The sequence below is a fragment of the Papaver somniferum genome, chromosome 7 (assembly GCF_003573695.1).
Source record: "Papaver somniferum cultivar HN1 chromosome 7, ASM357369v1, whole genome shotgun sequence".
Taxonomy (NCBI): Eukaryota; Viridiplantae; Streptophyta; class Magnoliopsida; order Ranunculales; family Papaveraceae; genus Papaver; species Papaver somniferum.
The window spans coordinates 209,708,438-209,780,526 of record NC_039364.1 but is presented as its reverse complement, the minus strand read 5'-3'; the positions used below and the strand labels follow the sequence as shown (position 1 = coordinate 209,780,526).

At 39.8% G+C, this 72,089-nt stretch overlaps 1 protein-coding gene across 1 annotated transcript; it reads right to left on the bottom strand.

The window, feature by feature from the left end:
* Positions 1-33,488: 33,488 nt before the first annotated feature.
* LOC113295880 (protein bfr2-like) lies at positions 33,489-34,022 on the bottom strand. The gene has a single exon (XM_026544215.1). The coding sequence runs from the start codon at positions 34,020-34,022 to the stop codon at positions 33,489-33,491; it is 534 nt and encodes a 177-aa protein (XP_026400000.1).
* Positions 34,023-72,089: the final 38,067 nt, after the last annotated feature.

The following is a 72,089-nucleotide window of genomic DNA, read 5'->3' as shown; positions in this document are numbered from 1 at the left end:
TTTCATTGTAATAAGCAAGGAGGGTGTATGCCATTGATGTACAACGCGAGTAATTGTGAAATACCTCCAACTCATTCACAATTCTCGTAAAGTCCGGACAGCTAGCTAGATTTCGACCTTGGTTCTTAGCCTGAGAAACTATCTCCTGGTGATTAGTAGTCATAACATCCGATCTTTCTTTACACATGTGTAGATACACTTTACACTCTTATCACATGTCTTTATTTGTTATCAGTGCTAGGATTGTGCCTTTGATAGCTAGATTGACATCTCCATTTTGCTGTGAGCTTAAACTGACTTGCACATGTCACATTTGATGGAATATGAGCTTATATTTTGACCTAGAACTTTGTAGGTACGTTCTAAGAAAACCTTCACGAGACTTAACTCGTCCACTAGGGACACTTAGTGGTTTAAAAGGATTAGTGCATATGCCAAATGCATTCGAGAGACCAGCGACAGTGGTATAGGTATGATTTCCTTAGTTTTGTTTTACTTGAGGGCAAGTAAAATTCAGGTTTGGGGGTATTTGATGAGTGCTAAAAAGTGCATATTTCTATATATTTTTCTTGGCATTTAACTCATCTTTTGTGCATTAATTCTACATTTTATCCCATATTCTGTATTTTCATTGTTTTCAAGAATAAATATTTTTATTAATTAATTTTGTATTTTTAGGTACCAAATAAAGACTAGATGAGTTGCGGAGCCAAAAGAGCAAAGACACGGGAGAAAGCCGGTGGAATCTCTAGCGGAAAAGAAGTGAAGAATGTGTTATGGAAGACTCAAGGATAAAAATGGGCTTAAAAAGGAAGAAATTGTTCTTAAAGAAGAAGTGGGCTCAAGATTACCTAAGCCCAAATCCAATTCCTAAGCCCAAATCCATATCCTAAACCCAAAATTCAATACCCAAACCCGTTTTCCTTCTTAACCGTAAGATTGGATCCATTCCATCATCCAACGGTCGCTGCGTCATCATGCATCAGATTTCGATGCACCTTACCAACACTACAGCACCTAACTCCATCTTGAGCCGTTAGTTTCGCGTATTTTTGCATCCAACGGTCGCTCATAATCTGTCTCCATCTCGCCGTTAGATCCGTTTCAGAAGTTATCATCCCACGGATTCCCTTCACAAAACATCAAATTTGATGATCCCGTTCAACACCCAAACAACCAAATACCTATACCCGCAAAAAAAACACACCCTTCTTCCCAAAACCATCGACTCCATCTTCTCCATTCCTCTACAACGACCATCACCTCCACCATGTCCGCTCAACCACCTCCATCACTGTACCCCATCAATCAGCCACCCCCTCCATCACTAAAGGACACCACCATGATACTCTCTAGCTCCTTCTCTCTCAACCCTTTTATCTGTTCAAAAACAGTGAACCTAGAAACTAGGTTTGAGAGAAACAGAGTTAGTGAAATCAAACCACCAATTACGGAAGAGGAGAAGCAATAGAAGAATGGGTCGAGACCATTGATTGATTTCAGAGATTAGGTAAAGGTCAATTTTAGATTTTTTTGTAAAACCCTAATTTCACTGATTTTGGGATTTTAGTTTTTTTTTTTGCTGTAACTATAAAAGGGTGTTAGGGGTTGTAAAATTGGGCATCTCTGGACTAGCCAGTAGACATTTGAAGAAATTTTCATTACAATTTCAAATTCAGTCCCTTTATCACAGTTGATTTTTGAATGTTGTGTGTTGTGTTTGAATTATCTTGTATGATGAATGCTTGTGTATGTAATATGTTGAGCATGAGCTAAGTAGCATTAGGCTGAGGCTCAGATGAAGCCTAGTGCATTGTCAAATGGTGAATTGCTAGGATAGTTATCCTGATGTCTGTTTTGATTGAGCAATGGGAAGAGATTGATGCTCATAGTGCCTGTGATTGATTGTTCTGTCAAAAGACAGTCAATGCTAGGGGCAAACTAGTGAGCAAATTAGTTTTCCTCCCATTCTAGATGTATGCATAGGATTTTCAACTCAACCTAGGATCACATTGCTTGGCTAGGACACAAAGGTGGATTCTAAGCCCTTAGCTTAGCCACAATCCCTTTTACAGTCACTTAAATTCAGTTCTGTTTTGCTTCCTGTTCAGTTTATCTCCTTACCTGTTTTGCTTGTTTAATTTCTTGCAATTTGTAGCTATTGTGCACTGAAATCAGTGCACAAACTCCCCCTGCCCTTGGCTCACAGCCTTGGTTCCATGCTGTTTTGTCATCTTTGCTTTGTTAACTGTTTTGGTTCTTTGCAATTGCCATATTACTTTTCCTTGCTCACTGCCATAGTGCCTTGTCTCCATTGCTAGCTTAGGAAAATTTCTCGTATGCTCCCACTCCCTGTGGACTGATCCCTTGCTTACTCTCTATACTAAAACTTGGCCTTGTATACTTGCAAGTCTTTTGTGTGTCGTTCCCAAGCACACCAGCCATCGGCGCACTCCTCGCTCGGGAAGACGATAAAGGCGTCGAACGACCGATTTACTACTTCAGCCGCACAATGAGAGATGCTCAACTCCGATACCCAAAGGCCGAAAGGGCATGCCTGGCATTGGTACATGCAATCCAGAAGTTCAGACATTATTTACTATCTAACAGGGTCGTACTCATCTCCAAAGCTGATCCCATAAAGTTCTTGCTATCAAAGCCAGCCTTGATAGGAAGACCAACGAAGTGGCTACTCCAGATTCAGAATTTGACATAGCTTGCACGCCACCTAAAGCCATCAAAGATCAAGCGGTCGCATACTTGCTCGCCGGTTTTCCAGGGGAAGACACAACAACACTACATGAAGAAGTGCCCGGCGAATTCCCAGACATCTTGGTCATCGAGGAAGAAACATGGCTTCTATACTTTGATGGATCTGCCACCCTTAGTAGTGACACCGGAGGAGCGGGCATAGTGCTGGTGTCTCTATCTGGTGAAGTTTTCTCACATTCGTTCAAGTTGGATTTCCACTGCACCAACAACTCAGCGGAATATGAAGCCTTCCTATTAGGATTATCCTTGGCCAAGCAAGCAGGAGCAACACACCTCGAGATAAGGGGAGATTCAAAATTATTGGTCAACCAGATGAATGGAACGTATTCTCTCAAAGAAATTACACTTGATCAATTCAGAACCGAAGCTCAACGACTGTTGACCTATTTTGCTGACGCAACGATCGTCCATACTGGACGGAATAACAATAGGCATGATGATTGCCTAGAAACTCTCGCCTCCAAGCTGCAATTCGAAGGAGCATAGAAAACAATCACTGTACAGAGGCGTACAGTATCTTCGACTTGGCTCACTCAGATCGAAGACATTCCAGTGAACGATTGGCGAGCACCCATCATTCATGAATTGAGCAGCTCTATCTCAGAAGGCCATGTCAGCCTCAAGGAATTGAAGAACTACTTATTGCTTCATGGAGGGATATACTATCGAAACCCTGATGGATCTCTATCACGATGTCTTGGGAGCGACGAAGCGGAGGAACATCTCAAGCGCATACATGAGGAAGTCTGTGGGCAAACGTTAGTGGTAACACTTTACAGAAAGCTTCAAAGAATGGGGTACTACTGGCCATCCATGGAGACTCAGTCAAGAGCTTTACAAGGATCTTGTCCTGATTTCCAAACACCTCCTCATCACTTGGATGTTTTGACGGTCCACCACACTGGGGACTGGAGGGAGCCTTACATCAAATACCTCCGGGACAACGAACTACCACTAGAAAAGAAGAAAGCAGTCAAACTCATTCAGAAAGCTAAGAGATTCATCTATCTCAATGGGATCTTATACCGCAAAAGATTTGGCGGAAATTTACTGAGGTGCTTATCCGAACATGAAATCCCTACAATCCTGAAGGAAGTACATGATGGAGAACATCAAGGAAAGAGGAAACTATTTCTTCAAATTCATGAGAAGTATTATTGGCCAACCATGGAAGATGATGCAGCCGCACACGTTCAGAGGTGTCGCCAATGCCAAACCCATGGTAATCTCATCCACACTCCTTGTCTCTCGTTGAATTCTGTGAGTAGTCCGTGGCCTTTCTACAGCTGGGGACTAGATATCATTGGGAATATCAATCCAGCATCTTCAAAACAACATGAATACATCATCACTGCGACAGAGTACTTCACCAAGTGGGTCGAAACTATTCCTCTTCGAAGCACCACTGGAGTTACAATTGCCGCCTTCATCAAAGAGCACATAATATGCAGATTTGGAGTTCCTAAGCATATCATCACAGATAACGGAACTCCTTTTGCTAATCAAGATGTTGAGAAGCTGCTCAATAAATATGGGATCAAACAAATCTTCTCCACACCTTACTATCCACAAGGAAATGGTCAAGCAGAAAGTACCAACAAGACTTTGGTCAGGATTATCAGTCGGACAATTCATGATAATCCTCGATCATGGCATGAGAAATTACCCATGGCTCTATGGGATTACATAACTGCACCAAGGAGCTCGATCGATACTTCGCCATATTCCCTTGTCTATGGAGCCGACGCCATACTTCCAACAGAAATCAAAGTTCCCTCAGCCAGGATTGCAGCATCCAGTGGTGTACAATGGGATGAGGCCGAAATCTCCAGATCAAGAATCGCTGAGCTAGATACGCTGGAATCAAGGAGAACCAAGGTGGAAAAATATGTGGAAGCCTACAAACAGAGGATCTCCAGATCCTACAACAAAATGGTAAGACCTCGAACATTTCAAGTAGAAGATTTGGTATTAAATACGGCAAAGCACATTCAAAAAGACATGTCCGCTCCTAAGTTCTCTCCTAAATGGGAAAGGACATATGTTGTTATCAAAGCGGTGTCTAGCGGATACTACAAATTTTTAGCAATCAATAGAGGAAAGGAAGGAAACATCATCAATGGCAAATGGCTCAAAGCTTATTATGCCTGATCCATGAAACAAACTACCACTTTATCATTTCAAGCATTTTCAAAAATGTAATTTCATTGCTCCAAAGAGCATGCGAATGCTCCTTTGTTCATTAAACATTTCAAAAATGAGCAAAATTCGTTCATATCATGATCAACTGTTTCACCTAGATAGAAACTCGGATTTACTCAAAAAACAACAACCACAAATGCTCACTCAGATCAAACCATCCAGCAACGGGTAATCCCTGTAAGAATCCTCGTCAACCTTCTTCTGAAAAATCTTGGTCTTTGCCTTCAAGTCTTCGACTGCTTTCTCAACCCTTGCTGACTCCAGAGCCAGTATCCTCTCCTCATCCAGTAAAGCTTCATTCATGGAAATTGCGTCAGCAGACTCTGTCGCCTTACGAACCTTAATTATCTCAAGACGACGACGGATCCAGCTTACATTGAATCGCAATATCTCACAATTCGAGATCATTTCATCCCATTGGTGCAGTTCATGGTTTTTGACGTCTCGCAAGTGCATCTGATTCATTTCCTCGATGATCGGCAATAGCCCCGCTACCGTGGTTAAAAGGGTTGGAACAAAACCTTTCCACACTTCTGTGGTAGCAATGTGACCATACTTCTTCCAGATCTTGGTATACAAAGACACATGACATTTGGGAACCACGAATCAAACGACCATTTCATAATCTGGGAAGGTATTAATCAATGGGGCTTCGAATAAAAGTCCAGCGGTTGGGTACTCACGAGCATGGACACCTTCTCCTGTCTCCACGGATCCTACAGAATCTTCACATGCCTGGTTACTTCTTTCCTCAACCTCAACCACGGTCACGGACTTTCCGCTCTTTCGTCGTCTAGCATCGACGACGACACGGACATCCGCCGAAATGAAGGAGTGTTAATCCCGGGATTCGGTACAATCTCAAGAGTCATAGGATTACTTACATACGATCCATCTTCAGCACGAGCCGATCCATACCGGGCGGGATCTCTAACATTCCGCTTAGGCCTTGTATTATGAGGAGTAGCATTCTTCTTACAGTCCTACGACAAATCATTCTCTTGTGATCAACAATCTCGATTAAACAAAGACAAGAAAGGGGAAGAAGAAGAAGTGTACAACTTACTGATGAGTCCTAAAAAGTGCATATTTCTATATATTTTTCTTGGCATTTAACTCATCTTTTGTGCATTAATTCTACATTTTATCCCATATTCTGTATTTTCTTTGTTTTCAAGAATAAATATTTTTGTTAACTAATTTTGCATTTTTAGGTAATAAATAAAGTTTGGATGAATAGCGGAGCGGAAAAGAGCAGAAAAGTGGTGAAAATCCGGGAGGAATTGCACAAGACCAGAAGGATGAAAATGGGCTCACAAAGGAAGAAATTGTTCTTAAAGAAGAAGTGGGCTCAAGATTGTTTAAGCCCAAACACATTTCCTAAACCCAAACCCGTTTTCTAAGCCTAAAATCAATACCCAAACCCGTTTCGCCTCTTAACCGTCAGATTGGATCCACAGATGCATCCAACGGTCGCTTCATCACAGTGCATCAAACTCTGAAGCTCCTGTCTAACACTACAGCACCTAACTCCATCTGGAGCCATCAGTTTTGTTGTGTCTCACAATCCTACGGTCGCTGCAAGCATTGCCATCTCAGCCGATAGATTCGATCCAGATGTGTCGATCCAACGCTTTAACTCACTGGACATCGAATTCTGATACATCCGCTCAACACCCTAATACCTAACCCTATTCCTACCCAACCAAACACCCCCCTCACTCTTTTTCATCGACTCCATCTTCTCTTTCTCTCCTCACCTCCTCTGCAACCTCCATGTCCGCCACCATCTCCTCCACCTGCTATCCCAACTGCTCCGCCATCACCACCATAATTACCACAGCGTCGAACAATGATAACCCATCATTGTTCCCCCCTACCTAGTCCGTCTACTTTACTTATTTCACACATTTTCAACCGAAACCCTAAAGTGTGAAATAGGTAAATTAGGTCGATCTAGAGGCAAATTGAAGGTATGGGAAGCAAGAGAAGATTAATTCTAAGCATGGGTCGAAGTTTGATTGGAGTCAGAGATTAGGTAAATTTCTAATTTTAATTTCTAAAACCCTAATTTTTCTGATTTGGGAAATTTTTGGGGGAAATCAATTGAATGTTCAATTGAAGTATGGGATAGTCTATTAGGGTTGTTATCAGAGTTAGGTAGGATTTTTTTTTGATTTAATTTGAATTTTCACCAAACCCTAATTGGACTGATGTGGTCATGTTTTGGGGAAAGTTGGTTTGTGTATAAATAGAGATGATGGGTGTGTGTTAGAGGGCATGCCTGGATTAGCCAGAGCATCAGTAGAATAGTTTAGTTTTGTTATTTCCATGAACTGTAGCTTTGAGGGTTCTCAATCTTTTCAATTCCATGATTCTCAATTCAATTGCATTGTTAATTTTAGCTGTTCAGAACTCCAACATGTATTGAATTTGAGTGTGTGATTGTTACAATTTATATCAAGCTCCTGTTCATGTTTATGTTATGTTCTTATGATTTGTTCTTAGGATAGTCTCCTTCTAGTGCACTGTTGAATGATGTATTGCTAGGATAGTTATCTTGATGCATGTTTTGCTTGAGCAATGTGAAGTAATCAGTGCTCTGGTATGCCTGTGATTGACTGTGCTGTCAAAAGACAGTCAATACTAGGGGCATATCAGTGAGCAAGCTGATTTTCCTCCCATTCTAATATATGCTCAAGGTCTTCAACTCAACCTATAATTGCATTGCTTGATTAGGACACAAGGTGGAAATCAGTGCACAAACTCCTCCCTGCCCTTGGCTTACAGCCTTGGTTCTTAACTGTTTTGCCATATTGCCTTGCTGTTTTGGTTCTTAAATGTCATGTCATTTGCTTTGCTTTGTTAACTGTTTTCCCATCTTTGCATCTGCCTTATTGCTTTGCCTTGCTCACTACCATAGTGCTTTGCACCCATTGATAGCTTAGGAATGCTTCAATACACCCCAAGTCCCTGTGGAATGACCCTGTCTTGCACACATTACTACAATTTGACCCTGTGCACTTGCAGGTATCACTGTAGGCATTTATTCATCTTATTTCTTACATCTATATTCGCCTACCAAGTTTTTGGCGCCGCTGCCGGGGACTTGGTGCTGTGTTGTTGAAGTTTTTCTTGCATCTTATCCCCAACTGCATCTGTTGTTAGCATTAGTTGTAACTTGCATATCTTGCATATTGCATTTACATCATTTTTATATTGCATTCCTGCATCTTTGATTTACTGCTTTGACTTACTGTTTTTAATGTTGTTGAGTTCACCAGGTACCATCTTCTGGTGCTGCTGAACTGTGTTGCTGCTGCTGTTGCCAACTACTGCTGTGCTGCTCTGCTGCGCTTGCTGCTGCGCTTGCTGCTGCTCTGCTGCGCTTGCTGCTGCTGGTGCTGAGCCTCTGGTGCTCTTCCTGTTGTTGCTGCCAGCCTCTGCTGCTGCCAAGGCTGCTGCTGAGCTGCTTCTCCTGCTGCTAAGCCTGAAGTGGTGCTGCTGCCATTCATAAGCCAAGCCCAACTGGGCCTTGAGTATTGAATCCAAAGCTTAGGATGATCCAAAGCCCAACTGGGCTTTTGCAACCTAACTGAGCAGCTGGGCTGTGCTTAAGCAAGTAAGCCTAAACCCATTAAGAGAACCCAACCTGTGGGCTTCCATTTTTAATTTGTGGGCTTGTAATAATTTTTTCCATTTTTCTGTTGGGTTTGTAATTAATTTCTTGTGGGCTTGTTTGTTTAATTTCTTGTGGGCTTGTGGTTTTAGATTGATTTGGGCCTGTTGTTTGAATTAAAGAAAACTGAACTTTTGAAAGCCCAGTTGGGCCTCATATTTTAGTTAGTAGCTAGCCAAAGCCCAACTAAATTTCTGGGACTGTGGGCTTAAAATCCATTTGAAAACTAAACATTTACACTGTGGGCTTGACCCAAAGGCAGAAAACGTTTTCAAAGCCTAGTTGGGCCTCGACCTTTGGCTATTTAAGAGCCCAAATTTCAAATTGTTACCTGGGCTTGTTTCTGAACTGTGGGCCTGAACCAAAGTTCAAGTGGGCCAAAATTTCAAAATTCCAAAAACCAACAGTGAGCTTTACTCACCAGCAGTGGGCCTGTTTTTAAAAAAAAACGTAGCTGGGCTTCGCAAAACCCAACAGTGGGCTTGGCCTTTTATCCCATTTAAACCAAAAGTTTTTTTTTTTAACCCATTAAAAACCAAAAGGCTTTGCTCCCTTTAAAAACCAAAATTTTTCCTCATCCCATAAAAAACCAAATTTCTTTTCCAAAATTCCCAAGAAACACAAAGCTCTTTGCTCCCTTTAAAAAAAAAAAACCAAAAGTTTCCAAATGTCTCCCGCCAAAACCAAATGTCTCCCGACAAAACCAAATTTTCCCCAAAAAGTCCAATCCCATTAAAAACCAAATTTTCTTGTACATAATCCAGTTGATAAAATTTCTTAAAACCCTTTTGTTACTTTTGTATATATTTTGCTAATCCAATATGATCTCGGCTGACATATGTTGGATTCTTGCCTTGAATAACGGAGTTCTAATATTGCTTTCGCCGAAATCGGGTATTCTCTTTCCTTTTTCTCTACTCAACATGATCCTCTTCATATGTTGTATTATAATTTTGTTCATATTTTGAAACATTGAGGACAATGTTTAGTTTAGGTTTGGGGGTATAGAGTAGATACCACGATAACATGTTATAATTGAAAACAGAACTCCCTCTTTTTGAAAAAATTTAAAAATTCCGAAAAAATTAAAAAATAAAAAAATCATAAAAAATGGAGCTCATTTACCTTGAAATGTTGACTCTTGTGCATATATGTAATTTTTAGGAGTCTTAGTCTAGATATTTAGGCACCCTGATTCTAGCACAATTCACATAGTGATAAGAAACTTGCACGCGCACGATCTACCAATACATGTATAGCCTCGATCTTCAAGGTGTTTGATAGGAAGTTAGATTGCCAATCACTTTAGAATACTGAATGAGACTTGACTAGCTTGTTCTTTGGTTGGCTGGGATAGAAGTTGGAGGATACGTTAAGAAAAGCAACCATAGAATTTGACCGGATGCATTCGATAAGGGCCACCTCTTGCTAAGAGTCATGTAATTATGTTTTTCTTTTTGTTCATGTATCAAAAGTGTCATTATGTTGTAAAGATCAAAGTTTTTTTTCTTTAAAAAAAAAAAATAAAAAAAAAATCAAGTATTTATTTATTCCATGTTTTGTCATGTTAAAGACAATAGTTCTCTCTTGTTCCAAAAATAAAAGAGAGTAATCAATGTAAATAAGAGTCATGTAAAGAGTCATCTTTTTGTTGTAAATAGTCTTGTAATAAGCAAGGAGGGTGCAGCCATCGATGTATAACGCGGGTAAACTGAAATATCACCAACTCATTGGGTGAACATTCACAATTCTCGTAAAGCCGGACAGCTAGCTTGGCTTAGAATTCGGTTCTTAGCCTAAAAACTATCTCTTGGTGATTAGTAGTCATAACTTCAGGTCATTCTAGACACATGTGTAGATACACTTTACACTCTTATCACATGTCTTTTTTTGTTATCAGTGCTAGGATTGTGCCTTAGATAGCTAGATTGACATCTCCATTTTGCTGCGAGCTTAAACTGACTTGCACATGTCACATTTGATGGAATCTGAGCTTATATTTTGGCCTAGAACTTTGTAGGTACGTTCTAAGCAAACCTTCACGAGACTTCACTCGTCCACTAGGGACACTTAGTGGTTTAAAAGGCTTAGTGCATACGCTAAATGCATTCGAGAAACCAGCGACAGTGGTATAGGTAGGATTTCCTTAGTTTTGTTTTACTTGAGGACAAGTAAAATTCAGGTTTGGGGGTATTTGATGAGTCCTAAAAAGTGCATATTTCTATATATTTTTCTTGGCATTTAACTCATCTTTTGTGCATTAATTCTACATTTTATCCCATATTCTGTATTTTCTTTGTTTTCAAGAATAAATATTTTTATTAACTAATTTTGCATTTTTAGGTAATAAATAAAGTTTGGATGAATAGCGGAGCGAAAAGAGCAGAAAAGTAGTGAAAAGCCGGGAGGAATTACACAAGGAAGCCGCGAAGAATGTTGTGCACAAGACCAAAAGGCTAGAAGTGGGATTGAAGAGGAAGAATTGTTCTTAAAGAAGATATGGGCTTGGCATACCCAAGGCCCAAAACCCTCACCCAAACCCATTTCCAATATCCATACCCGTCTTCATATTCAGCCGTCGGATTGGATCATCGAAATCCAATGGTCGCTTCAGTAGAGTGCATCAAAATCCGAGGTTCTTGTCAAACACCGTAGTGCTTAATTTCCAAGCCTTCAGATTAGATTGCATTTGAATCCTACGGTCGCTCCTATGCATGTGCATCAAATATCGATACTTCCGCTAAACACTACAGCACCTAACCTCGATCTTCGCCGTTAACTTCGTTGTATCAAGACATCCGACGGTCGCTACCAGCCTCTTCAGGGGTAGCCATCCGATTCACCTACAGCTTCGCATCCAGTGACTCAGATTCGCCAATATAGAACTTTGATACCCCGCCTCACACACTAGCAACCTATACCTATTAACCTAAAAACATCGACCATTCTTCTGTTCTCTTCTCTTTCTTCTTCTTCTCCCTTTTTCTCCCCTACCCCGACAGTTGCAGAACCACCACCACTCCCTGCAACTGCCGCGCCACCACCTCTACCTGTCTCACATCATCCCTAAACTACCAACCCATCATCACCCCCTAACTATCTAGCCCCCTATTCCCTCAATCTCTCACGTTTCTTCCCTGAAACCCTAAGCGTGAGAGGTTGATGAAGTAGGTGACCTAGAGAAGAAATCAAGGTATCGGAAAGGCACCAGGAGAAGCAGAGAAGACATGGGTCGATGCTAATTGAGGAGATTTGTCACATCAAGGTAAGAAAAAAAACCCAAGCCCAGTTCACAATTGAACTGTTGAGCCCAAGTTCACAGTTCATTCCAAAATCATTCAAAGGCCCAAGGCCTAAAGCACTTCATCATTACAAACAAACCCACTAAGCCCAAAGCACAATTAGAAGCCCAATAGCAATTTAGAGCCCAAATAGCTAGAAAACTCCAAAACACTCCCAGTCTCTGTGGATCGACCCGTACTTGCACGAGCTACAACTGACGACCGTGCACTTGCGGTATTACTGTAGGCCCGTTTTTATCGCTTAATTTTCACACTCCTCCGGGCCCACCAAGTTTTTGGCGTCGTTGCCGGGGATTGGTGCTGTGTTTTTCTTGTAGTTTTATTAGCTATTTTTGCATTTCACTGCATAGCATTTGCATCTGCATCTGCTTCACTTCATTTGCTGTTGGGCCTGCTGTTCTGAACATGTTTTCCTCTGCTGGGACGCCACCAAGGAAAAGAACCAAAGCCCAACTGGGTTTTTGCAACAATATCAGAGCAGCTGGGCTGTGCTTAAAAGGTAACCCATTTAAGAGAACCCGAATTGTGGGCTTCCAATTTTTAATTGTGGGCTTGTAATATTAAAGCCAATTTTTGGGCTTTTCTTATTTTCTGTTGGGTTTGTAATAATTTATTTGTGGGCTTGTTTGTTTAATTTGTGGGCTTGTGTATTTAATTTTTGTGAGCTTGTTTAATTTGGACTTGTATTTTGTATTCTGGGTTTTTAAACCCAGCTGAGCTTGTAACCGATCACGCTAGTTGAACTCGTTAGTGGGCCGAGTACCCAAATTCTAGGCCGAGATTTTGGACTCAGTTCCACCAAAAGTTTTCAACCAAGCGGAGCCAAAGCAAACACAAAACCAACAGTGGGCTTGCTCCCATTCAAAAACCAAATTTTATTTTCTTAAAAAAAAAAAAAAAAAATTTACTTTTCTCCCATTCAAAAACCAAATTTTACTTTCTCCCATTTTTACAACCAAATTTTTTCCTCTTTATCCCATTAAAACCAAACTTGCTCCCAAAATTTTAAAAAAAAACCAAAAAAATGTCTCCCACCAAAACCAAATTTTTTTCCCTAAAAGTCCAATCCCATTAAAAACCAAAATTTGCTTGTAGATAATGTGTTAGTTAAATTTCCTTTTGTATATATTTTGTGCTCATCCATTGTGACTCCTAATATGATGGATTTTTGCCTTGAAATAACGGAGCTTTCGCCGTACAATCGGGTATTCTCTCTCCTTTTACTCTACTCAGCATGTCCCTTTCCATATGTTGCATTTTAATTCTTTCCATATTTTGAAACATTGAGGACAATGTTTAGTTTAGGTTTGGGGGTATAGAGTAGATACCATGATAATATGCCATAATTGAAAACAAAACTCCATCTTTTTGAAAAAAATTGAAAAATTCCAAAAAAATTAAAAAATCAAAATTCAAAAAAATTAAAAAATGAAAAATCATAAAAAAATGGAGCTCATTTACCTTGAAATGTTGACTCTTGTGCAAATATGTATTTTTATTAGGAGTCTTAGTCTAGATATTTAGGCACCCTGATTCTAGCACAATTCACATAGTGATAAGAAATTTGCACGCGCACGATCTACCAATACATGTATAGCCTCGATCTTCAAGGTGTTTGATAGGAAGTTAGATTGCCAATCACTTTATAATACTGAATGAGACTTGACTAGCTTGTTCTTTGGTTGGCTGGGATAGAAGTTGGAGGATACGTTAAGAAAAGCAACCATAGAATTTGACCGGATGCATTCGATAAGGGCCACCTCTTGCTAAGAGTCATGTAATTATGTTTTTATTTTTGTTCATGTATCAAAAGTGTCACTATGTTGTAAAGATCAAAGCTATTTCTTAAAAAAAAAAAAAAAAAAAATCAAGTATTTATTTATTCCATGTTTTGTCATGTTAAAGACAATAGTTCTCTCTTGTTCCAAAAATAAAAGAGAGTAATCAATGTAAATAAGAGTCATGTAAAGAGTCATCTTTTTGTTGTAAATAGTCTTGTAATAAGCAAGGAGGGTGCAGCCATCGATGTATAACGCGGGTAAACTGAAATATCACCAACTCATTGGGTGAACATTCACAATTCTCGTAAAGCCGGACAGCTAGCTTGGCTTAGAATTCGGTTCTTAGCCTAAAAACTATCTCTTGGTGATTAGTAGTCATAACTTCAGATCTTTCTTTACACATGTGTAGATACACTTTACACTCTTATCACATGTCTTTATTTGTTATCAGTGCTAGGATTGTGCCTTTGATAGCTAGATTGACATCTCCATTTTGCTGTGAGCTTAAACTGACTTGCACATGTCACATTTGATGGAATCTGAGCTCATATTTTGTCCTAGAACTTTGTAGGTACGTTCTAAGCAAACCTTCACGAGACTTTACTCGTCCACTAGGGACACTTAGTGGTTTAAAAGGCTTAGTGCATACGCTAAATGCATTCGAGAGACCAGCGACAGTGGTATAGGTAGGATTTCCTTAGTTTTGTTTTACTTGAGGACAAGTAAAATTCAGGTTTGGGGGTATTTGATGAGTCCTAAAAAGTGCATATTTCTATATCTTTTTGTTGGCATTTAACTCATCTTTTGTGCATTAATTCTACATTTTATCCCATATTCTGTATTTTCTTTGTTTTCAAGAATAAATATTTTTATTAACTAATTTTGCATTTTTAGGTAATAAATAAAGTTTGGATGAATAGCGGAGCGGAAAAGAGCAGAAAAGTGGTGAAAAGCCGGGAGGAATTGCACAAGACCAGAAGGATGAAAATGGGCTCACAAAGGAAGAAATTGTTCTTAAAGAAGAAGTGGGCTCAAGATTGTTTAAGCCCAAACACATTTCCTAAACCCAAACCCGTTTTCTAAGCCTAAAATCAATACCCAAACCCGTTTCGCCTCTTAACCGTCAGATTGGATCCACAGATGCATCCAACGGTCGCTTCATCACAGTGCATCAAACTCTGAAGCTCCTGTCTAACACTACAGCACCTAACTCCATCTGGAGCCATCAGTTTTGTTGTGTCTCACAATCCTACGGTCGCTGCAAGCATTGCCATCTCAGTCGATAGATTCGATCCAGATGTGTCGATCCAACGCTTTAACTCACTGGACATCGAATTATGATACATCCGCTCAACACCCTAATACCTAACCCTATTCCTACCCAACCAAACACCCCCCTCACTCTTTTTCATCGACTCCATCTTCTCTTTCTCCCCTCACCTCCTCTGCAACCTCCATGTCCGCCACCATCTCCTCCACCTGCTATCCCAACTGCTTCGCCATCACCACCATAATTACCACAGCGTCGAACAATGATAACCCATCATTGTTCCCCTCTCCCTAGTCCGTCTACTTTACTTATTCCACACATTTTCAACCGAAACCCTAAAGTGTGAAATAGGTAAATTAGGTCGATCTAAAGGCAAATTGAAGGTATGGGAAGCAAAAGAAGATTAATTCTAAGCATGGGTCGAAGTTTGATTGGAGTCAGAGATTAGGTAAATTTCTAATTTTAATTTCTAAAACCCTAATTTTTCTGATTTGGGAAATTTTTGGGGGAAATCAATTGAATGTTAAATTGAAGTATGGGATAGTCTATTAGGGTTGTTATCAGAGTTAGGTAGGATTTTTTTTGATTTAATTTGAATTTTCACCAAACCCTAATTGGACTGATGTGGTCCTGTTTTGGGGAAAGTTGGTTTGTGTATAAATAGAGATGATGGGTGTGTGTTAGAGGGCATGCCTGGATTAGCCAGAGCATCAGTAAAATAGTTTAGTTTTGTTATTTCCATGAACTGTAGCTTTGAGGGTTCTCAATCTTTTTAATTCCATGATTCTCAATTCAATTGCATTGTTAATTTTAGCTGTTCTGAACTCCAACATGTATTGAATTTGAGTGTGTGATTGTTACAATTTATATCAAGCTCCTGTTCATGTTTATGTTATGTTATGTTCTTATGATTTGTTCTTAGGATAGTCTCCTTCTAGTGCACTGTTGAATGATGTATTGCTAGGATAGTTATCTTGATGCCTGTTTTGCTTGAGAAATGGGAAGTAATCAGTGCTCTGGTATGCCTGTGATTGACTGTGCTGTCAAAAGACAGTCAATACTAGGGGCATATCAGTGAGCAAGCTGATTTTCCTCCCATTCTAATATATGCTCAAGGTCTTCAACTCAACCTAGAATTGCATTGCTTGATTAGGACACAAGGTGGAAATCAGTGCACAAACTCCTCCCTGCCCTTGGCTTACAGCCTTGGTTCTTAACTGTTTTGCCATATTGCCTTGCTGTTTTGGTTCTTAAATGTCATGTCATTTGCTTTGCTTTGTTAACTATTTTCCCATCTTTGCATCTGCCTTATTGCTTTGCCTTGCTCACTACCATAGTGCTTTGCACCCATTGATAGCTTAGGAATGCTTCAATACACCCCAAGTCCCTGTGGAATGACCCTGTCTTGCACACATTACTACAATTTGACCCTGTGCACTTGCAGGTATCACTGTAGGCATTTATTCATCTTATTTCTTACATCTATATTCGCCTACCACTTACTGAGATAGACGTTGTTATTTCACGCTTCGACCGAAGATCATCTTGAGAATAAATGCTATTGCTCGACATGACGGCAAGAGGGTAGGATCAAAACCTCTCTGCACGATGAAACTGACTCAGGAATGGAAGAAATATTTGCATGGATCATAGATTTGGAGTCTTGAAGATATATATATCAGGTGATAGTCATATAGTCAACTCAGTTACGAGTTTCACTGGAACCCTAGACTTCAAATATCGATACCGAAGACGCGGAGGAAAATAACACACTGGGGACCTACATCACGGGTCAAAGGATAGGCCACGCGGCCTTGTACACGTCATGAATTCTCGGCCGTGTGTTACTTCTCATGAAAATCGACAAGTCATGACGAATTTGGATATATGGACATTGGTCCATGTCATGGATTAGAAGAAATTGACGTTAACAAAATGTTCATCATTCAGAAAAAGTCTAATTGCAATAAATTCGTTTAAACTGTCAAAAGAAAGATATCCACTATGAAGACTAAAATGGAATGCTCTAACGTCTAAAGAAGATGGAAGTAAAACTAGTCGTCGGACTTATCCGAATTGTCAGCTTCATCATCACTGTCCTTCTCTGAATCATCTTCTTCAGAGTCACTGTCAGAATCATTGGTGAAGTCCGGTGGACGGAAGATAACATCATCATCTGAATCCGAGTTATCTTCTGCTGCAGCTTCAGCTTCAATTTTCTTCATCGTCCTCTGATGCTCTCTTTCATATCGATCAGGCTTAATGTAATTCTCGGATGGTTCCCATGTGATCTCTCCTTCAGAAGCATCATCATCAGAATCAGAAGGCACCCCATCCAAAAATTGACGCTTCTCCTCAACCCTCTGTCTCTTACGTCGGGTGCGATCTTTTTCACGTTGACGGGCATCCTCCTTTTTGTCTTCAGCTCTTTTCTTTTCGAGTTCAGCAAAAGAGACTCTTCGCTCACCCAAAGGAACATTAGGTTTAGCCCGTTCCTGGGTAACCCTAGCCTTTGATTTCGCTACCGGAGCATCGGAATCCTCATCAGAATAGCCAGAGGAAGAAGAGGAATACCAGTAATCGTAATTGCTGTTATTGTTGGTCGACATTTTCTGGAACCGGTAGATCAAAGATTACTACTATGTAAACAAACCAACATCAGCGAAAAATGGTAACTATTAACTCTTACCTTTTATACTTCTACTAACAATAGTGATAGTAATGCTAGAGTTAACACCGCAAAATCGTTCGTCTCTTCGAAAACTGCAAAAATCGAACGAAACTTTATTAATTCCAAAACTGATTTTTCATAAAATCACGGACACAATTTTCATAATGTGAACATTCACACAACTGACCTATGAAGTTTACAACAATAAAATATTTCATCATAAATATATTGTCTATCTTCGAAAGTTCTTCAAAACCCACGTTTCTGATTTTTCGAAAAAACAGCAATTAATGCAACATTGCTTACATAAATTCTCAAGAATTTTATCTAATGAAAAAAAATTCATGCAAATAAAATATACCATCATATTTTACACAATATATCTCACGGCTGCATATATATATATATATAACTATTTTTCCTTCGTATCGTCATTATTTGTCTTTAAAAAGAAGGTTTATTTCAAAAAATATTGCGAAAGATCACATCTCATACATATGATAAAGTTTTGTATTTACATGAAATCTCATAAGCAAAATTTTATTACTGGACACAAGTTCATCATACATATTTTCCTTCGTGTCATCGTTATTGGTCTTTAAAACGAAGGATTATTCCGATTTCATGAAAATTCACTTCTTTTATGATAAAACCTTGGTACACATGAAAACTCATAAACTAAGTTTTATCACTAAACCTAGGTTCATATGCTAAAAAAAAAATCTCTCCTAAATCAGGGATTATAGTTAGTTTGCAAAACTAACGATCGAACGAACATATGTTTTCAAAAACGAGGGTTTTTTCATAAAACTCACTCTAATAGACACACATTATATAACTTAATCATGATCAAAGCATGAACAACTCATGGGGATCATAAACATCAGCAAACGAAAAAAAATAAAAAAATTTACCTAACGTGCGGCGGCCGGAATTTGATCGGACGACGATCGGACGTCGCCGGCGATCGGTGGCGGCTGGCGGCTCCGGCGGGAAAACTCTCCTTCCCTGGCGTGAAGGTGATGAAGGTGCTGGTCTTGTGTGAGGAAAATAATAAAAAAAAATAGGATTAATCCCTTTTATATCAATTTTATTTCCAAAACCTAATTTTCTAAGGATTTCCTTATTGGGCCCGACCCGCGAATCCTAACCGACCACGGACTCGTCGTCCAAACCAGCGGTTCAACACCAATTTATGCTCATCAAACGACGCTCCAATCATGACATTGAAGCCTTCATCAAGTCGTGGATTTCTCATGCTCTCTAAATCTGGTAACATCTCAACTTACGACTAAGTTCAATTACTGGTATTATTATTTATGGCCGAAAAATCACCATTTAATGCTGACTGAGGAACACAGCTTTCTTCAGTAAGCATGGGATTTAATGTAGATGGTGGATTTTCGACAAAGGCTAAATTCGCAAACTCATAATTATACGAAGCTCTGATTCAACAATCAGACGCGAGTATCGAGACACGGGTCTCTCATCGAATTCTCAACGGAGAATACTTTCTCTCAGAGTACATGTAGATATGTAGTCTCACGAATGGACAACGTCATATCTCATGAATACTGAATACTTTCAGTGATTATTTCTATATAGCATCACGAGATGGACGGATCCTAGACAGCTTGCTCTGCTAGTATAGAGCGATAACGTCTTCAGGAACAAACAACAAGTTTACCCTGACTATATATATAAAGGATATGACTTACCGGCAAGATCGTATCAGGATAATTAATGCTCCTAGACAGCTTGCTCTGCTAGTATAGAGCCACAAAGTTAATTATTCCTATCGCTCTTGTTCCATGGTCGAATCCACGACTGGTCCCATATAATGACAATAACAATTGTTCTGATTCTATGATCGAATCCACAGCTTGATCTCATAGAATAACAATAACTATATTATCTTATTACTCCGATTTCATGATCGAATCCACAACTGGTCTCATAAATGGTAATAGATAAACCTTAATTACTCCGATTCTATGGTCGAATCTACGATCCCATGGAATGATAATGATCACTTTATTATTCTGAATTCATAGTCGAATCCTCAGCTGTTCCTATGAATTAATAATAAACATCTTATTACTCAGTTTGTCGAATTATTCTCTACTGAATTCCACAATTAGTAATAAATAATCCTCAGCTGACCCAAATTTTGCTCGAATATTGATCCAGCTATCAATATTTAGTAATTTATCAGTAATTTGTCGAATTGAGCAATACTTGCTCAATTGCATATCAAATTATCAATAATCATTAATTTGTCGAATTGAGCAATACTTGCTCAGTTGCTCGTCAAATTCTCAATATTCAATAATTCGTTGAATAGAGCAATACTTGCTCAGTCGCTCAAATACTGGTCAATAATTCATCACTGAATCTACAATATTGACATCATTTCAGAGAACTACATGTACGATCCATGAATCGCTGAGCATTCATCACTCATGCTCGATTCAAAAAAACCTAGACTCTTTGTCTAATCAGTCAACAACTGACTAATTAATACACGTCTGTCATGCAGACTCCACGATTCGTGAGACATCAATCACGTTAAATTGGGGGATATCAATTAGGGTTTTGGTCTGGCGGCCTACAACACGTGGATTCATCCACAACGAGAAATGTGAGTAAGTCGTGTCAATGGTTGAAGGATTTAGCAAAGTAGTGGGTGCACGATCAGTCAAGTCTCCACACGACATGGAACTGACTTTACCACGATCTCCCACTTTCCCACTCTTTCACTCAAGAAACCGTCACACTTAGAGGGATTAAGGTGTTCATGACTCTGATAATATAAATAAGTCTCTTAATACATGATTGAAGACAACGAATGATCACTAGCTATCAGCAATAATCGAATTTCTCGAGTACCTACTCTCAAGAATTCATCAATCTCTCAGAACTTATTCGAACTCATCAGTTCACCAAAAATTGCAGAAACCTTCAACACATCCACAATCCTTGATCATCACTGATCCCACACAATTCTCAGCTTCCCTCCTACAGATCAACCCATCTCCCTCTTTGCGACCGAATTGACTCTGGAACGACCATTGACTTGGTTTAGGCATGAGTCCTACAAATTGATCTCTCGAATCTAAGCACTCCCTTTGCAGTGCATCTGTGTGAGGTTAAGCAGTTTGCTCGGTTGAGGAGTCTCGACAACACGTCCGTCTCTTCACTTCCCTAAAAACCAGCGACTCGTTTTTCCCCATCTACAAGCTTTATTCACAGAACCACTGTGTTGTCAGGTTACACTTTTGCAAAAAATTATCTGAGGTGTTTGAAGGTGTGGGGGTAGTCTACTTGGTCTCAACTATACGAAGTTGGTACTAAAATTTGTATAACGGTTTAATTTTGAAAGTATTCAAAACTGGACTAGGTCCCGGGGTTTTTCTGTATTTGCGGTTTTCTCGTTAACAAAATCTTGTTGTGTGATTTACTTTATTTTCACATTATAATTGTTATTATAATAAGTAAATTTCACATGTACGTTAATCATAGTCACTTGATGTTGATCCTTATAGTGTTTCGGTTTAACACCGTACCTATTATCAAGTGATCACTTTGTTGTCGTATTATCTCGATTTCATATCCGTAGACGATCACACAAAGTGAATACCATAGTTGTCGTATTGTCTCTACTTTTTCCATAGATGATCACACTTGGTATCGAACTTATAGGTTGATATTTAAAAGATTGTGGTGTATTTGGGTACCCTCTTCTTTTCAATTGGTATCAGAGCATGCAAACACGAAAAGATCTAACAATCTTTGTTTGGTGCGATCCAACCTATAAGATTTGAATCAGGATGGTTACATTGGAACCTGTATGTCATTCAATTAAGGAAAAACAAGATAAAGAAAGCATTTGTGAGAGATAAATATCTGACAAAGTCATCTCTTGTGAATCTACAGAACATGTTGATAGCAAGGATTCTGATGACTGGTGTAGATGGTGGATTTTCGACAAAGGTTAAAATCGTAAAACTATAGTTATACATGCTCCTGATCCAGCAATCAGATGAGTATTGAGGCTCATGTCTCTCATTGAAGCATGGAAGCTCATGTCACAAGAATCTCTGACTGAGAATACTGTCTCTCAGAGTATATATAGATGTATAGTCTCTCAGCTGAGGCAATGACATATCTCATAAATACTGAGAAATTTCAGTAAATATTTCTATATAGAATCGAAAGATTAGACGGCTCCTAGACAACTTGCCTGCTAGTATAGAGCAATAATTTCTTCAGGATGTAACAATGTTTTCCTTGACTATATAAAAGAAATATGACGCTTTAACAAGCTCATATTACTCAACTATCAGATAATTAATGCTCCTAGACAGCATGCCTGCTAGTATAGAGCCATCAATTAATTATCTCTAATCCTTAAATTCATTAACTGAATATTCGAAAATATTCTACGATCTTCATAATATTTCATTACTTTAATTCATGGTTCTTCATAGCAGAATTCCATGGGTTAGTGATAAATATTCAACGTACGGGCATCAGAGCCGCTATCGAGTAAGCCCCGACCAAAATGGTGCAAGTGTACTCATCAATAATGCACTAGCGAGCACCTGAATGCACGAACGATCATTCCAAAATACGAAGGAACGATGAACCTATGCAAAATAGGAAGAAAAATAATAATAATAAAATATTAGCTAAGGCACTAGGGGACTAGGCCCACCGGACGGCCAGTCACGTCGTGGCCAGTCCCACGCCTGATTCTCTATTTTATTATATTTTTATTACTTTTCCTTGATCTCATGAAAATCACTTCATTTGAACAAATATCCTTCATTTCAAGGAAACTCCTCAGTTTCATGGTGTTTCCTCCGTATCAAGGAAATAATAAAAAATTAGGAAAGGTGTCGCGGGACCAAGCTCACTAGCCGGACGGTCATGTCCTAGTTGTGGCCGGTCCCACACCTTGCATTCCTTATCATTTTATTATTATTATTTCCTTCAGCCCATGAAATTTCATGGTTTCATGATATTTCCTTCACATCAAGGAAAAGATATAAAATTAGGGAAGACTCGCAGGACCGGGCCCTAGCCGGCCAACCATGCCCTAGTCGTGGCCAGTCCCACATGCCCTTTATTTTATTATTAATTATCATTGTTTCCTTCATCTCATGGAAACTCCTCCACTTTAAGGAAAACTCCTTTATTTCAACAAACTCCTTGATTTCATGGTATTTCCCTAAAATCATAAAAAATAATATAAAATTAGGAAAAGTGCTATGAGACTGGACTTATTGGCCGGCCGGCCATGCCCTGGATATAGCCGGTCCCACAATTCATGATTCCTTATTTTATTATTATTATTTCCATCATCTCATGGAAATTCCTTAACCTTATGAAACTCCTCAATTTCTTGGTATTTCCTTCACATCAAGGAAATTGCATAAAATTTGGAAAGGTGTCACGGGACCGCTAGTCGTCCAGCCATGCCCTAGTCGTGGCCGGTCACACCTTGTAATCCCTTATTTTATTATTATTTCCATCATATCATGAAAATTCCTCAGTTTCAGCAAAACCCTGAATTTTTCATATTTTCTCAAATGAATGCTCAAATGCACGCCAGAAAATATCAAAATTCTCAGGACTGAGACACGAACGCTTTGGTGACATGAGCATATTACCTTGACCGACCAAGGTTGTCTCTTTGGCTTGCAAGATGCCGGTCCCGCATATTTTCATCATTTGACCTAATTTGTTCACATTAGGTTCAAACTCTTCCAAACAATTTGGAATTTCATAAAACGATTGTCAGTCGGTCCCATGACCAACCAGGGTCGGCTTCACTAACCCATGGTTCTTCCCAGCAGAATTCCATGGGTTAGTGATAAATATTCAACGTACGAGCATCTAAGACGCTATCGAGTAAGCCCCGACAAAAATGGTGCAAGTGTACTCAGCAGTAATGCACTAAAGAGCACCTGAATGCACGAACGAGCATTCCAAAATACGAAGGAACGATGAACCTATGCAAAATAGTAAGAAAAATAATAAAAAAAAATATTAGCTAAGGTGGTAGGGGACTGGGCCCACCGGCCGGCCAGTCACGCCGTGGCCAGTCCCACGCCTGATTCTCTATTTTATTATATTTTTGATCTCATGAAAATCCCTTCATTTGAACAAATATCCTTCATTTCAAGGAAACTCCTCAGTTTCATGGTGTTTCCTCCGTATCAAGGAAATAATAAAAAATTAGGAAAGGTGTCGCGGGACCAAGCTCACTAGCCGGACGATCATGCCCTAGTTGTGTCCGGTCCCACACCTTGCATTCCTTATTATTTTATTATTATTATTTCCTTCATCCCATGAAATTCCTTGGTTTCATGATATTTCCTTCACATCATGGAAAAGATATAAAATTAGGGAAGACTCGCGGGACGGGCCCTAGCCGTCCAACAATGCCCTAGTCGTGGCCGGTCCCACATGCCCCTTATTTTATTATTAATTATCATTGTTTCCTTCATCTCATGGAAACTCCTCCACTTTAAGGAAAACTCATTTATTTCAACAAACTCCTTGATTTCATGGTATTTCCCTAAAATCATGAAAAATAATACTCCCTTCGTTTATAAAAGACAGTCCGCTTTGACTTTTTCAAAATATTAAGGAGACCATAATACTTTACCTTACTACCCTTAACTATTTACCTATTTTATGTTAATAAAATGCAAGTATTAAAAACTGCCTAAAATTGTTAAGAGGATTGTAAATAGGAAATAAAACAGGAAAACTAAAAGATATCGAATTTATGAGGTATAAATTCTTTAGGGAATTTAATTCTTGGAGCCAAATATATTTTCTTTTAAAAGAAATGAAGGATATACTTATTTCCTTAATTGTACAAATTTCTTCAATATTTTAGATTAGGTCCCATTAATATGCATTTATGAATATAAAAAATTAAAGGCTATAGTAGATAGTTCATTGAAAAAATACGCCTATAAACAGAAGCTGGACAAAATTTTGAAACAGACGGAAATGGAATAGAGGACGGTCTTTTTGAAACAGAGGGAGTATAAAATTAGGAAAAGTGCTACGGGACTGGGCTTATTGGACGGCCGTCCATGCCTTGGCCATAGCCGGTCCCACACTTTATGATTTCTTATTTTATTATTATTATTTCTTTCGTCTCATGGAAATTCCTTAACCTTATGAAACTCCTCAATTTCATGGTATTTCCTTCACATCAAGGAAATTACATAAAATTGGGAAATGTGTCACGGGACCGCTAGTCGGCCGGCCATGCCCTAGCTGTGTTCGGTCCCATACCTTGTTATCCATTATTTTTTTTATTATTTCCATCAACTAATGGAAATTCCTCAGTTTCAGCAAAACCCTGAATTCTTCATATTTTCTCAAATGAATGCTCAAATGCACGCCAGAAAATATCAAAATTCTCAGGACTGAGACACGAACGCTTCGGTGACATGAACATATTACCTTGACCGACCAAGGTTGGCTCTTTGGCTTGCAAGATGCCGGTCCCGCATATTTTCATCATTTGACCTAATTTGTTCACATTATGTTCAAACTCTTCCAAACAATTTGGAATTTCATAAAACGATCGTCAGTCGGTCCCATGACCAACCAGGGCGGGTTTCATGACCCCATGGTCGGTCCTTCATCTCTTCATAATTTATTAGGTTTTATCACCTAGGGTTCAGACGAACATTATTTCAATAAATGATTAAACCAGCATTTGGTCATCTTTTCACCAACTGGTCTTCAAGAGACTTTGGTATTTTGCTCACTAAAGCATCTGGGCGTTACATGGTCAACTCATCATACCATGTAGACGGTCCCTCCTTCACTCCGTGGTTGATTTTCGATAAATCATCAATTGATCGAAATTAGGGTTTTCGAATCCAAGGTTCATAATTCCAGATTCAAACGCTAATAATTTTACGTTGATCCCGTGATCAACATTTTAATTACTCGGTTCAGTTGCCAGTATACTAAATTATTATTTTATTTGGTTCTGGTACCAACAATTCATCAAACGAGCAACATTTGCTCAGATGAGCAATATTTGCTCAGATGAGCAATATTTGCTCAGACTAAGGAATATTGGTCCAACTATCAATATTCAACAATCCATTGAATGAGCAATATTTACTCACCTTAAGTATCAACATTTACTCGAAAATTATACCTCTGTCACAACAAACATGTTCGATTCATGAGTCTTAGAACATTTGCAAATCACGTTCAACTCAGCAATACAAGGACTCATCCCCATGAAGTAAACATCAACTGACTAACTAAATACACGTCTGCCTTGCAGACCCAGAATCACGAGACATCAATCGTGTTACATGGGGGGATATTAACTAGGGTTTTGGTCTGGCGGTTTACGGCACGTGTGTTAATACACACGATGAGAATGTGAGCAAGTTGTGCAATCAGTTGGAGGAGTTAGCAAAGTAGTGTATGGAAAATCAACCAAGTATTTGCATGATGAGCAACTGGTTTTAACAAGATTTCCACTTCCCCACTCTTTGAATCCAGCAACTGTCACACTTCATGGGATCAAGGTGTTTAAAATTCTAGCAATATAAATAAGTCTCTGAATCATGATTGAAACAACAGACAATCTTTCGTCAAACAGACAACAAGAAAGCAAAAACTCAGTGTCTGAACAATTACTCTCAACATAGAAAATTCAATCAATAAGAACTTATCTTATTTATTCACGCAGAATACACAACACACCAACAATTTCGATCACCATTGATCTCACACATTTCTCATCTTCCCTCATACATATCGACCCATCCTCTCTTGTGACTGAATTGACTCCGGAACGACCATTGTCTTGGTTTAGGCCGGAGTCCTACAGATTGATCTCTCGAATTCAAAGCACTCCCTTTTTTCAGTGCATCTGTGTGAGGTTAGACAGTTCGCTCGGTTCAAGGATTTTCCTCCGCACGGTCGTCTCCTCGATTTCTTAAAAACCAGCAACCCGTTTTTCCCTATCTACAGATTGGCGACCACAGTGGGAGATCATTCTATTGGTTGCAATCTCAGTTCTCACAAAGATGGTCTGTCTTAGGTCTACTTCAGAAACTCCAGATTCTCACCAGAGTCTTTCAAATGGCAACGCTCCTCATGCTCGTTCGAGCGACTCTGGTAACGTTCATCATTCTTACTTCACTACTTCTTTTCTCTATATTGATGCATCCAATGGAGAGATCCCATCATTGGATGAATTGGCACGGAGGCAAGGAATTTTGGCCAGAAACATCAATCGGTTGAAAGAAGCGGTCGACAACCTCTTCACCTGTATGGTGGAATTGACAAGGCTCTTGGGAGCATAAATGGTGGAATGTCCAAACTCTACTGATGTTCCTCAAAGCAACAGTTTCACTACTTACGAGAAGCCTGTGGACCAGGAAGTTACACACCTGATTGAAAATCTGTGTGAAATCCTATAATTCTCTAGAGATCAATGTACGAGCACGTTCGTTGCACTCAACCAAATATCCTCTGACGTACAGCTAACTCCGTCGTCTCTAGCAGTTGAGGAAGCATCCATGATGTCTGAACATTCGATCAACAATATTACCTTTGGAAAAGAAGACCGTATGGCATACGAAGGACATAACCGATCCTTGTACGTGACAGGTTTTATCAAATACTCTGAATTCAAAAGAGCTCTCGTTGATACAGGCGCTTCTACAAATATTATTCCTATGAAGACCCTCAAGGAGGCCAAGATCCCACAGAACAAAATTGTCCGTCATCCCATCTTGATGACGGGTTTTGAAGGAAGTCAGAGCCACACGTATGATATATATATATATATATATATATATGTAGACCTGAAGGTAGGACCTATCCAATTAAAGGTCAAGTTTCATGTGATTGAGCAAGAACCTGATTATCACATGATACTCGGACGCCCCTGGCTCCATGATAACAAGGTGGTTACCTCGACGTACCATCAATGCATGAAGGCTCTACTCAACAACAAGATTATTCGCATCGCGGCGTCATCATCTCCTTATGCTCCCGTCTATGATGTTGAATTCCTTGAATCTCAAAAAAGCTCCCCGAACCTACAAGCAAGATTTACAGTACTCCACTCCCAAGCTGGAAGTCCATTGAAGAAGTTGCTGACAAGCCATCATCCTCAGGTACTAAATTGACCAAGTCATCTGCTACACCGATTAAGCGACGTAAGGATCAGGTCTCAACTCCGGGATCTATTTTCGTAGCCAGTCATAATACGGAGGGGAGGATCATTTACTGCCGACTTAAAGATTATCAATTAACAGGGGAGAACGATGAAAAGTCCGATTAAGCGCCGTAAGGATCAGGTCTCAACTCCGGGTGCGGAGGGGAGGATTATTTACCTCCAATGCAAAGATTAGCAATTAACATGGGAGAACTATGAAAAGTCTCCCCGCCCTGAAGAATCATGTCAGAGCGAACCATCACTCGATGAAGAGATTCAAGATGCTCCACGATAATTGTAAGACGGCACTGATTCCACCACTGATGATCTTGAAACAATCAATATCGGGACGGAGGATGATCCAAGGCCAATTTTAATTAGTTTCACGTTGTCACCGGAGGAACGAACGGAACTGATAAATCTGTTGAAAGAGTATCAGGATGTCTTCGCTTGGACGTACGAAGAAATGCCTGGTCTAGACGACAAATTAGTCACTCATCATCTGCACATCACTCCTGGCTCCAAAGCTGTCAAACAACCACCTAGGCAGTTCATACACGAAGTCGAGGAGAAAATCAAAGTTGAGATTCAGAAACTACTAGCAGCAGGATTCATCAAATCTATTCAACATCCTACATGGCTGGCAAATGTTGTTCCTGTCAAAAAGAAAAATGGTCAAATCAGATGTTGTGTCGATTTCAGGAATCTGAATAAATGTTGTCTGAAGGATGATTTTCCCTTACCCAACATTGATATGCTCGTTGATGCAACCAGTGGTCACTGTATGTTCTCATTCATGTATGGTTATAGTGGATACAACCAGATCAAGATGTACGAGCATGATGCCAACAAGACCGCGTTACATACTCCTATTGGGAATTTTCACTACATTGTGATGCCCTTTGGATTAAAGAATGCAGGTGCTACTTATCAACGAGCCATGACTGCCATACTCCACGACATGATGCACAAACAAGTGGAAAACTATGTTGATGATGTGGTAGTGAAATCGAAGACTCGGTCATCCCACCTTGAAGTTCTGAGACAAGTTTTCGAAAGATGCAGAGAATACAAATTAAAGATGAATCCTCTGAAGTGTGCTTTTGGTTTTTCCTCCGGAAAATTTCTAGGATTCCTGGTCACTGCAGAAGGAATCAAAGTCGATCTAGGAAAGACGAAAGCTATTACTACCATGCCTCCTCCACGCACTGTGAAAGAACTCCAGAGTTTTATGGGCAAGGTAAACTATATTCGACGAAGAAAGGAGCGAGTTTTACATGGACAACCGTCCAACAAGAATCATTCCAGAAAATACAGCAGATACTATTATCACCTGCTGTTATGAGATCTCCAGTGCAAGGGCGGCCACTAATACTTTACATAGCTTCCAGTGATATTGCTATTGGAGCACTTCTTGCTCAAGAAGACGAAGAAGGTATCGAACGTCTGATCTACTACTTCAGCCGTATGATGAGAGAATCTCAACTCCGATACCCAAAATCCGAAAGAGCATTTCTAGCATTGGTGCATGCAACCCAGAAATTCAGGCACTATTTATTATCCAACAGAGTCGTGCTCGTTTCCAAAGCCGACCTTATAAAGTTTTTACTATCAAATCCAGCCCTGATAGGGAGACCAACAAAATGGCTACTTCAGATGTCAGAATTTGACATAGCTTGTGTACCGCCTAAAGCAATCAAAGGCCAAGCAGTTGCAGACTTGCTCGCTGCTTTTCCTAGAGAAGATGCAACAATGTTACATGAAGATGTGCCTGGCGAGTTCCCATAGTTATCAAATAAGAGAGGTAGATTTTATACTTTGACGGATCCTCCACCCCTTGCAACGACACTAGAGGAGAGGGCGTAGTGCTAGTATCTCCATCTGCCGAAGTCTTCTCACACTCGTTCAAGTTGGATTTTCACTGCACCAACAATTCAGCAGAATATGAAGCTTTCTTACTAGGTTTATCCCTGGCCAAGCAAGTAAGAGAAACACACCTTGAGATAAGGGAAGATTCAAAACTACTGGTCAATCAAATGAATGGAGCATACTCTCTCAAAGACATCATGCTCTCCCAATTCAGAACTGAAGCGCAGCGGATATTAACTCATTTTGCTGATGCAATGATTGTCCATACTAGACGAACTAACAACAGGCATGCTGACTGCCTAGCAACTCTCGCTTCCAAGCTGCAATACGAAGGGGCAGAGAAAACAATCACAGTACAGAGGCATGCCGTGTCATCTACCTGGATTGCTCAAGTTGAAGACATTCAAGCAAACGATTGGCGAGCGCCTATTATTCACGAACTGAGCAGTTCTCTTTCATAAGGGAAAGTCAGTCTCAAGGAATTAAAGAATTATTTCTTGCTTCATGGAGCGTTATACTATCGAAATCCTGATGGGTCTTTATCACGATGCCTCGGAACGAAGCGGACGAACAACTCAAACGTGTACATGAAGAAATCTGTTGACAGACGTTAGTAGTAACACTTTACCGAAAGCTTCAAAGGATGGGATACTATTGGCCTTATATGGAGGCTCAATCAAGAATTATGCAAAGATCTTGTCCCAATTGTCAGACGCCTCCTCATCAGTTAGAAGCTTTGACAGTCCATCACACTGGGGACTGGAGGGAACCTTACATCAAGTACCTTCGGGACAATGAATTTCCGTTGGAAAAGAAAGAAACAATCAAACTCATTCAGAGATCTAAAAGGTTTGTCTTTCTTGATGGAATCTTATACCACAAAAGCTTTGGTGGGAACTTACTGAGATGCTTAGCGGAGCATGAAATCCCAACAATTTTAAAAGAAATGCACGATGGAGAATATCAAGGAAAAAGGAAATTATTTCTCCAAATTCATGAGAAATATTATTGGCCGACCATGGAAGACGATGCAGCTGCGCACGTTCAGAGGTGTCATCAATGCCAAGTCCATGGTAATCTCATCCACACTTCTTGTCTCCCATTGGATTTTGTTAATAGTCCATGGCCTTTCTATAGTTGGGGACTGGATATCATCGGGAAAATCAATCCAGCATCTTTGAAGAAGCATGAATACATCATCACTGCAACTGAGTATTTTACCAAATGGGTCGAAGCTATTCCTCTTCGAAGCACCACTGGAGTCACAATTGTAGCCTTCATCAAAGAATACATAATATGTTGATTCGGTGTTCCTAAACACATTGTCACCGATAATGGAACTCATTTTTCCAACAAGCACGTGACAGAATTGCTTGAGGAATACGGCATCAAACAAGTTTTCTCCACGCCGTACTATCCCCAAGGAAACGGACAAGCAGAGAGCACCAACAAAACTTTGATCCGAATTCTCAGCCGAACAATTCATGATAATCCTCGAACGTGGCATGAACAATTTCCTATGGCTTTATGGGCCTATCGGACCGCACCAAGGAGCTCGATCGGAACTTCACCATACTCTCTCGTCTATGGAGCCGACGCCATACTCCCAGCAAAATCAAAATTCCTTCAGCAAGGATCGCAACATCTAGTGGAGTACAATGGGATGAAGCTGAAGTGTCCAACTCAAGAATCACTGAACTGGACATGCTTGAGTCGAGGAGGGCTAAGGTAGAAAAATACGTGGAAGCATACAAACAAAGGATCTCCAGAGCTTACAACAAAATGGTAAGACCCCGAATATTCCAAGTAGGAGATTTGGTATTAAAGACAGCAAAACACATTCAACAAGATATGTTTGTTCCCAAGTTCTCTCCGAAATGGGAAGGACCATATGTAGTCATCAAGGCAGTATCCGGTGGATATTACAAGATCTTAGCTATTGACGGAGGAGCGTAAGGAAATATAATCAACGGTAAATGGCTCAAAGCATATTATGCCTGATCCGTAGAAAACAATTACCTTTTCATCATTTCAAGCATTTTTCAATGTAATTTATATTCCTCCAAAGAGCGTGCAAAATGCTCCTTTGTTCATTAAACATTTCATAAATGAACAAAAGTCCTTCATGCCATGATCAATTATTCTACCTAAAGAAAAAGCCTAAACCTATTCGAAAACAACAATCATAAATGCTCATCTAGAGCACACCGTCCAAAACAGATAATTCTTACTGGACATCATCTTCAACTTCGTTCACAAGTTTTCACTTCTTATCCTCAGATCTTCAATTGCTTTGTCAACCCTCACTTATTCGAAATCTAGTGCTCTCTCTTCCTCCATGATAGTAGTCGACGAGGAAATCATGTTGGCAACAACGGCAGCCCTATCAATCTTGATGATCTCGATACGACGATGGAGCCAGCCTACATTGAACTTCAAGAGCTCACAATTCGAGATCATATCATTCCATCTGTAAAGCTCTTTATTCTTGACATCCCGCAAGTTCTTCTTGTCCATCTCATCAATGATAGGCAACAAGCCGGCAACTGTGATCAAGAGAGTTGGAAGGAAACCCCTCCATACTTCTGTGGTGTCAACGTGTCCATATTTTCTCCAGATTTTGCTGTACAGTGACGCATGACACTTGGTCACGATGAAGCCGCCAACAAGTTGATTATCTGGGCAAACATTTTCCGTAGGTATTTCAAAAGGAAGTCCAGCAGTCGGATACTCATGGGAAAGGACCTCGACATCAGCATCTACAAGATTGATCGAATCGTCATCAACATGATCATCATCAATTGATGTTGTTGTCTGTATTTTATTCTTCCCGTCCTCAACAACGTGAACATCAACCTGCAAATGCAGCATTCAGAGTTAATAGATATTTGAATAAATATTCATTCAAGTAAATGTTTATCGAAACTCACAGATGTTCCAACACCCGCACAGGCAGACTTGAAACGAGCAGGGATCTTGATGGTGCATTTTGGTCTTGAGTTACGTGGGGAAGAAGAAGATCATTGATCACCCTGGTTCATCTGCAACAAATACTTTCTTAGGTCAACCATTGATTACACAAAAGAAAGAAAAAAAGGGACACATGTACCAGATTGGATTTCTTGGCTCACCAATTTAATGAAGATGCATGAGGAGATGAACTACTGTCTGACATGGAGGTATGACAATTAAAATTTCCTCTGTATGATGAAATTAACTCAGAAATGGAAGAAATATTCGCATAGATGATAGACTCAAAGTCCTGAAGATATATACTAGATATGGTGAAAACTTATCTTCTGCGAATAGTCAATTCAGTTACGAGTTTTACTGAAACCCTAAGTTTCAAACAAGATCAATGCTGGAGACACAGAGGAAAATAACATACTGGGGACTAACAATGACCAAAGCTGGACATGGTCAGAAAATAGCCAATGTGCACGTCAGGCGTCTTCTCAGCTGCGGCATATCCTAGTATTTTTCACATATGGAAATCATCAGGGCGAGCCGAAGGGGATCATGATGGATTTTGGCACATGAACATTGGTCCATTTCATTTGATTCAATCAGAAGGAATCAATATTAATAAAAGGGTTTCTCATTCAAAAAGAAAATTCTAATCCTGAAGTGAAGTTGTTCAAATAATCAAAGAGATGTCTACTACGAAGACTAAAAAAAAAACATTCGAATGTTCAAATAACATTATGAGCAAGACTAATCGTCAGAGTCATCTGATTCGTCATCATCATCATCATTCTCCGAAGAATCCTCTTCAGACTCTTTCGCAGAATCACTGTCTAAACTAGAGAATTCTTCCTCGACGAGATCACCATTTATTGCGTCCCAGTAGTCTTCTTCGTCACGTTCAGCCTGGAGATCAGCCTTAACATGTCGCTCAATCTCCCTGTGCGGTGGATATGGACTACTTTTGTGTTCCATCGGCTCCCATACAGGTTCCTCTTCTTCAGCATCAGAGTCTGAGGCTACACCATCAGGACGGGATCGGAGTCTCTCCTCAGCTTCTAGTGTTTTCCGCTGAATTCTACGTCTCTTCTCTCGATACTCAACAATTATCTCCTCCCTGGCTTTCCTCTTCAAGAGCTCATCACGAGCATCTTTTATCTCATTGAGGGACATGTTATTTATTATGTTCTTAGCATGATCCGTATTGGCACGTGCTTTAGCCACAGGGTTTTTGGAATCCTCCTCAGAAGAGCTAAAAGAATAATCACTGCTGGAAGTCACCATTATCTGGAACCAGTAACACAGAATCATGGATATGCCGATGTCAAATTCACAATAAAATGGTAATTCTTAACTCTTACCTGTTTACGATTCCACTAACAGTAGCTATTGTGATAAAGGAGTTAACACTTCAAAACTTGCTCGCTTCTTCGAATCTACAAAAGACGATCCAAACTCAGGTTTTCATAAAATCATGAACACTTCCACCATGCGAACATTAATCATTGAATAATGAAAACTTAATAATATTTCATCATAAATAATTGTTCGCTTTTAAATATTACTTAAAATCAGGGTTTGACTTTCAATATATATATAACGTGAATTATTCACATAAAATAAATTTCATTATTTTGATGTGAGCAAAAGCTCACGTAAAAAAAAACCGTGAACATGTCACGGTTTTATATACAAAAAAAAAACTTTTTTTTCCTTCGTATGATCGTCCGTCTTTGAAACGAAGGTTTATTCCGATTTCATGAAAATTCATACATCAAGATAAAGTTTTGGTTTTCATGAAAGATCATAGACAAAATTTTACCACTAGACACAAGTCTATATATAAAAAAAATCTCTCTTCTAAATCAGGGATTATTGCTAGTTTCTTAAACTAACGATCGAACGAACATACGTTTTTCAAACAAGGGTTTTCTACAGAACTCACACTTATATATGCACATGTATATACATAAATTTAGCATGAATAAAGCATGAACAACTCATGAAACTTCTAGAAAAAAAAACTTACCTGGTTGGCGGCCGGAATATGGCCGGACGGTGGCGATCGGCGGCGACGGCCGGCGGCAACAGATCCGGCAAAAAAATTTCTCCTTCTTTCTCCTGTGCTCGGACGTGAGGATGATGAAGGGAGGAAGGTGGTGGTCGGTCGTGTGGAGGAGAAATAAAAAAGGATTAATTCCTTTTATATCAAATTTTGTTTCCAAAACCTAATTCCACAAGGATTTCCTTCTTGGGCCCGGCCCGTGGGTCCTAAATCGACCAAGGTTCCATCACCAAATCAGCGGTTCTATACCACTTTACGCTCGTTAGACGATGCTCTATCATGCCACTGGGATCTTCGTTCAAGCCATGGTTCGCTCGTGCAATCGAAAATCCAGTAACATCTTATCTTACGACTAAGTTCAATTACTTATTTCGTTCATAACTGGAAAATCACCATCTAGTGCTGACTGAGGAACATGACTGTCCCTCACTAAGCAGGGGACTTAATGTAGATGGTGGATTTTCGATAAAGGTTAAAATCGTAAAACCATAATTATAATGCTCCTGATCCAGCAATCAGATGAGTATTGAGGCTCATGTCTCTCATCGAAGCATGAAAGCTCATGTCACAAGAATCTCTGACTGAGAATACTGTCTCTCAGAGTATATATAGATGTGTAGTCTCTCAGCTGAGTCAAAGGCATATCTCATAAATACTGAGCAATTTCAGTAAATATTTCTATATAGAATCGAAAGATTAGACGGCTCCTAGACAGCTTTCCTGCTAGTATAGAGCAATAACGTCTTCAGGATGTAACAATGTTTTCCCTGACTATATAAAAGAAATATGACGCTTCAATAAGCTCATATTACTCAACTATCAGATAATTAATGCTCCTAGACAGAATGCCTTCTAGTATAGATCCATCAATTAATTATACCTAATTCTTAAATTCATTAACTGAATATTCGAAAATATTCTACGATCTTCATAATATTTCATTACTTCAATTCATGGTTCTTCCCAGCAGAATTCCATGGGTTAGTGATAAATATTCAACGTACGAGCATCTGAGCCGCTATCGAGTAAGCCCCGACCAAAATGGTGCAAGTGTACTCAGCAATAATGCACTAAAGAGCACCTGAATGCACGAACGAGCATTCCAAAATACGAAGGAACGATGAACCTATGCAAAATAGGAAGAAAAATAATAATAAAAAAATATTAGCTAAGGTGCTAGGGGACTGGGCCCACCGGCCGTCCAGTCACGCCGTGGCCAGTCCCACACCTGATTCTCTATTTTATTATATTTTTGATCTCATGAAAATCCCTTCATTTGAACAAATATCCTTCATTTCAAAGAAACTCCTCAGTTTCATGGTGTTTCCTCCGTATCAAGGAAATAATAAAAAATTAGGAAAGGTGTCGCGGGACCAAGCTCACTAGCCGACCGGTCATGCCCTAGTTGTGTTTGGTCCCATACCTTGCATTCCTTATTATTTTATTATTATTATTTCCTTCATCCCATGAAATTCCTTGGTTTCATGATAATTCCTTCACATCAAGGAAAAGATATAAAATTAGGGAAGGCTCGCGGGACGGGCCCTAGCCGTCCAACAATGCCCTAGTCGTGGCCGGTCCCACATGCCCCTTATTTTTTTATTAATTATCATTATTTCCTTCATCTCATGGAAACTCCTCCACTTTAAGGAAAACTCATTTATTTCAACAAACTCCTTGATTTCATGGTATTTCCCTAAAATCATGAAAAATAATACTCCATTCATTTATAAAAGACAGTCCGCTTTGACTTTGTCAAAATATTAAGGAGACCATAATACTTTACCTTACTACCCTTAACTATTTACCTATTTTATGTTAATAAAAACGCAAGTATTAAAAACTGCCTAAAATTGTTAAGAGGATTGTAAATAGGAAATAAAACAGGAAAACTAAAAGATATCGAATTTATGAGGTATAAATTCTTTAGGGAATTTAATTCTTGGAGCCAAATATATTGTCTTTTAAAAGGAATGAAGGATATATTTATTTCCTTAATTGTACAAATTTCTTCAATATTTTAGATTAGGTCCCATTAATATGCATTTATGAATATAAAAAATTAAAGGCTATAGTAGATAGTTCATTGAAAAAATACGCCTATAAACAGAAGCTGGACAAAATTTTGAAACAGACGGAAATTGAATAGAGGACGGTCTTTTTGAAATAGAGGGAGTATAAAATTAGGAAAAGTGCTACGGGACTGGGCTTATTGGACGGCCGGCCATGCCTTGGCCATAGCCGGTCCCACACTTTATGATTTCTTATTTTATTATTATTATTTCTTTCGTCTCATGGAAATTCCTTAACCTTATGAAACTCCTCAATTTCATGGTATTTCCTTCACATCAAGAAAATTACATAAAATTACATAAAATTGGGAAATGTGTCACGGGACCGCTAGTCGGCCATCCATGCCCTAGCTGTGGCCGGTCCCACACCTTGTAATCCATTATTTTTTTATTATTTCCATCAACTAATGGAAATTCCTCAGTTTCAGCAAAACCCTGAATTCTTCATATTTTCTCAAATGAATGCTCAAATGCATGCCAGAAAATATCAAAATTCTCAGGACTGAGACACGAACGCTTCGGTGACATGAACATATTACCTTGACCGACCAAGGTTGGCTCTTTGGCTTGCAAGATGCCGATCCCGCATATTTTCATCATTTGACCTAATTTGTTCACATTATGTTCAAACTCTTCCAAACAATTTGGAATTTCATAAAACGATCGTCAGTCGGTCCCATGACCAACCAGGGCGGGTTTCATGACACCTCTGTTGGTCCTTCATCTCTTCATAATTTATTAGGTTTTATCACCTAGGGTTTAGACGAACATTATTTCAATAAATGATTAAACCAGCATTTGATCATCTTTTCACCAACTGGTCTTCAAGAGACTTTGGTATTTTGCTCACTAAAGCATCTGGGCGTTACATGGTCAACTCATCATACCATGTAGACGGTCCCTCCTTCACTCCGTGGTTGATTTTCGATAAATCATCAATTGATCGAAATTAGGGTTTTCGAATCCAAGGTTCATAATTCCAGATTCAAACGCTAATAATTTTACGTTGATCCCGTGATCAACATTTTAATTACTCGGTTCAGTTGCCAGTATTCTAAATTAATATTTTATTTGGTTCTGGTACCAACAATTCATCAAACGAGCAACATTTGCTTAGATGAGCAATATTTGCTCAGACTAAGGAATATTGGTCCAACTATCAATATTCAACAATCCATTAAATGAGCAATATTTACTCACCTTAACTATCAACATTTACTCGAAAATTATACCTCTGTCACAACAAACATGTTAGATTCATGAGTCTTAGAACATTTGCAAATCACGTTCAACTCAGCAATACAAGGACCCATCCCCATGAAGTCAGCAACTGACTAACTAAATACACGTCTGCCTTGCAGACCCACAATCACGAGACATCAATCGTGTTACATGGGGGGATATTAACTAGGGTTTTGGTCTGGCGGTCTACGGAACGTGTGTTCATACACACGATGAGAATGTGAGCAAGTCGTGCAATCAGTTGGAGGAGTTAGCAAAGTAGTGGATGGAAAATCAACCAAGTATCTGCATGATGAGCAACTGGTTTTAACACGATTTCCACTTCCCCACTCTTTGACTCCAGCAACTGTCACACTTCATGGGATCAAGGTGTTTAAAATTCTAGCAATATAAATAAGCCTCTGAATCATGATTGAAACAACAGACAATCTTTCGTCAAACAGACAACAAGAAAGCAAAAACTCAGCGTCTGAACAATTACTCTCAACATAGCAAATTTAATCAATCAGAACTTATCTTATTTCTTCACGCAGAATACACAACACACCAACAATTTCGATCACCATTGATCTCACACATTTCTCAGCTTCCCTCCTACAGATCGACCCATCCTCTCTTGTGACTGAATTGACTCTGGAACGACCATTATCTTGGTTTAGGCCGGAGTCCTACAGATTGATCTCTCGAATTCAAAGCACTCCCTTTTTGCAGTGCATCTGTGTGAGGTTAGACAGTTCGCTCGGTTCAAGGAGTTTCCTCCGCACAGTCGTCTCCTCGATTCCTTAAAAACCAGCAACTCGTTTTCCCCATCTACAACTGGGAAACCTATCTTAAAAATAACTAGATGAAATTTCCAATGATGGTGATTCAGAAATTGATCAAGATGTAGAGGAAGACATTTCTGTATTTTCTTCACCATTAGGTGCTATATCCACGAAAAAACTATCTACCTCAGATGTTGTTGGTCTCCTTGCTCCTCTTTGCAGATAAAATAGGAAACTAAGAAAAGTTTTTTTATCGTAATGGATATCAAAATGCTCGATATCTTCTTAATGACTGCAAAGAAAACTTGAACTCAAAATCTCTTGATTATGAGAATCTCTGCAGAAAACATTATCTATTGGAAAAGAAACTTGTTGAAACTGAAGCAAGGATTAATTCTCAACAACTAATGTTTGAAGAAAAGGAGGAGTCTCTTCTCTCCTGAGAAAAACTTCTTAAGGTCAAACTTGTCAATGTTCTTGATGAAATTAATTCCTTGGGAGAGAAGATTACAAACTTAAAAAGGCTCAATGGTAGCACAAGCAACTTGTCATCTCTGCTAGATGCAGGAACTGGGATACGAAGGAATAAAAGCACGCACTAACAACAAATAGATAAATTTTGTTAAAGCTATAAGTTCTTCCGCATTGGAAGCTCTTCCTGAGACTACTAAAGATCAAGATCAGTCAAAGTATTCAAGTGAGAGTGATGAATAAAGTACACCTGCAAGTGATCAAATTGAAAGTCCAAAGACTGAGAACCGTATAAACATATTTGAAAAGGCGAGGATACCCAAATATACCTCAAGATAAAACTTTCCCTACCTATAAGTCATTTCTCCGGAAGTGATTGTCTATGGACTGGGTCTAGATAATACAAATAATCGGTTCATACTTCGTGTGATTGTCTATGGATAGGAGATCCAGATAATACAACAACAAAGTATGTTTACTTTATAAAAGGTTCAGACTTAACCAAACACAATAGGATTGTTATCAAGTAAATAGGAATTAACGTTTGTGTAATTTACTTTAAATTATAATAACAACAATTATAATTGCGGAAAATAAAAGTAAATGACACAGCAAGATTTTGTTAACGAGGAAACCGCAAATGCAGAAAAACCCCGGGACCTTGTCCAGAATTGAATACTCTCAGGATTAAGCCGCTACACAAAATTAAACCAACTTCGTATAGTTGAGACCAAGCAACTAAACCTATAGTTCACCTAGTTCTGTCTGTATTCTCACGCCTCCAACTTATGAATAAGTCACGTACTTGGAACAATTCCTTTGGTTCATATTCCAAATAGTAAAGGAATGACAAATATGTTTGGTAGCAACTCTCTTCAACCAAGTGATATGAGTTCGACAAAGGCTCTTCTGTTTATCTCAATGAACTCCTTCGTCGGGTTCTTAGATCTATATTATTCTCAACTACCGAAGTAATTGTTAAGATTTTGTAATCAATACTTTTAATTACAAAGAATTATATTGATGCCGATCTACACAACTAATCAATCTAATCTACCACAAGGATAAACCGATTATGGTTGGATCCTCTTTTACCGAAACAAGTATTGTGCACACCAAAGATTATGAACCCAAAATCAGAAATCTTTAATATCTTCTTTGTCTTCAAATCTTCTTAGATCTTTAATAAACACCTGCACACAACAACTTGAATCTCTTGTGATCAATCACGCACAGAACGGAGTCTGTTAACAATGGATTATCACAAGATCGTCTTTAGAACTACAAACAGTCTAAAGATCCCTGTCGAAACTTCGATCTAGTTTGAGTGAATCATATATCATAAGAGAAGGCTCTCAAGCATAAACAAACTAGGTGCAATCAAAGTTCAACTACCGTTAGTCAATCAAATCAATCGAAAACAAAAGATAACCGCAATTATCTAGTTTCCCACCAACGGTACTAATAGAGCTTCTCAATCCCAAAGAAGACTTTAAACTGAGCGGTCGTAAGAGATTTCGCCTAATTAGGTTACTCTCCTCTCCGAATAGGCGGCTTCACCAGTAACAACACAACCGAGGAAGTTTTTTGTCACGAAGGATTATTTTGCTAGAAATGAAAACTTCAAGTATTTATAGACAAGGAAGTTTGGACACCAAGGAATTTCCAAAACCGAAAATATTCTCAAGATATGCAATATATTCCAAATTCGGTTTCCATAATTCCTGGAAATGCTCTGTCCAAAATATTGACCGAAAATCTCTTTGGAAAATCTCCAACTAGTAAATGCACATTACTAATTCTCATTTTCCTAAAATAAAATTAAAAACCTTAAATAAAAGATTCTTAACTTATTTATTTTTCGATCCCGAGATTTTCTTCCTTTAGCTATTAAGGAATAACTTTGAACAATAAAAGATAAACATTACCGCACGTGTTCAGAGTATGTCGACATCCTTACTTTGTATGTCCTCTTTCATACTTACAACCTTGAAAACGATTTGCCACACTTCCAAACAAGTTTAGAATTGGTTCATCTGACTTTCAAGAACTATGTGATTGATCAAGAACACTCAATCACAAATAATGGGTTTAACGGTTCTACCAAAACAAGTTTTGGTTCTACCTCCATGTGAGTATTGTGCATAGTCACACTAGCTTTCCAAAATTCGGTTGACTAGGTACTAGGATCGGTTCCCCACGTATATATGGTATCTAACTTGTATATGTTTCACATGTCTATAGGATCGGTTCCCCTTTGCCTAAAAACGTGTTGCACATGTCCATAGGATCGGTTCCCCTTTCTGCTACAAACTTGCTGCACCTCATACAAGGATCGATTACCCTTTGTGATGTGTTGCACCTCTTACTAGGATCTGTTCCCCTTTACCCAGAGTTGGTCATAGAAAAAATCACAAAATCGATCATACCATCTAAGGTGATTACTTAAGATCGGTTTCACTAATAAAAGTCATACCAATACATAAGTCAGGCCTTTGTGAATAGTTTTACCAAGAACACAAACAAGTCATGAGCGGTTATACTAATCACATATATTGGTTGTTCACAAGATATGCAATGAATAACATACCAATAACGCCTGGTTATTTCCTTTTCAATTCACAAAACAAGTTCATGAATCTACTTCCTTAAAGTTAAAACACATGTAAAACATTGTTTCCTAGGATGAAATCCTCACCTCATACCCATACATAATCACAATACCATTCAAACGATTATGTTGATGTCTTATCTACAAAGTTTAATGGTTAAGCAATAAACCTCGTGTTGTATTCCTTAATACTATGTCTATCTAGAGTGTTCATGCTTCACAGTTTTGTTTTCAATATGCACGACTTGAAAGATACGTTAGGGAATGAAACAGTTCAAGTCAAATATTACTAACCTCAAGTGGAAGGATGATGTTGTCGTTGTAGCTTCTTACTTCTTTACTTCTTCAAGTCTTCACAATACTTGTAATGTCTCATATCCTAATACTTTCAAGCTAACCTAGACGAAGTTGACTCTAGTACATAATCAAGCGACTCTTAAAATGAGTTTTGATTCACTAAAATATGACAACCAAACTTGACATACCAACGCTTGGTGGGTTCAACCGAGCTATGCTCTAACAGTCTCCCCCTTTGTCAATTTTAGTGACAAAACTCTTAGATCATATGGATAAACAAATTACAAGAATTCATTACACATACGCTTGATTCCCGAATTCAACAACACAATAACCTGTATATATTCAATCCTTAAATGTCGTTGTTGACATTATAATTACTAATCTAATACTCCCCCTAAAGGTGAGATAGGTAAATTTTCAATCCGCACGTCTTTGTTATACCAATTAATATGATATGTTACTCCCCCTTAGTCTATGCTTTTCCTCTTTCGTTAGATAAACGGTTAAGCACCAATGTCTGTGACTACTCGTTTTCTCGTAGTCTACGTAATGTATACAACTCACAGAATCATATACTACATAGTATTGATACCTCTGTTGAACTGATAATGCTAAGTAATAAAAGGTATTCAAGATCACAATAATAACAAAAAACACAAATATAATGTAAGAGCTTCTAAGTTATCATGAGACACAAAAGATTATGTGGTTCGACTTTCGTCTACGTCCACGGGGTAATGAGTGAATGTTTTGTATTAAGTATGGTGGTTACAAAGATCTTAAATGCTTCCCAAAGAAATAGAGAGAACTCAAGTTGAAGAATACTTAAGTTCTAAACATTAAAGAGGTATAAGCTTAATACTAGATCTTCTCTCCTAGATATTGAATGCCTTTAGTTTGTTGGTGAGGCTTGGTATTTATAGCCCCTTCTGCTCCAGGTATATCTTTGCTGCCTTTGGGTCCATCGTCTGCTGATATACCTTTTGTACAAATGGTACCTTCGTTCGCCGCTTTCCTTATCCAGTCGAACCTTGCCATCTCAGCTGACCCACGTTCCTTCGGGAACTCCCCAACCTTAGTATAGGTTGTACCTTCGTTCACCGCCAGCTTCTGCCAATCGGGTTCTGCCATATAGTCTCTCTCCACGTGATCTGATTATGCGTGTAGATAAGAGATTTGTGCATTTAATGCCGATTAGATATCCCATCTACCTTTGTCCCTTCTCCAGCTGCCTCCTTGTAGACTAGGCTTTTACTCTTCTCATCTCAACCGTCTAGGCATCCTTTCTTGGGACGAGATAAAGTAGATCTGCGAAGATATCGTTTGTTACTCAGGATTCTCTGTATAGCGAGGGATACACAATTAATCTTGTATGCGGCCACTAAAATCGTGACACGTGCTCCGCATAATATTGGTATTCACAGTTTTCCCCTTTTCTTTCATATTCTACCGTTTGGTAGGATTGGAAGAAAACTTCCGTTACGCCGCCATTTTGCACGTACCGATTGGGTGGTCCCTGCATGTCCTTTCATGCAATAACTTCCCCTTGAATATCGGGACATCCAAAATTTTGGATTCTCCAGCCGCCTATAAGAAGAGAATAAAGAGAAGGAATTTTCATTAACTATGTTTCCCCTTCCTCGAACTGTCGCTCTCCATCTCTTTCATAGAGATTTTTCTCCTGCCGCTAATTGCCCCAAATCTCTTGCGATTCTTCAAAGTTCTGGTTTAGCGCTTGATTATACAAGTAAGTGGATCTTACCCGTTGTTGTTGTTTTCATATTTCTTCATGCTCGGTTTTGTATCTTCTCTTTTGATTACTTGATGTTGTTGTGGTGCTTGCATGTAAGGATTATAGTTCTTTTTCACCTGCTCATGTTGTATGAGAACTTGGGTTTCATCCCATTTCGTGCTTTGATGATGATTCTTCTATGATTGTTCTTCATCTTTGATTATGTGATGAATGATCTTTGATTATACCCCATGATGAGTTTAAACCCTCTCCTTTGGTTGGTTTAATAAAACCCATGCTCAAAGTATATTGGTTTTTTCCCTTCATTTGTTTTTGGAATGGACTGTGATTTTCGTCCGCCATTGTTGATTGGGATGTTCTTTATGTTGGTGCAAGGAACTATGAGACTCCCGAAGAAGCCTACGCGTAAGGGTCCGAGGAAATCTTCGTCAATTTATCCACCTCCGCGGATGGATCATCCTGATGTTACGCCATCCCCGCCCCCTGAGGACCCTGAGATACCTACTGGGACTGAGGTGGCTATGGTTATTGAGGATGTTGCGGACCCTGAGGTTGAAGAAGTTGTTGTTGAGGACCTTCCACCTCCTCCTCTTCACTATGAGCTTCAGAGGCTTCAATTATGTGACAAGGATAGCTTCACTCATCTATCCATTGCTAAGATCACCAAGTCTTTTCCTCTCCATAAATTCGAGATTTCCTTCATCAATGGTCCTGATGTTCTCACCGAGTCTCTTATCCGGGATTTTCCCTATGATGAGAATAACCTCCTGATCAGTGTTGGCCAGTTGGCCGCAGGTATGCTCCTTCCTTTGTTTAGCAGAAAGGATCCTTTATACTATGACATTTTGTCTACGAGGGACGACCCGGTGAACAAGACTCAGGTCCGAGGAGTTATGCAGTATACTGGTAACTTATGGCGTGCCCTTCGTGAGAGATGATACCGTAGCAAGGGTAAGAAAACTCTGGAGTCTTATGATCCCTTTGATGAGGGAGGTCTAAGCGAGAGGATTATACCCCCGCCAACTTCAATGCTACATATGCTGATGCTATTCAGAAGAGTAATATTTTTCCTTGGAGTGTTGGCCCTCGTCGTATCCATGTTCTGCTAAGAAAATCAGGGAGGGTAATAGCCTTCGTCTATTGGAGGAGATCGATAAGACTGGTTTGACTGTTATTCCTTATTCTGCTAGACTACCTTTTCCGAAGTCTGATCGCATCCGCCTTGACCATGATGATCGCTAGGCTCGTACTCCTCTTCGTGTGGTAGGTCTTTGGGTCTATGGTTTTACTACCTCTGATCCCCTTGTTCCCCGCACAATTTTTTCTTTGCTTGAAGTATGATGGATATCATCCTTGGGTTTTCAACCCTGCTGCTTCTCACGAAGTAACCTTCGTTTTTCGTTGAAGGTTCTTTGCTTTGAATGTCTTTGCTTTAATATCTTTGTTTGATATTTCGATGGCTTTCTTTTGCAACCTGCTCCTGTTTCGTCTGCTGGGACTGCTCCGAGTTCTGCTGGTAATTCCGTGGCTACCAGGACTAGGAAGAGGAAAGCTTCGGTTGAAACAACTACACCAACACCTACGGAGGTAAGTATCATTATCATACCTTTGTGTTTGTAGGTTCCTTAGTATCTTTCCCCTGATCCTTAGCTGACGTATGTGTTCTTTAAAATTCTTCCAAGAGAAAGGGTAAGCTGAAGACTGTTATTGATCTTGAGGATTTGAATGAGGATCCCAAGGCTGTTGGAGAGGTACCGGATGATGAAGACATGAAGGATATCAAGGATACTAGCTTCAACCCCCATTTGGATGACATTGAGGAGGATTTTTCCAAAGATATCCCCAGTCCTGCCCGAGCTGTCTCAGTCGAGGGTGAGAATCTTCTTGCTGGTGTTGGTGCTCCGTTGGTCGATCCTGTTAGTTCTCAAGCTCCATCTCCTACTTTGTCTTTGAAGATGCCTTCGTTTTCAGCCCTTGGCGGAGCATTGCCTGCTGTGTCGGCTGCTGCCAGAGCTGCTGTCGTGGCTTCCAAGAGTCTTCATTCATCTCCTGCTACCTCACTTCAGTCAAAGGTTCGTCTACTAAGGTGGTTACCCCAGCGGTCAGGGTTAGCAGTTCAGATTCTCATCCGAAGAGGAAGGTTGCGATTTCGCTTCCTAGCTTCTCACTCAATGTTACGCCAACCTCGTTAGGGAGTGCACAGTCTGTGTCTACTGCCCCTGTTAGTAGAGTTGTTGAACCTCCGCCTTCGTCACCATATTGGACCAGACTGGGTAATCTTCCTTCTGCTGGTTACATGGATCTAGGTGGTGCTCCGGCCTTTCCTTCAGTTCCTAGCTCATCCACCATGCCGTCTCTTCGTCGTGGTGAGGGCTCAGCCGTCATTCCCCTTGTTCGTTCTCAAGCGATTGAGGGAGTTGTTGTTGAGCCTAGCCCGGGTAGGCTTCCTGAGAACTTGAGCTTGGTAGTTCTGATGATGTTATCCTCAAATCCATCCTGCGGGACTCTAAGGGTCCTTTTTCTTTTGGGGTGGATCACCATCATCTTGGTAGTTCATTTGAGGTGGATTCCCAGCTGGATGTGTTATCTTCTCAGTATCGTGCGGCTAAAGATTTGTTCTTTGACCCGGATTTCCTTCGCTCTAGTCAGAGCTTTGGTGAGATCCGCAGGGGTAGCATCCAGGAGATGGAGGCTTCTATGGACACTTACGCTGATTTCCTTCCTCGTCTTTCAGCATTCTCAGTAAATAATTCCTGACTTACTATTTTGCTTCTTGCCTTAGTATTTCATCTTCTCTTATACTTCTTTGTTGGCAGCTTTGTAAGCAGATCGATGTTGGCTATACCTTACTCAAGGTTTATAGAGCTAAGTGTACTCATTTGAGTGCTTTATTGGAACGTGCTCGTCAAGAACATGCCATCGTTGTCGCACAACAAACTTCGTCAAGTAACGCTGCTATTGTCGCTAAGATATCTTCGTTGGAGGACGATCTGAGTAAGACTCAGAGATCCTTGGAGGCTTGTTTGTTGGCTCTTGAGAGGGCCAATAATGCTTCCAAAGTTGCTGAAGACGGGCGTAAAGATGCCGACTCGGCCTTAACTTCTGAATCTTCTAAAGCCATAGGTTCATTTCTTCTTTACCTTAGCTTTTTCTTCGTTCTTGTTTGTCTACCTAGTTCTAAGATATCCTTCGCTTGCCATCTGGTAGTTCTAGTGAACTTAGATGCCTCCGGGATCAAGTAGCCAAGTTAACCTCCGATGTATGGTATTATCAGAAGAAATCTGATAGGCTAATGAACGTAACCGTCCATAATAAGGCCCAACTTTCCCTTGAGTCTGATCTTAATGTGGACTTAGTGAAGCAGGTGGCTTTGCTTCGTAAGGAGTGTGACGAAGCCCTTAATTGGAAGGAGTCTCATTTTAAAGCAAAAGGAGGATATTGCCTTAGACGGGAAACGTCTCTCAACCCAAGAAGTTATCCGCAAGAAGTATCATGCAGATTTTGAAGAGGCCTGCGCTTCCTTAGCTAAGGTTACTGCAGAACGAAACGTCCTGTCTTCTGAGGTCTGTTCTCTTAAGAAAAAACTTATCTAAGATGGTTCTGTTTCTTCTTCCATGTCTCATGCATCTTTAGTAAAAAGGTTGGAAGAGTTAGAAAATGTTTACCAAGCTTTATCCTCTGAGAATACTTCGCTCCGGATTGATGTTGATGATCTTCGGACGGAACGAGATACGCTTATGGAAGATCTCGACGCCGCTGAGGTGAATCTTGTTGAGGCTCAACATAGTTTAGAAGAATACCTTAGCCATGCAGGAGGTAGCTAGGGCCCTTATTTTTCCGCGGCATCCTTCGTACCTTTACTTGCTTTGTTTCTTTACTGCTTATACCCTTCGTTTCTGCAGGTCTCTAGGAACAATTATTGGGTGCAAATGCTAAGATTACCCGTCTTGAAGGCCAGATATCCTCGTTGGAGATTTCTCGCCAATTTGATGCTGCTGCTAAGTTTAAGGATGAGAAGCTTCAACAAGCTAACGATCAGCTCTGCGCTCAGATGATGGAGCTTCGCCAGAAGTCGGCTTCGGATCTAGAAGCTCAGGCTTCTCAGTTGAAGGTGCAATTCGAGCGTTCGGACATTGATTACATTAACAATGCCTTTGCATAGGCCGAGCTCCAAGCCGAAGGAGTTGTCTTTCCTCGTCTCCATACCCTTGATGTGTCCCGTTTCTCTTTAACTGAACTCTTTGTTGTGTTATGCCCCCAAATGAGGGGTCTTTGTTGTCTCCTTTCCTTGAAACAATGCTTCGTTATGTTCTGAACCTTTGTCATCTAAAACTTTTAAGACGTGTTAGTCGTATTTTGGTAATATTATTATGGTACCCTTAGTATTGCATGAATATATGTAGACGTGTTGTGTCTAGTTATTTCACATTCGAGTTATCACAAGGTGCTAAGGTATTTTTAACCTTTGGTGGAACATTCATCATCCTACCTAAGTATCCTTTGGACAGAAGGTACCATGGTGGTGAGGGCTCCTACGTGGGCAATAATTTTCCTGTAACCCTATGCGTTTAGCGCGAAGGATGCTTTACTTCGACAAGGTATCTCTGTAGGGGATGTCTTACTTTTTCTTATAGCCTCATGAACGGAGCTATCACTCCGAGGATCCGAGTATTTGACACATGCGTAGTTGTGCCTTGCATTGTCTCATCATCAATTCTGACGGAGGGTGTCTATTCTAACCCAGTTTGTATTTAATAAAAATAGACTTTTTCCTTAGCAAAAAGTTTCTTTTATTGATTAGTAAGGTTTATAATACCTTTGACCAGGGATAGAACATGGTGGATCGTTGCCCCTTCCCTTCTTCTCCTGAGTAATAACCATTCACTTACGGGTAGTACTTCTTTAGGTACATTGCGTTCCAGGGGTGTTGTAATACTTCACCTTATGATCCTTTCCCGGCAACGTCGTGTATGATGTAGGTCCCGTCTAATGTTGGAGCTAGTTTTCCCCACTCCTTCTTCCTATGATATGGTGGCATCTGTCGTAGCACGTATTCTTCGACCACGAAGCTCCTTGGGATAACCCTTTTGTTGTATTCACGTGCTAGCCTTCGTTGGTAGTTTACCATCTTTTGCAAAGCCACTTCTCGTCTTTCTTCGAGATCATCAAGCTTTTCCAGCATCAGTTCCGTTATCAGGTTCTTTTCCCAGGCCTCTGTTTTTTTTGTTGGCAGTATTATTTCCGTTGGGATGACTGCTTCGGCTCCGTAGGTTAGCAAAAACGGAGTTTCTCCCGTAGCCGCTCTTCTTGTAGTTCGGTAGGCCCATAGGACATTGTGTAGTTGTTCATACCATCTTTTCGTGTATGCCCCCAGCTTCTTTTTTAAGTTCATCGCTATCGTCTTGTTAGTTTCCTCCGATTGTCCATTGCTCTTAGGGTATATCGGAGTGGACTTATTTTTCTGAATGTTGAAAGTGTTGAACAACATGTCTATGTTCTTTCCCTCCAACTGCTTGTCATTGTCAGAGACTATGGCGTCTGGTATCCCGAACCTGCATATGATTTGCTCAAATAAAAATTTACAGACGTCTGTGTCTCTAATTCTTGCTAAAACCCTTGCTTCCACCCACTTAGTGAAGTAGTCCGTTGCCACGATAAGGTATTTTCTTTTCGATATCCCCTCTATCAAAGGCCCAACAATATCAACCCCCCATTTGACGAACGACCATGGGATGATAACTTAGTTGAGCTCCGTTGATGGTGCTTTAATGTTCCTTGCAAAGCGTTGGCATCTTTCGCAGCGCTTAGCCACGTTCTTTGAGTCTTCGTCCATACTTAGCCAATAATATCCTTGCATCTTGGCTTTGATTGCCAATGACCTTCTTCCGCTATAGTTGCCTGCTTCTCCACTGTGTATATCATAAAGTATTTTTATGCCTTCGGTTTGTGAGAGGCACCGCATTAGAGGTCCGAGAAATGACCTTCTGTACAGTATTCCATCACATAGGCTGTACATTGCTGCCTTTGACTCAAGTTTCCGAGCTTCTTTGACATCTGCTGGTAAGGTACCTTTGTCAAGGTACTGGTGAATTGGGATTCTCCAATCATCTTCCTCTTCGTCTTCGTTTCTTTTGTCCGACGTGGACTGGTCTTCGCCAGCTTCGTTATCTGGTTCTTCTACCTTTTCGTCTTCTTTCCCCTTTTTTGCTTCCTTCATGGCCCGAGTTTGGACGGCCAAGGTTTCCTCAACACCCGAGATTGGTCCTTCTATTGAAGGTTCATATATCCTCCCAATTTGCACGGAGGTGGTATTTCTGTCCCTCAGCATTGATGATATGAATGTTAAGGCGTCTGCGTGCCTGTTGTCTTTCCGACAGACATGTCTGAATGTGACTTTGTTGATCTTTGACGCATGCTCCTGTGTTAATCTTAGGTACGAAGACAATATTGGATCCAGAGTTTGATATTTGAGTTCGATTTGTCTAATGACCAACTGTGAGTCACTAGTTAAGCGATCATCTGATAAGCCTAGCTCATGTGCCAAGCGTAGGCCATGTATGACCTCCTCATACTCGGTGATGTTATTAGTGTATTGTTCAAATTCTAACCTGAATGCATAGATGAGTCGGTCTTCAGTAGGGGTTGTTATTACAATCCCTATGCATGCGCCTTCTCTGTTGGAGGATCCATTTACGAATATCTCCCACCTTCGTGAATTCTGTGGTTCCAAGAGATCTTCTGGTTCCATCTTATCTTTCTCCATTCCTGGGATGTCGTCTATCTCTGCTTCGTCGTTAAGAGGTAGGTCCGCTAGGAAGTCTACTAATATTTGTGATTTCTCAGCTTTCCTTGTTCTAAAATTATGTGAAACTGTTTGATCATGGCGTTCCATTTCGCCACCCTTCCAATTTTCTCCGTGTTGTCGGGGATTTGACTTATCTGAGCTTTTGTGAAGACTCGGATGGTATGTGCATCGAAATATATCCTTAGCTTCTGTGTTGCCACTACTAAGGCATATATGAGTTTCTCCACCTTGGTATAGTTACGCTCCGCTGAACTGAGTGTCTTGCTGATGTAGTATACGGGCTTTTCTCCTTGCCCCTGGTCTCGTACCAATACTGCGCTCACAGCGTAGCTTGTTGCTGCTAAGTATAAGGTGAGTATCTCACCTGGATCTGGTTTCCGCAGGATGGGTACTGATGCTAAGTACTCTTTGATCTTGTGAAAGGCTTGTTCACATTCTCCGGTCCATGTAAACCTGTTTCCTTTCCTTAGCGTATCGAAAAATGCTTTGCATTTATCCGACGACCTTGCTATGAATCTTCCCATGGAAGCTAATATTCCATTTAGCTTTTGTACTCCTTTTAAAGTTTGTGGAGATGGCGTCTCCATTATTGCTCTGGACCTTTCGGGGTCTACTTCTATTCCTCGCTTAGTTACTAAGTATCCCAAGAATTTTCCTGAGGTTATTCCGAATGCGCATTTCTCCGGGTTCACCTTCATGTGGAAATTTCTCATGGCATCGAATATTTCCCTTAGGTCTGACAGGTGGTTTTTTGCTTCTTTGCTCTTGACGAGCATATCGTCCACATAGACCTCCAGTATCTTTCCTATCCATGGCTTAAATATTTTGTCTACTAATTGCTGGTATGTTTCCCCTGCGTTCTTTAGTCCAAAAGGCATCCTTGTATAGCAATACAAGCCTCGTGGGGTAAAGAACGCAGTATGCTCCTGATCTTCTTCTGCCAGGGCTATTTGGTTGTAGCCCGTGTATCCATCCATGAAGGATAGCCTCTGGTGGCCTTCAGTTGTATTGACTAGTTGGTCGATGTTTGGCAGTGGGTATCTGTCCTTGGGGCACACTTTGTTGAGATTGCTAAAGTCAATGCAAATGCGCACGCCTCTGTTCTTTTTTGGTACGATGACCATGTTAGATATCCACGTAGGATATTTGACTTCTCATATGAATCCTGCTGCAAGTAGATTTTGCAACTCCTTTTCTACCTCTTCATGATAGATGTATGCCACCTTGCGGATGCGTTGCTTGAATGGTGGCATTTCCGGTTTGAGCCGAAGGTGGTGTGAGACCAAATTCGGGTCAATTCCTGGCATATCTTCCATTGACTATGCGAAGACGTCTGCGTATTCTCTTAGTAACCTTTGTAGTTGCATCTCCTCTTCCTCTTCAAGTAAGGTTCCAATGTTGAGCATTTTTGGATATGTCTCCGTTCCGATGTTGATTTTCTTCGTTGGTTCCACCGGTGAGCAGGTTTTTTGTTGAGGTCGTTGAGGAGTGCTTTTCTGTAATTGTCATTTGGCGGAGACGTCTGCCCTTGGAGTGGCGGATGTGCTTGTCTCTGGAACTGAGATGGCTTCGGGTACTGAGAAGGCTCCGTCCTTTACCTCCTTAGTGTTTGATTTGCGTCTTTTTCTTTCGTGCTGCTGGGCAACGGCTCTTTCTTCGTTGAGTCTGACATCTGCTAGGTTGCATAACCTTGCGTCTTGCTGGTCACCGTTGTTTTCCATTTCACTCATGGGTGTAGAAAATCGTAGGTATTGATGATATTTCGAAGCTGTTCCTCGCAATATACGTACCCATAGCCTGCCCATGATTACATTGTAGGGCGAAGGTGCTTCCACCACGCAGAACCGTGTATTGGTTACTAAGGGCCCTGCATGTACTTGCAAGACAATTTCTCCCTTTGGTCTAGAGACTTCTCCATTAAAACCGTATATTGTGCAAGTAGAAGAATCCATCTGCTCCGCTGTCAAACCCATGCGTAGGTAGGGTTCGTAAAACAGTACATTTAACGAACTTTCCCCATCAACAATGACCTTTGTAACATTCCATCCATGTATCGGAAGAGTGATCACTAGTGGATCGTTGTGCATTTCGACCTCCTGGTTGACGTCTTTTGTTGAGAATGTTAATGGTGTGGCCATCCATTCTTACCAAGTGCTAGTAGGTGGTCCACTTAGCTTGAACACCTCGTGGGCTTCTAGATTTTTTCTGTTTCGAGCTAACTCGAGGATATCTCCGAGCAGTTCTTCTTGACCTCCGCTGGAAAAGGTGATCATGTTGATGTATTTGCTGTCCTGAGGTAATTCTACCCTTTTCTTTGGGCCCTCCTCGGTTTCAGCTGGCTGTAGCTGTACGTACTCCATGAATTTTCCTTCGTCTATGAATCTTTGGATCACGTTTTGTAAGTGGTAGCATGCATCAGTTGTATGCCCGTAGTATTGGTGGTAAGAAAAATACTCCTTGGCATCCTTCGTTTTGTCTGGCTGCTTTCACCTAGTATTAGGGTAAGGAAATCCCGGCTTTGCTCCCTCCTTGTTGAGAATGTGTGAGAACGTTGTATTCAGCTTCGTGTAGATTTTATCTACGAATTCTTCTTTTCCTTTGCCTCTTTTGCCATCTCCGTATTTGGATCGTTTATCTCGAGAGATGGTCCTGCCCCCGGCTTCGTTTTGTCGCTTAGGGATCTCCGGAATTGGTTCCAGAGAGTTGGTACGTTGTGGAGTTGTTGTCTCTTTTGCTTGTGCCCTGGTTTTGTCCTTCATGATTTCTTCGAGTCTGATGTAGCGGTCTTGGACAACCCTGAGCTCTTCTTCGGAATTGAGGGATCTGTTGTGAAGCTCCACGAAGATGGCCGAGGTTCTATCAAGTCCATACTTATAGCAGTTAATGCAAATTTCTGGATTGACCTTTCCAATTGCTTGGCACGTGAAAAAGCGGGGGTCTAACAACACCACCCAATAATTCGATTAGCAATTTGTATGGACACACTCCGAAATACTTTTGCTAGAGAATCAACTAGACATTCAGACTCAATCTAGATTAAAGCATCTCAAGGAGTTAATATCTCTCTCTTGATTTGATTTTTACTCAAGCTAAAAACAATAGCGAGTCTTTATCAAATACAAGGAATAACTTGGATGGTTCCTTGATTAGATCTTCGTCGTTGTATGATGAATCGCCATGAAGTCCTTGAGCTCAACTACAGTTTTCTATCCTAGTCCGAGACTTAGCTATGTAGGCTAGAAATCAAGACTTATAGTTTTGATCACTAACATTGACAAACATGCTTGAGATAGCAATGCATGCGAGGTCGACCGAGCTATGCTCTAACAATCTCCCCCTTTGTCAATTTTAGTGACAAAACTATTAATACATATGGAATACAAAAAAGATAAACTTTAGTGGCTCTTATTCCATAGTCTAATCTTCAACGTTCCCTGAAATCTTCGTCCTTCCAAGTACTCCAATGATCCCAAAGGTTGTAAGTTTAGCATCACCGTTGTTGAAGATCCGTAGCTATAACAATGAGAGAAATCGTGATTCTCGATCATTATTATACAGTGTCATAGTATTATTATGTAACATCAAAGTCCAATTGTATCACGACTTTAACAATAATACTATGGTGATATGTATCACTCCCCCTTAATCAATACTCCATCTCGATCATGGAAACCACTCCCCCTTACACAATGGTCCAAAAACCATATGTATTTGTAGTGTGAACTACAATATTTCTCCCCCTTTTTGTCAATAAAATTGGCAAAGGTACAATCATAAAGCCGAAGCTAGATGCATTCATCAAGGAGTTTTAAGATACAAGATAACCCCTATAAAATTCCACATCCGCACACCCCGCAAGATATTACCATTAAGCACAAGTTCAAAAGAACTCTCCCTCATTTGATGTCATTCCCGAAAGAACAACAAGAGCGACCTTAATTTCGAAAGAAAAGAAGGATTTTTAAATTGGACACCAAAAAACCATAAAAATGATTTTCTATATCCAAAACTCAACCAAATTAATCACAAGAAAACCCATGATTAATTTAATTAGAATACGCAACTAAATCAAACCACAAAGGTGATCAATTTAATTGAAGGTGCTCAACATAAGTAAACTTACGGAGCTAAGACTAAGATAATCATATGGAGACGACTAACTTAATGTTCACATACTCAACATAAGGAAAAACCTTAAGGAATATACAACTACATTAACCAATAGAACATGATTTGTATAGTCGTTCATATACTCAACACAAGAACTTGTGGAATATATGAAAACTCAACTAGACTAATTACAAGAGAACTTATAGTTAATCTAATTGGAATACAAACAACCAAACTAATCACAAAAGTAATCAATTTAACTGTCAAAGGATTTGCTCGACAAAAGAAGACTTTCGGAGCAAATAACTAAATAACCAACCAAGATGATTAATTTAGTTCATAATGCTCAACATATAGCATCTTATGGAACAACCAACAAAGCCAATAAGAATAATCGACTTAGTTGTATCGTGCTCAACATAAGACACACAATGGAGCCTTCACGGTAAAACATAACAAAATGGATCAATGAAGATCAATATTGTGGATAACATACAAGGATCTATTCTATTTTCCATCATAACGACATAATAGACTTTATCCTTGTCAAACAAAAGATTTTATCCTATTTTCCATCAAATAAATGACTGCATAGGCATAACTTTTTTAATTGTCAAAAGTCCATTCTTCCTTTCATTAATACGAATACCAATTCATGAACGACTTTACTTTTGACAGCATATGGGACCTTCAAGTTCACGGACACAAACAATACATATCCCATAATCAAATTGCAATATCACAAAATCATAACGATCAATACTGCAATAACATCATCCTCCAAATATTTTTAGAATTTAAAAACCAATAAACCTAAAAAATAACATAAGAAGATGAAAACAAAAATAGCTATGTGTAGTCACAATCATCGCTATTGAAATCACTAGTTATTCTTCCAACTAAACCAAAAAGAACACATACTAGGCAATAATGAACTTTTCCAAAGTTTCTTCAGAGAACTCTTTCACGTTATTGAAGAGTCCATTGACAAAAGGATCATTCAACTCCTCAAAATCTTTTGAAAGCACTGTCAACTTACTAAGTTCTTTTTCTAGTTTTCGTACAGTGTTTGTGGATTGAGACAACATTCGTTCATAGTGAACAATATCTTCTAAGGATACAGTAATCCGAGACTTTAAGCTATTTCTCTTGCTGATGAAATCTTTTACCAGGTTCCTGAAGTTTTCATTATTTTGATAAGAAGTCAAGAACCAATTCAAGGAAGAATTTTTACCATTAATTGTAGCCTTCACTTTTTTCAATCTTGAGGAGGAAATTCCAGTACACCGACGTACGTTAGCTGCCAGAGTTGCATTCCTGCTTGTGTTGCATCTAGTAACAGGTGCCATGGAACAGAACTTTTGAGACTCCCGTTTGTGAATGACTAAAACCCTGGATAAACAAAAGCTTTTGTAGTTTTAGAGATTTATATGGATATAAGCAAAAATAACCAAAAATACACTTCTTGAGCCAAAAAGACGCAAATCCCCATTTTTCCCAAGACAAACATGGGGACGCGAACGTCTAGGGTTAGGTAGACATGATGGGACCAAAAATCTCCCCTTGTTTATCCCATAGTGACTTTCTATGAGCAGAGATTCTTCTTCTTTTGTTCCTGGAAGCGCTTGTCACATAGGACTTGCTACAGTTATAAGCAGGAAAGGACAATGATCATTCCGTAGTAACAAACGTTTCTTTAGACTCAAATTCTTCAACTTGTGAGTGTACTTGAGGAATGAGCCTGAGATTATATCTGAAACTATCTAAATAATATCCCTTATTCCTGGAAACACAATTAGAGTCAATATTATAGACTTTGGACTTGCACGGTACAAGATTCCACACAACTTGTCTGTGAAGTTGATCTAACTCATCATACATTATCTTTTTCCAAGAGAGATTGTTTAGAGTTGTACCAACATTTTCTGGTTCTAATTGAGAAGAATAACAACCAATCGGAAGTTCTCCTTTTGTTCTGATTGTAGAGTCTGCTCCTCTTTTAGAAGCGATAAACAACACACAAAGTGGAGAATCACCGAGCACATGTAGAAAACGACCACAACAACTGTCACTACACCATTAAAGGGAAGAGGTAGAACACAGAGCAAGGTTACTCATATTACTAGTATTTTTCTGTTTGGAATTTCCTGTCAGAATTGTATGTCCTCTTTGAGTAACACAAGGTTGCAAAGTATTCTTGCAAGGATTACTTGCAGCCTCCAGACTCCTTAAAGAAGACATACAGGCTTGTTGAGGATGATTCGATGAGCATCCATAGGACCCAGACCCTTGACATTTGTCTGATTGGTTCCTAGTTGTGAGTGGGGAAAAACGATTTGCTGGTTTTTACGGGATTGAAGAGTCGACCGTGTGGAGACTCCTTGAACCGAGCGAAATGTTGAACCTCACACAGATGCACTGCAAGAAGGGAGTGCTTTAAGTTCAAGAGATCAATCTGTAAGACCCCGACCTAAACCAAGAACAATGGCCATTCCAGAGTCAATTCGGTCACAAGAGAGGATGGGTTGATCTGTAGGAGGGAAGCTGAGAAATGCGTGAGATCAATGGTGATCTGAGATTGTAGGTGTGTTATGAATTCAGCGTGAAAAATGCTCTGAATGATTGAATTTTGCTCAATTGAGAGTAATTTCTGTGAGTTCGTCTAGACGAAATATTGTTTGTATGAACTTTTGATGAGAAATTGCTCGTTTTGGCGAATGTTGTTCGAATGTTCGAAAACTTCTGTCTTTTCAATCAGGATTCAAAGACATTTTATGATGCGGTAGTTGAAAATACCATGATCCCATGAAGTGTGACAGTTGCTAGAATCAGAGAGTGGGAAATGGGGAAATCGTGTTAAAACCAATTACTCATCGTGCGGAGACTTGGTTAACTTTCCACCCACTACTTTGCTGACTCTTCCAACTGATTCCAAGACTTGCTCACATTCTCATCGTGGGTGAACACCGTAGACCGCCAGACCAAAACCCTAGTTAGTATCCCCCCATGTGACACGATTGAAATCTCGTGATTGTGGAGTCAGTTGCTGACTTTATGGGACGATGATTCCATGTATTGCTGAGTTGAACATGATTAGCAATTGTTTCGAAACTCATGATTTAATGTGTCTGTTGAGACGAGGTATCATCATAACCTAAGACGAGCAAAACTGTGTTGTCAAATTGTTGAATATTGATAGTTGAACCAATATTCTATGATTTGAGCAAATATTGCTAGTCTGAGCGAATATGTAATTGAGTAAATATTGCCGGTTCGAGCGAATATTGCTAGCTCGAGCAAATATTGCTAGTTTGAACAAATATTGTTCTTTTGATGAATTGTTGGTAGGTGGACCAGATAAAATATTAATTTACGTTACTGACTGCTGAGTCGAGCAAAATAAATACGAATGTTAATCATGGAATCAACGTAAAATTATCAGAGTGTTCGAATCTGCTCAGAATCACGTTTCTGCAGAGTTCTGGATTCAAAACCCTAATTTTACCGAGATGATGATTTACTGCAAATCACATAGGACCGGCTACATGGGATGACGGTTCACCATATAACGCCCAAATGCTCGAATGAGCAAAAATACCAAAGTCTCTTGAGGACCAGTTGGTGAAAGAATGATTAAATGTTGATTTAATCATTTACTGAAATAATGTTCGTGTGAGCGACAAATCATAAAACCTGATGTAGAAAATATGAGGGACCAACCAAGAGGTCATGAGACCGGCTCTTGGTGGTCGTGGGACCAGTAGATGGTCGTTTGAGTGAACTTCCAATTGTTTGGAAAGAGTTCGAACCTAATATGAGCAACTGAGCAAATTAGGTTAAAATCATTAAAACATGCGGGACCAGATGTTTGCAAGCCTCAGGGTCACCCTTGGTCGGTCAAGGGGATATGCCCGTGTCACCATGATGTCCGTGTCCTGAGAATTTTGATATTTTCTGGTGCACGTTTGAGCAACATTTGGAGAAAATATGAAAAATCCATGGTTTTGCTGAAACTGGGAAAAATACATGAAATGATGAAAATAATAAATAAACAAGGAATCAAAAGGTGTGGGACCGGCCACGGCTAGGGCATGGCCGGCCGGCTGACACGCGGTCCCACATGCTTTTCCCAGTTTTATGTGATTTTATGTATTTTTCTCTGATTTAAGGGAAATTCCATGAAACTGGAGAGTTTGGCGAAATTAGGGAACTTCCATGAGATGAGAGACATAAATTAAAATATAAAATAGGGAATGGGAGTGTGGGACCGGCAATGGCCTTGGCTTGGCCGGCCAATGGGCGCGGGTCCCAAGGCACTCTTCCCAATTTTATGTAATTTTGATGATTTTAGATAATTTTCATAAAATCAAAGGGATTTGTTGAAAACCAAGATATTTTGTTGAAATCAGGGAGTTTACATGAAATCAGGAAACAAAACACCAAATAATAATAAAATAATGGGCGTGTGGGACCGCCTAGAGCCCGATCCCACAAGTTTTCCTAATTTTTTAATATTTTCCATGATTTTAGAGAAAATACATGAAATTAGGTAATTTGAGGGAAAATTCATAAAATCAAGGAATTTTCATAATTTGAGAAGGAATAATAAAATAATGGGACGTGAGGTGTGGGACTAGCCATGGCCAAGACATGGCCGGCTGGTGCTCGGTCCCGTGACACCTTTCCCTAATTTTATTATTTTTGATAAAATCATGTGATTTAGATAATTTCTTTGAAATAAAGAAAATTTGCTCGAACAAGAGGATTTTCATGAGATCGTGAAGATAGTAAAAATATGATAAAATATAAAATTGGGCGTGGGACTAGTCACGGCATGACTGGACGGATGGTGAGCCTAGTCTCCTGGCGTTTTTGCTTAATATTTTATTATTATTATTTTCCCTTCCTATTTTGCATAGGTTCCTCATTCGTTCGTATTTTTGAAATGCTCGTTCGTGCATTCAAAATGCTGGTCTGTGAATTATCCGCTAATTACACTTGCACCATTTTTGTCTGGGCTTAATCGATGCTCAGATGCCTGTTTCGTTGAATATTTATTACTAACCCGTGGAATTCTGTTGGGAAGAACCACAGATTGAAGTAACGAAATATAACGAGGAATCGTAGAATATTGTTGGATATTCAGACGATTGATTGACGACTCGTAGAATATTGCTGGATATTCAGGCGATGGCTCGTAGAATATTGCTGGATATTCAAACGATTTAAGATAATTAATTGCTGGCTCTATACTAGAAGGGCTTCCTGTCTAGGAGTATTAATTATCTGAAAGTTGAGCAATATGAACTTGCTGGAGTGTCATATTCCTCTTGCATAGTCGCGGAAAACTTGGTTACATCCCGAAGACGTTGTCGCTCTATACTAGTAGACATGTTGTCTAGGATCCGCCCAATCTTTCGATTCTATACAGTATGAGATGTGGCGTGGCCTCAGCTGAGAGACTACACATCTACTCTTCTCCGAGAGTCTTTCTCCATCAGAGGTGGCATGAGATTTCATGCATAGAGACATGAGTCTCGATACTCATCCGGTTGCCGGATCCGGAGTAATTACTGAAATTGCTCAGTATTCATGAGATGTGTTGTGGCCTCAGCTGAGAGACTACACACATACATGTACTATGAGAGAAAGCCTTCTCAGTCAGACATTTTATGGCATGAGCTTTCATGCTTTGATGAGAAACATGAGCCTCAATACTCATCCGGTTGCCGAATCTGGAGTATAGTTTTACAGTTCTACCCTTTGTCGAAAATCCACCATCTACATTAAGTCCCCTGCTTACTGAGGAATAGTCATGTTCCACAGTCAGCATTGAATGGTGATTTTCCAGGTACAGACAAGAATAAGTAATTGAACTTAGTCATAAGATAAGATAATACCGGATTTCGACTGAATGAGCAAACCATGGTTTGATCGGAAACCTCTGTGGCATAATAGAACATCATCCAGTGAACATAAATTGATGTAGAACCGCTGATTCGATGGTGGAACCTTGGTTGGTTTAGGATTCACGGGCCGGGCCCAAAAGGAAATCCTTATGGAATTAGGTTTTGGAAATAAAATTAGGTATAAAAGGGAATTAATCCTCTTTTTTTTCTCTCACGTCTACCACCTCCTTCATCTCCCTCACGTCCGTGCATCAGGAGAAGCAGGAGATTTTCTGCCGGAGTTGCCGCCACCATCCGATCACCGTCCTGCCAGTTTCCGGCCGGCGTCGTCAAGTGAGTCGATTTTTTTTTTCCAGAGTTTGCTGATTTCATGAGTTTTTCATGCTTTCACCATGTCAAAATTCTATACATATGTATATGTTGATGTGAGTTTTGTAGAAAAACCCTTGTTTTATCAAACGTATGTTCGTTCGATCATTAGTTTTGAAAACTAATAAAAATACCTGATTTATGAGAGATTTCTTTATATATGTGGACTTAGGTCCAGTGATAAAACTTAGTGTATGAGATTTCATGTGAACCAAGATTTTACCTTAATAGATGTGAGCTTTCACAAAACCGAAATAAACCCCGTTTTAGAGGATAATGCTCATTCGAGGAAAATAGACATATATGTTTTTATGTATTTAAATTTTTGTCCAGTGATAAAACTTTATTTATGAGCTTTCATGAGAATTAGTATTTTATCACAATAGGTGTGAGCTTTCACAAAACTAGCATAAACCTTCGTTTTTTAATAAAACGCTAATACGAAGGAAAATAGATTTTTTTTAATATATATGTAGCCGTGACATATTTTATGTGAAACATGATGACATATTTTATTCACATGGATTTGTTCTTATTAGATAAATTCTGAAAATTTATATGAACAAATTGCATTAATTATTGATTTGTAAAATCAAGACATGGGTTTTGAGTAACCTTCAAACTAGACAACTTATTTATGATGAAGTCATGTCTTATTGTAAATTTCATAGTTCAGTTGTGTAAATGTTCACGTTATGAAAATTACGTATATGATTTTATGAGAAAATCAATTTTGAAGGTTAATAAAGTTTTGTTCGTTACTGCAGGTTTCAAGGAACGAACTAATTTCGTGTGTTAACTCTTTTGTTGCAATCACTATTGTTAGTGAAATTGAAAGAGGTAAGAGTTCAAGATTTACCATTTGTAGACAACAACGTTTTAATTTGCATGATTCCATCATCCTATTGAATTCGCGGATGACTGAAACATTGTGTCGATTTCACAACAGCTTTGCGAGGATGTATGATTCTCCAGCCAATGATGCTTCCAGAGATGAAAGGTGTGCAGATGATGATATCTCCATAGAGGAAACATGCACGGATGAGACTTCCGTTGGTGAGGAAGACGAAACACCTGGAGTCAAGAATGTCCCAAACATAGATGACGCATTCTTTGAAGTTCCGGAGCCCGAAAATCATCTCAAGTCCCCGGTATATCGCCTTCTGATCAATACTAGGACGGTCACTCAAAAGAAATTGGTGACTCCTCGTGCTGCTATTCGGTTCTGTCTTGAACGAGGACTATTCCAGGCTTCAATGATTGAATTCAAGCTTTCTCGACTCCCCTTAGAGAAGTTCTCGGGATGGTCTAGACACATACTAGGATTTCCTCGTGTTAGAGCTATGTTGAATAGAGCACGAATTACCAGGGTCGTTCAAACATATGGAGATTTGTATATCTTTCATGACGCACGAGGTATTGTAGCTCTTCTTGCTCGCTGGTGCATCCCAACTCACACGTTTATATGCAGCTGGGGAGAGTTCACTATTACCTTGGAAGATGTAGTGGCTTTATTGCATCTTCCAATTACAGGTAACTTTCCTGAAGAACTTTGGACAGCGTAAGAGAAAGCAGTTTCCAAAACTTTAACAGCTGAGATGGAGAGAATCAACAAGGTTTTCGGTAAAGGTTGTAACGCTCATTGGTTGACACATTGGTGGCCACGAGACGTCCCTCTTGATGAACCCGACGGTATGTTGTCTATTGCTGCTTTCTTGTGCTTATGGATGTCTAGGGATGTGTTTGAAGATGCTGGTACCTTGCTGAAGCCGTTTGTAATTCCTTTCGCTATTAAGCTGACTCTAGGTGAACAACTTCCGCTAGGTAGCTTATTCTTGGGCTCTTTATATTCTAAGCTGGACTCTTTAGTCGTAGACTCCAGTGTTTCGAACGGCTTCATGAAGATTCAATGCTACGCCAACACGATGTTTCTCCAAGATCTAATGTAGGAGCGTTTCGGAAACTATGCACCCATTCCCCGTAGTGTCTTACAAAGTCTGAACTCTGTTGATGCTCGACGTATCTTCCATGAGAAAGACAACCCTAGGATTATGCGCTGTTCTACGAAGCAAATTCAGTCCAAGACACGCTTCATTGACGTATTAGATGACGAGTCTGAGTTCAACTTCCGTCCTTGGGTGGTGGTTCCTCCTCACATTTCTCAATTGACGACTTTCAATGCTAGAAAAAGTAAGTATTTGAAATCTGGTGCTGATTTGAGCGACGCCGAAAGATCTTTCATGCTGAGTTGCACTTCCGGTCATCTAATATCAGCAACGTATGGAGATTTCTCGGTGGAGGAGTATAACATTGACAGAGCCGCCCGTCAGATGGGTATGGACCAATGTGTTCCAACCTTCAGAAGGAGAAGACCATCAGTGGAACAACTTAAGACTTGCTTAGATCACACACATGATGAATGGAGCTCTTATTGGTTCCCTTGTGCTGATCGAACTACGTATGTGACTCCAGGCTATATGGAATTCTGGGATCAGCAGCTTGAGCGTCTTAACGATTATGTGACGTCCGTCCAACCTTTAGTGAAAGATCCTCCTTCTTCTGAGATGACTGCCTCTCGTCCCAGACTAAGGAATATTTCTGGTGGTGACAAGCGAAAGACATCTCCAGTAGGTTCACCGGTATGTATTCTTTTGCATATTCCTCATACAACTCGTATAATCGTCTTTAATTATCACATCAATTTCTTTTGCAGGAGGGTCTGCTGTGAGACCTCGAATTGAAGTGAATTTCTCAGAGGCGGAGGCAATTGCCCACGGTGGAGAAGGCAGGAGCAAGAATTGCAAGTTGTCGCCCAACACCATAAAGTCCCCAGTCGCATTTTTGGTGAGTTGTTGATATTTTTCCGCTGTGACTTCTTCCATCCGCATTATCAGGATCTCAAAACCAATATTTGTTATTTGGTCACAGGACTTTGCTCCGTGTAGTATTGACGGTCTTCGATTATCTGCTGCTTGGCAGACGACTTCTGATTTGAACGTTGAAGAAGAAGTCGCAGTGAGTAATTTCCTTTACCATCAGACATAAATGTTTCATGTGAAAATGCTAACTACTTGATAATATGTCCAGGAGGATGTCGTCATGGAGGTGGAAAGTGCTGATGTTCGATCTTCCTATGAGAATATAGACGAAGGCATTTCCAAAGATTCGGAGCCAAATAGAAGTAATGAGCCCCTTGTCGTTAATACGGACAATCATAATTCCTTGAGTACTTCGGAGACCCCCAAAGTGAGTATATACCCTGCATCCTCTTCATATAAGTATGAAAGTGCTGATTTGTGAATGAATGAATGAATGAATGAGAATCCATGTGTATATACGAAAAACTTGGTCGAACTTCGTCGTCAGAAAATTCAGAACCCAGTTTTTTACCAAAAATGCCGTAAAATCTTCATTTGGAGTCGGATTTTCATGATCTGCATATGCATATTCAAGCCCGGAAAATTTCCAAGCTTTAGTGAGGAAGCTTTTTAAGTTTTGAGCTCGTTTAGGGCCTGAAAAAGACGAAATAGTAAACTCCCAGGAGACTTTCAGAACTTTTTCAGATTGTATGTTGCCCGATGTTTTGATCACACCTCCTAGCTCGTTCGCTCAATTGCCATGAAATTTTGACATTTGTATAGGACTTCCATACGAAGAGAATGGTATATAACCCAAATCTATACTCCACACCAATTGCTCCCAGTTCGTCATTGAACACAGGGTAGTGTAAAATTTCTTCAGCTGAGTTTCTTTGAAAATGTGTTTTATGACTTTGATGCTACTTGTACACATATTATATGTATGATAATGAACTTAGATGATGTTAGTTCACTTACTCTCTTAATTTTATGATTGTATTGTATTTCTCCCCTTGAATCATTCTAATCCCATGTAATCTTCGCATTAGGTGCCTAACAACGAAGTTGGGAATCATGAATCCAGTAATGATGGTTTGGGCAATCCAGGAGTTGTTGATGACAATAATTCCATATCTGTGCCTCAAGATGATGAAGTGTTGTTCGTTGATGAAGTGGAGGTAGAAGAAACTCCAATTGTGCCTCAGACGGTGGAACCCGAACCCGAAATAGCAGAAGCTACTTACTCTGAAATCGTCTCTATGATTATGATGCTGCTCCAGTAGCTGAGAACCAGATGATAGTGCACGAGTATCCTACTGCAGGGATTTCCTTTGATCCTCAATTTGGTGAGTTACTCCCATATCACCATCTTGTTGGAGGATTTAGCGTTCCCATCGGATATGCTGCTATGTACAAGGAACTGTGGGAAATGTATGGACACATTGTTGTTACTCAGGATCCAGGACGCAGTTATTTCTTGACGAGACAAGTAGAAGTCATCTTGCGTGTTATAAATGATATCCGGATTACAGCCAGAAATACTGTTACCCAAGACGTACTCTTTGATTGGGAGTACAACTTGAAGAATTTTGAAGATCTTGGCTTCAATCTGAAGTGGCTCCGTCAAAGACTTGAAGTTATCAGGAAAGCAGTAAAGGGTTATGTTCCCTTCCCTACCATTGATGTCGTGTTGAAGAAGATGAATGAAGTTGCCGAACTAACCAGGAAGCTGGAGGCGGAAAAGGCATCCTTGAAAGTCTTTGAGGAGGAAGAAGAGCAGAAATCTTTCTTTGATGGCTTTCTTTAGTTTCCTTTCCATAATATCAAGAACATTGAACTCTGTGAGAGATGTGAGATTTTATTTGGGTTTTGATTCTTTGATAGGTGTCGAGTATGTGACTGAGAATTTTCTTTGATTTTGGATTTGATGGAGATTTTCTTTAAGTAAAGTGAATTTAATTTCTGATATATTGCTGAATTCAAATACTGATTGCAAGTATTGCAAACGTTTTGGAGGGATTAAAATACAATGAAAGAAAATCCTAAATGCCAAATCCAGACGTCATGAGTGCTCAAACGCCCAGTACCTCAAATGCCTAATAATTTCAAATAAACGCCTTAAGCCAATTCTCGTGAATTACTTGCAGGGTTCTACCATCTGTGTTGATCAATTTGTAGTATCCTCCAGTTATGGACTTAGCAACCATAAATGGTCCTTCCCAATTGGAGCTCCTTGCAGAGTGGAGATCTCGTTTAGCCGCCTTGAAAACCAAATCCCCTTCCTTGAATTTGTTTGGTTTAGTAGTTCGCGCCTTGAATATCATTTGCTGATTCCATGGTTGTGGCACGTATGGACATTCATGTAGAGGAGAGTACCCAACATACTGTCTGTCGTGCTTAGCCAGGTTCTCAGCAATAAACCTCCTGATAGAATGACCGACTTGGAGAAGCTCTGAACCCAACCATTGGGTATAATATTGGCGAGGTGAAGTTATCCATTCATAACTTTTGGTAATTGCTAAATCGTTTGTAGGGAGAAGTCCTTGAATCAAAGTATCATATTTGAACATTGGTAATATTGGAGCATGAAGAGGAATAAGACTTGCCTGAGCTCGAAACCTTTTGACAAAGGTATGTGGATTTTCCCCAGGTTCTTGCGTAAGTCCGATCAAGGTTTTTACTTCCTCCAGATGCTCAAACGGTGGGGCGTCCTCTACTTCTTCTTCTGACTTGGAGTCTTTGTCGGCGACAGAGTGTGTTGAAAGCTTTGAAGTTACCCTTCCAGCATGAATCCAAGTTCTTCCAAGGATCATGTCATATCCAAGATCTTCTCGAATTATGTAAAACTTGGTCTCAGTGAAGCCAAATTCTCCGTGACTTTGAGGATGATGAAGCCGTATGCATCTCTGGAGATTCCTTTGTGGTCTATGATTGCTATGGGAGCATGAGTAGCCTCTTGTCGAGTAATGCCAGCAGCTCTGAGAGTTTTCAAAGGGATGATGTTGACGGCGGTGCGGACATCAACAAATGCTATTTTGAATTCATTTCCTTTAATATCACGGTGGTGAGCAGTCCCCAGTCATACATTTCTTTGTCGGTGGCTGATGGTTCAGGAGGTACTTCTGGAATCAGTAGGCGTTTCCCAGACACTATGTGGTTCAAAGTTGTGAATATGTCTCCTCTTTGTGCTTTTGATAGATAGAGAAATTTGAAAACATGCTATATCAATGACTGAACTGCTTCCTTGACTGGTGCTTCAGAAATAGAGAAAGTCCTGACAGGAAGAGGATCTCTGTGTACTCCTTCGGCTCCAAGGTTAAGTTCTCCTGACTCAACCTTTTCTATGAATATGTGTTTCAAAACTTTGCAGCTACTTGTGGGGTGATTGACGAACCTGTGGAATCGGCAGTAACGAGGATTTTCCATGTCTTCCTCAGTTGAGTCTCTCCTGACGTATGGAAATTTGATTGCACCATCTTGGATCAGGCGTCTAATAGTTCGAGCACTTCTCCAATGGGGAGAGGAAAATCAGGTGCATCATCAGGAGCATATGTGAGTTGGCCAGGAGCCTGTGTCTCTGGTTTGTCCTTCTTTTGCGTCTTTGGAGGAGCTGCAGCATGCTTGTTCGGGGATTCAGCCTTGCGCTTGCTCCCTTCTGCAACAACATTTGTAGAGGACTGCAGGTTGTACTGCTTGTTGATCAGGCGTCTGCTTCCTCAAGTGTCACGTGATTCCTCAGTCTTTGTGGACTTTGCTCTTTCTAACAGAACAGGTGCAGTGGTTGTTGATCTCTTTGCGGCTTCGTGAAGTTCTGAGAAAGTATGGAATCAAAGATTCTCCAGTAGAGCTCTATAGACCGGGAGCATGCCGTTGATACACAAATCTACCAGTTGCTGCTCTGTGACATTTGGGTCATGAAAGTCCAGGGCCTAGACTCTGAATCTTTTCACGTAATCATTGGGATTCCACTGACCCTTTAGAACATTCTTCCAAGATCAGAGAGAGTGACTTGCTCTGACACGAAAAAGTACTTCTTGTAGAAGGCGTTGATCATTTCTCCCCAATTGTTGATAGTCCCCGGTGCGATGTTGTTGTACCAAGTGTATGCTCTGCCTTTCAAGGATTTTGAAAACTCTTTGAGAAGAACAACATGGTTATGTTCATGCTCTCCCAAGGCTTCGAGAAAAAGAGAGACATGTTCTCGATCATTACCAGTTCCGTCATACAGAGTGAAAGTTGGAGAAATGTAACCCTTTGGAAGGGGAATCCTCTGCGTAGCGGCAGGATAAGGAGGTTGGTGACAATGGACATGTGATGTATTGTTTTTTCCACGGTTCTCCAGAAGGCGCTCCACGTCTTCCCAAGTAATGAAATTTGATGGTTCCTTTGCTGATGAATCTGCAGCTTTGCCAGTTTCATCATCATCCACTGTATGGATTGGGATTACTTCAGGATCAACAACATCTGAGGATTTCTCCTTCTATTTTCCCTTTTCTTGAGTCTTCTCTGTCATCTAATCAGTAAGAGTTTTGAGATAATTACACAGCTCCTTCTGTGTAGCAGCCATGTCAGTCTGATTCTTTGCGAGAGTCTCCTGCACTTTGATAAGATCAGCAATGGTAGGTGGTGGATTTCCTCTGACTTCTTCAGGGTGTCGAGCGAACAGGGGATGACCATCAGCATGAGGAGGAGTAATGTCACCACCGTCAATGTTGGAGGCCGGAATCGTTTCCGGGATATTCTGATTGTCATTGTTGTTGTTGGTAGTACTAGCGTCGTTTGTGTTGGAACCTGTAACTAACCCAGACCTAAGACCATCCATCTTGTGAAATCATGAGATTGCAACCGAGAGATTAATCTCCCACTGTGGTCGCCAATCTGTTAGTGGGGAAAAACGACTTGCTGGTTTTTATGGGATTGAAGAGTCGACCGTGTGGAGACTCCTTGAATCGAGCGAAATTTTGAACCTCACACAGATGCACTGCAAGAAGGGAGTGCTTTAAGTTCAAGAGATCAATTTGTAAGACCCCGGCCTAAACCAAGAACAATTTCCATTCCAGAGTCAATTCGGTCACAAGAGAGGATGGGTTGATCTGTAGGAGGGAAGCTGAGAAATGCGTGAGATCAATGGTGATCTGAGATTGTAGGTGTGTTATGAATTCAGCGTGAAAAATGCTCTGAATGATTGAATTTTGCTCAATTGAGAGTAATTTCTGTGAGTTCGTGTAGACGAAAGATTGTGTGTATGAACTTTTGATGAGAAATTGCTCATTTTGGCGAATGTTGTTCGAATGTTCGAAAACTTCTGTCTTTTCAATCAGGATTCAGCAAGGTACCAGCATTGTCCCAAAGAAAAACAAAGGAATCAGGATTTGCATAGATTTCACTGATTTAAACAAAGCTTGCCCCCAAAGATAGTTTTCCATTACCAGATATTCCTCAAATGGTGGAATCCGCAGCGGGAAAAGATAGAGTATCGTCTTTAGATGGGTACAAAGGGTATAACCAAATCCCTCTCGCTGAAGAAGATCAAGAACATACTGCTTTCTTCTCCCGTAGAGGTTTATATTGTTACACGAAAATGTCATTTGGTTTGCGAAATGCGGGAGCGACATACCAAAGGATGGTAGAGAAGGTGTTCGCAAAATGGATACACAAAACATTAGAAGTATACGTGGATGACATGTTAGTAAAAAGTAAAGAAGTTAAAGACCATGTACAGGACCTGAGGGATATTTTTGAATAAATGCGGCAGTATAACATTAAATTGAATCCTGAGAAGTGTACTATTGGAGTTGCATCGGGAAAAATTTTAAGCTACATTGTATCAAAGGAAGGAATACAGGTTGATCCAGAAAAAGTGCAAGCAGTTCGTGACATGCCAACACCAGCAACAATAAAAGATGTACAAAAGTTAAATGGGCTTCTAGCTTCGCTGGGGAGATTCATTTCACGATCATCAGACAAATGCAAATATTTTTTCGATATACTCAAGAAGGGTGCGAAATTTAAATGGACTGATGAATGTGAAAAAGATTTTCAAGGGATCAAAGAACATCTTATGAATACAAATATTTTACAAAAAGCAGAATCAGGAGAATAATTATTGATCTATCTTGCGACGACGTCGCATGCATTAAGTGATGTGTTATTGCGAATAGACGCAGGAGTGGAGAATCCCATCTATTACATTAGCAAAACTTTTAATGCTGCCGAGAAAAATTATTCAAAGATTGAGAAGCTAATCTTAGGATTAGTTTATGCATCATTTAAGCTCCGCATATATTTTCAAGCGCACAAGATAAAGGTATTAACAAAAGTACCAATTGAATCAGTGATGAAGAATTCTAAAAGATCAGGAAGAGTGGAGAGATGGAATGCACAAGTGGGCCACTTTGACATTAAATATGAAATTTTGTCTTCACCAAAATCACAAGTTGTTGCAGATTTCTTGGCAGAATTTCCTTTAGAAGAAGATGTAGCGGTAGAAGAAATGATGGATATAGAAGAAGAACACGTAGATCCAAAATATTTATTAACAGAACCAAATAGATGGGAGATATTGGTAGATGGATCATCAAATGGAGAAGGAAATGGAGTTGGAATTGTTTTAATTTCGCCAGAAGGAGTGAAGATGGATTTTTCATTCAGATTAGAATTCACATCCACCAATAACGAAACGGAATATGAAGCTGTGATACATGCCTTAAAATTCGCAATAGAAATGAAATTAGAAAATGCCAGGATCACTAGTAATTCGCAACTAGTTATTCGCCAAATAAAGGGAGATTATACTACAAATGAACCATCCTTGAAGAAATACAAGAAGCTCGTTGAAGAATTGTCAGCGAAAATACCAAAAATAAAATGGAGGCACATTTCAAGAAAGGATAACAGACTCGCAGACGCTTTTGCTTTCATCTCAAGCATGATGACAGATCCAACTGCGAGATGCATAAAAATACAAACACTTCTATCACCATCAATCAATAAAGAAGAAGAAGAAGTGGATGTGATGATAATAGACAATGAAGAAGAATAACAAACGAACAATATCGCAGACTGGAGAGTGGAACTTCATGCATATTTGGCGAAAGGAGAAACACTAAGAAATAGATTAGAAACACACAAGTTAAAAAGTCGCGCAACGAATTATGAATTAAGAGATGGGCTGTTATACCGAAAATCCTTTAACGGACCTTCACTCAGATGTTTGACACGAGAGGAATGAGAAAAAGTGCTAAAAATGTTACATAGTGGGGATGCTGGCAATCATAGCGGGGGAAGATATTTTTCACATAGAGAAAAAATGCAAGGCTACTACTGGCCATACATGCACGAAGATGCAAAAACAATATCAAGGCGTTGCGAAGAATGTCAGCGGCATAGAAAGAAAATACATGCACCTGGAGCACCGTTATCATCTTCAACCAGTGTGTGGCCTTTTGGAAAGTGGGGATTAGATATTGTGGGACCATTTTTACCAGGTTCTGGACAAATAAGATATTTAATAGTCGCAACAGATTATTTTAAAAAATGGACAGAAGTGAAAGCAGTACAGCATATTCGCGACAAAGATATCTTTACATTCATATTCGAAAATATCATTTGCAGATTTGGAATTCCTGCGCAGTTGGTATCTGATAATGGGAAACAATTCGAAGGACAGAATATAGAAATGTTACTTAATGCATTCAAGATAAAATGTGGAAAGTCTACTCCTTTGTATCCACAAGCTAATGGGCGGGTAGAAGCAACAAACAAAACAATTGCAGATATATTAAAGAAGAAATTGGAAGGACATCACAGATCATGGTGTGAACAAGTACATAATGCAGTATGGGCTTATAATACAACTAGAAGAGAAGCTACTGGAATGTCACCTTTTTGTTTAACATACGGAGTTGAAGCGGTGTTACCAACAGAAGTTTTTATTCCAACAACAAAAAGAGAAGATTGGGAGAAAAATCTTAGTGCGGGTTTGATCTTAAATAAACTTGATGAATTAGAAGAAAGAGGATA

Coding starts and splice junctions, on each gene's coding strand:
- LOC113295880 (XM_026544215.1), bottom strand. CDS start 34,022: ATGGTGACTTCCAGCAGTGATTATTCTTTTAGCTCTTCTGAGGAGGAT.